This window comes from Pseudochaenichthys georgianus, chromosome 21 (genome assembly GCF_902827115.2).
Source record: "Pseudochaenichthys georgianus chromosome 21, fPseGeo1.2, whole genome shotgun sequence".
Classification (NCBI taxonomy): Eukaryota; Metazoa; Chordata; class Actinopteri; order Perciformes; family Channichthyidae; genus Pseudochaenichthys; species Pseudochaenichthys georgianus.
The window spans coordinates 34,220,650-34,292,738 of NC_047523.1; the positions used below are offsets into that span (position 1 = coordinate 34,220,650).

Here is a 72,089-nt window from a genome sequence, read left to right on the forward strand (position 1 = left end):
ATACAAAATGAATGGATTTGGCTTTTATCGCTTGTTACCCTAATGATTAGAATAGTGGCTATAAAGTGTTTGTACTGGGTGGATGATTTAGCGGGGAAAGAATACGCTGATTAACAGACGTCTCTTTCCCAGTGTAAGTCAACGGGAAAAATACTATTTGGGCCCAATGACGATGAAGTGTAGGACCACTGTTTGGCCACACATTTGCTTCAATGGCCGGTGCTCTGCGTGGGGGCTTCGGGCAGACAAATATAAATAACTGTTTTCATATCAGCTCACAAGAATCTCTCCCAAAGATGTCAGACCTTTCCTTAAAACTGTCTGATTGCAATCCCTCAAAAGAGACCACTGCTTAGCTAAGAGGACGACGAAGCATCACATCTTCTTTTTTGTACAAGAGAACGTCTTACACATCAACTTCAAAACAATCAAGAATGCTTACTTGCTGCAGGACATTATTAATAAATACAGAAAACAGACTAAGGAAGTCAGTCGAGCAAAATAAAATAAAGAAAAACTCCAGACGACCAACAAAAATTCAAGTGGAGAGAGATGGAAATTATGCTACTAACAACTATAGAGTGTTTGTGCTTGTGAGGACATTAACCCATCACCTGAAATGTGCCTCAAAATAATAAAAGTAAACGCAGACAGGTCCATGGAGCATCAGGAGCGTCAGAGATGAACACGTTGTTATCCCCCACTAAACATCTGCATTATAAGCTGGGTGCTTGAAATAAAGTGCAGGATATTTCGAGCCATAATGTCCATATTCTAGACTTTTTTTTCAAACAAATATGGATTAATCTTCTTGAAGAGTTCAACAAATAAATCACTGAGAGATTACATTCTTGTAGCACGGAGGAAAACTATGAGCATGGATTTGCTCTGACAGGGATAAAGGGGGGTTTATAATGCGTTCAGATACAAAGCAAACCAATTGACTGTAGAACGGAAGGAAATCTGAAAAGCCACAATAATCACTGCATTTGATGTTTTTCAGATACTAATAATACTCTGTACATTCATGAATTGGAGATGGACCACCACCTGTCTGCACTGTGTGCACCTTTAAGATTCCAGAAAATTAACAAAATCAGATTCGTACATGACTTCTCCAAATGTAAATTCTATTTAGTTCCATAAAGGTCAAAGAAAACCAGCACATGCTTATATTTGAGGGGCTGGAACAAGCATGTGTTTTGCTGGTTTTGGTATTTTTGCTGTTAATTGTTTTATCCCTTTATCTACAGAAAAGTGATATTTATTTACTTAAAGGGGACCTATCATGCTAAATGCACTTCCGTACGTCTTTTATACATGAATATGTGTCCCCGGTGTGTCAGGGAACTCACCAAGTGTCAGAAAACACAACCCTCTCTCTTTTCCTCCATACCCAAATCTCTAAAAACGGGGCTGCAACGGATCTGATACAGACTGATCCAGATTTGAAATAGTTCTGACGTCAGAAACGGGGAGCTCCGCCTATATGGCCAACTCTCCACCTATCAGGGGAATGAGAGGTTGCGTTGCATGGTAGCAGCATGGTAACATGACGCTCGTGCCTCACCCCCCTCCTTTGCAGGGGGGCGTGGTCAGCTGCAGCTCATTTGCCACAGAATCAGCCCTTGCAAAAACAGGGCTGGAATAGAGCAAATAGAGCAAAATGAGGCATGGCTAAAATGCGTGATCTGTTTGGTATTTTGAAAAATAACTTCACAGACATGTTTTATATAGGTATGGCCCTACAATATATTATTCAAATATAGCATGATAGGTCCACTTTAAAAAAAACTTGGCTTCCACTGCTAAACTGGAATATGTACAGTAACACTCAATATTGACCCAGTATATCTGTTATTTGTGATTTACACATACCATTTCAAACAAAAACCTACATGAAATGACGAATGTGTTTTCAGATTGAAATATAGAATAATGCACATGTTTGCCTCCAACTCTAAATTCCTGTTGCATCCGAGTGCAGATTTGTGAAACTCATCTTTAAAAACTCTCTCTGTTTTACTTCACATAAACTCAACTGAGCACTCTTGACTGCATTATTGTAAACAAAGGACTCGTATGATAATATGACCTGAAATACAACACAATGACCCCCCCCCCCTCACACAGACACATAACATATTACAAATTAGAAACGAAAGAAAGAAAACAGAATCAAACAGGCCTAGGTTTGTTCAGCTCTGTTGGCGGTGTACTCGAGGTGTGTATAAGGCTGCTCAGCGGGTCAGAGGTAGAAGCCGGTGGCGGGGGGGTCGGGGAGGCCGGACAGAGTGTCAGGGGGCATCTGGGCAGCAGGGGGCGCCACTCCGTTTCTATTGGGCAGAGCAATGCCTGCTGGGTAAGTGTTGTTCAGGATGCAGCCGTTCTCCATCTGCAGGGAGAGAGAGGAGACATCATGAAACACGCAGCTGGAGGAGAGCTCAGATCCTACACTTAATAATAATAATAATAAGTTGATTTAGTATAGCACCTTTCACAGAAATAGAATTCACAAAGTGCTTCACAAGAAAGAACAACAGTTCAAATGGAGACCACAGAAACAAGAGTACAATAACAACATGAGGCAGAAGTAGAATAAGTAGAAGTAGCAATGCTAAATTGTTCAAATAAAGTATTGGGATTAAAAAAATACTTGAGTATCAGAATCAAAAGTACTCGTTTAGGATATTCGTCCAATTCAAAATCAATTGTATGACACACTGGATTGTAATTATTGATGCATTCGTGTCCATAGCTGGTCTAATTTGAGCTACTTTGTTTGAACCTGTAACCTTATGTCAATGATGTCATTGATTTATATTTGCTAATATTTTGAGTATGTAAAGTAAAGGGTGAGTAAGAGCAGAGGTATACATTTGCAAAATACTTAAAGTAGAATTTTTGAGTACATCATTACGTCCCACTAATGGAATGACAACATACAGTTATATGTGGAATAAGTGAAAGCAATGTCAAAACAAAACGTCTAAATTGAGCCTGTATTATGTAGGTTTTACATTAAAACTAGGGCTGTCAAACGATTACAATTTTTAATCAGATTAATCACAGCTTAAAAATTAATTAATCATGATTAATCACCATTCGAACTATGTCCAAAATATGCCATTTATTTATGTATATTGTTGTGGGAATGGAAAGATAAATTAAAGAAGGCGGATATATCCATTTAACATACAGTATCTATGTTTATTATAACATATATAATATAATTAATTACCGCCAGCACTAATTAAAATATGTATATTTGTATCGGAAGAATGACAGAAATCAAACGTATTATCAGAGATTGTAAGTGTATACTACTGAGATGTCTTGTGAGATGTTAAATCTGAAGGGTCCGTCAGTGAGGAACATCTCTGAACATGTCACGGCTGTCTGCCCGTTACATTGTGAAGATATCATGTTTGAAATGATGACAGATCTCCCTGCAGGTAGCTCAGCTGGTGATACGAGGCCAAGCGTTGAAATACAAAGGTCAGAGAGAAAGCATTAGGACGCATCCTCTGCGTGTCATGAATATTCACAGCACATTGGACACGAAGATGTCATAATCTGTCACTTCCTCAGAAACCAGTGCAGATCAAAGGAAACGCTGCATATTGAAGCTTTTACCAAATTCCACTATGTCTGACTCAAAAGTCAAAATAATTGTATGAAAATCAAAGTCAAATTGCAATAAAGTTTAAATGTATATTCATGATCCCCAATTTCTCTCTTTATTGTTTGCAACACATCAGAAAAAATGACAATTGAATCTCTTGTTTGGTTCGACCAACAGTCCACAACTCAAACAGATTCAATGTATTATATTGTTAAACCTAGCATACTAACAAACTATCACATTTTAGAACATGGAAACACTAAATGTCTTGAGAAAGGATACCCGTTCATTTAGTTTGATCAGTTTTCTATTAATAGTTGAAACTCTAGACAAAACTACTGGACTGAGCCCCAGAGGAACAGTAACGGCCCGTCTACACTACAGGCATCAAAAAATCTTGAAGCTGGGCGTGTCTGAGGCTTGGCGATTTCTCGCGCCCAAGGCGACCAACAACCAATCAGGAATCTCCCGCCCGCCCCCGGCATACAAAGCAATAGCAATGTTAAAACGAAGTAAACTGGATATAAAATCCCCAAACAGGCGAAAACCTACCAGTTCCACCCACTGTCTCTGCCTCCTCCCTCCATGCCTCGCTCCTCCGGTTTGTATCCCGGTAGATGAACAGAGACTGATCATACAGCACCGGGTGATTCACTACCGCTCCATTTGTTTGAATATGAGGAAATGACCTGCGTAGTCTCTCCCAGCATACACGCGGTTTGATTGGCTAGCGCTTGTACTGTCAGATTTGCATACGCGGGATTTGATTGGCTGATGCCAAGCATCGAGCCTCAAAAGTTGAACATTGTTCAACTTTTGATGTCGATAGATGCTCGTGATGCTTGCAAAGCCATGCCATGCTCCCCACAATGCAGTTCGGCGAAGTTTCAAAATCTTCTACGTCACCCCATTCAAATGAATGGGCGAAGCGTTGAAAGCATTTTTCGATGCCTGTAGTGTAGACGGGCCGTAAGAGGGTGGCCAACTAATGCATGATCATTTAAAAAACATCTCCTGAACTCTGTAGGTCACTTTACGGTCGGACACTATAATAATAATAATAATAATCCATGTTTGACTCAGAGTTTCAGCTCAAAAGCATCAAAGGCAACATTTGTACCTTTCACTATTTGATACAGACGCTTCCCAAAACCTACAAAACAAACATCCATGCTCAAACCCAATCACCATGTCAGTGTTTCAGCGCCCTCACCTTGTTGGGGCTGGGGTCATGAGGGATCTCGGGGGTCACCATGCCGTAGGGGTCCAGCTGCCGACAGGGCTTGCCCACCCCCAGGATCTGCTCCAGGGAGGCGTTGGGGGGCGGGCACTGCGACAGGCTGGAGATGACCTGCGCCAGAGGAACTGGGATCTGCTCTTGTGGCCGCTTGTGGTTCATCCCCTGGAAGGATGGCACCGTGGACTCGGCCCCGTGCTGATGTCCGCTCCTCCCAAACAAACTGCTTCCACTGATAGAGTAATCCACATTGTCCATATCAGGCACACTATAATCCATGCAGGCGTCCAGCGAGGTGTTCGTCGGAGGTTTTTTATCGAGGTCGGAGGTGCTGCCCAGACCCTCGCTGAACCTGTAGTCCTGCCACTGGGATTTTCCAGCCGAGTGGGCCTTGCTGGAGTGGCCACACATGCCGTTAAGATTGGCGGGCTTGGGTTGCACGTGGCACTGCTGATGGCTCTGCACCCTGGGCTGCTGGAGCTGCTGCTGCTGCTGGAGGAAGAGCGGGTGCTGGTGCAGCTCTCCCTGCAGCTCTGTGGCCTTTCCGTTGAAAATAGTCTGTTGGGTTTTATAGTGTTGTATCCCTGCGTTGACTAGAATGTCTGTGGCTGTCCATTGTCCATTTCTGATTGGTGGGGTTTGCCCCACCATGTCTCCGTTTACCACCGTGTTGTTAGCCATGTGGTTGCTCTGCTGCACCCAGTTGTGCGGTACTTTACCTGGACACATGTTGAGGTGCTGCTGCATCTGCTGGGAGAGCTGCAGGATGGGGGCCTGCCCCACCAGGGGGGGCTTGTGGGGAGAATACTGCATTTGAGCGTTAGCGTGAGGAGCGGGAGTACCTTCAGGTAGCGACACGGTTGTGACAGTCGCCGAGGCAGTACTGGGAGGCGTCTGTCCTCCGAGCTCTGTGGACTCAGTCTTCCCCTCTAAGGAGTCGTAGATATACGAGAGGATCTCATCGTTCGTCAGCAGGTCGTCCAAGGTGGGCACGCGTTCGGGGTCCATCTCCACTCGGATCATCCGCTCGTCCAGCAGCAGCAGCTCCAGGTCTTCAGCGCTCAGACCGAGGCTTTCCAGAGCTCCAAAGAGATCTCCGTTCGAACAGCCCGCCTCTTCTGAATCCACAACCCCATGGCCCTCCAGAGAGAGGGAGTCCAGAGTAGCCAGCAGGGGGTCAACGCTGGTTCCTGGCTCTGTGTTGCCCGGATCCAGATCCCCATTGCTCGGCTCGTCCCATCTGCTTTGCACACTGGAGGGTTCCGAGTCGCAGAAGCCCATTTCGTCCCCAAATAAACTGTGGAAAGACATTTTGGGCTCCAGGGCCGGCTGGCAAACGTACACAGACTCATCCTGACTCATGAGCGCCCCCAAAAGAGAGCCAGGGTCCAGACCGTCTCTCAACAGCCGTTCTGTCCGGCTCCTCTTCGACTTACTACAGTTTTTCTCCTGGCTCCCGTCTCTGAAGGCTGCGATGGGATGGTTGGACTGGTAGAGCAGGGCCTCTCCTGTAGCGTAGGTGAAGGGCAGATGCATGGAGCGCTTACGCAGGTGTTCTCCACCCTCTTCATCCCTATGAAGACACAGAAATAACCATTTATTTACCAGCTTTTGTTTCTGGCATAGTTGTTGGTATGGTGCTTACCCACTTTTCTACGATTGAAGTTGTCATATAAGTGTCATTCTAGTTGCATCTTATTTTTGTAGTTTTAGAGTGACTTTACATCTGTCCAGACACTACAGATAAAACATCACCTCTTGACTAACTCTGGCACATTCACAGAAATGTCTATTAATGTGCACTCTCCCTGTGAAATGAACAAATAACATACATTCTAACTTTGCTTTCTGGAAAACGAACAGTGCAAAGGTATTTGCTGGTCAAACACGAAATATTGCTTCTTGCTCAGGGAAGATCGTCATCAGACAGAAAGTCGATGGGGTCTTTTCTTAAATAAAAAAATGGACGTATGTGTCACATCGTAACTGAAACTATATATGCTTATATACATGAAATAATTTCCTTGCATACATCAAAACACGTGTGTCCCCATCAAAACAGTGATATTGTATTAAGGTTTAGTTCCTGTCAATTAGTTTTTGATGGTGAACTGTATTGAGTTACAAACCAACAGAAATAGATATTAAACATACAAAAGAGGCCTCTGGGTGGCGATGATGTAGTCCGGCTTGCCGTTCTTGTACACCAGTCTGGCGTTGGCCTGGACCCATTTCCAGAGATTCTCCTTCGTGAGGAGCCTGAACACGGTCAGACCACTCTCTCCCGTCTTCATCACTAAACATATTAAACACAAACACTTAAAATTAGTGAACTGTACCACAACAATAGCATTCACCCGCTGAAAGTACTTGACTTCAGTAAGGACAGAGTCCAAATATGAAGTTTTGCATATTGGTGGCTCTAAAAGACGTTGATAGGTTCTGAATGAGTTGATGCTACAGTCATTCATGCGAACACATGATTGTAAGCATATGTTATTGCATTTAGGCATTATAGTTACCAGGAGCAAGTGAAAGTTGGCCAGCAGGTGGCAAGTTAAGGTGGATTGAATCACACACAAATTAGCGATCAGTGCTAGCCACAAGAAACATCGAATGAAATGTTTTAAATCTAGCCGCGAGTAGAAATGTATGCGTGACAGTAGACCAGTGTTGGATAGATGACCCATCCATCTAACTGACTGACTGACTGACTGACTGACTGACTGATATTCTTGGAAGCTCTTAGGACGTAGTAATGTGCTTTCACTGCATTATGTGTTAAATTACTGAGGGGAAAGAAGTTCTAATTGGATTGAAGAGCAGCACTTAGACAAGGTATCAATCAGTATGGCAGTGGGGTCTTTTCTTTATTCCTTTTGTATACAAATAGTAATATAACATAATATTAGTATTTATTATGCTACGCAGAAAGGAGATCAATGTGCCCCTCGTCTTGAAGTTGTATCTGTTTCCACCTCCTGATTAACCCACACTGCTGCAGTGAGGCAGAGTGGTCGCTCCGTGTCTGACCTCTGAGTGTGTGTTGCTGCTGCTGCTGCATGGATCATGGCCGATGCTTTGCTGATGCAGTGGATTTGTGGGCCCTATCCTCTGCGCACAGCTTTGCTCAATCTGCTCCGTAATCCTGCGGGATTACTTGCGAAAACGGTTTGAACTCTTTGACCAGGTTTGGCCAGACCGCCTCAACTTTATTGACGGGACTAAATCTAAAATAGCAGCGGGATTCTGTCGGATAAACATCCAAGATGAAGGGACTCTTACTACCAATACCCGCTTCGTTATGGAACAGCTTGAGACAACTCAAAACACATCTCTTTAGGGCCACCTTAAAACTGTGTTCACATGCAGCCAATGGCATTGGGAGGCTCTAGTACAGTAGGTACAAAACATGGCCTTGCTCATGAAGCCATAACAGCATGGTTTCAAGTGCCAAAAAGTGTGTCCATCATTTTTGGTGCATTACGTTGAATTATTTAGCATGTAAAAAACATCCTTACATATATATATTTTTGAATTAATAAACAATCAAGTGTGATTAAATGTGATAGGTAAGGTCTGTTGTCTAAGGGATGGGGCCTTAACTATGTCATTGCAAGGTCCTGGCTTCATTCCTAGTGGCTATATTTGTTATTTTCTCACTTTTGTTTTCCTGTCTTGCCCACTTTCTATTAAAGACAGAAAATGCCCCCAAAAACTTGTGTATCGACCCTTAGCAAAGTAATTGAAGAATTCCGTTTTTGGCAGCTTATTTTAAATAATGTAGACGAGCACCATCTAAAGACTAAGTGGAGAGGATGCAGAGGCCCTTTCTCCACTTTAAAATGTAGGTTGGTGAAAACTTGAATTGCTAAACTACCTATAATAATGTGATTGGAGACTTCCCAATTATCACAGAAAAACTCTTTCCTAACTAATACATGGCAAACACTTCCAGTTAAACATTTAGGTTGGCTTTTATAAAATAACACGTAGCTGTTTTTTGTCATTGTCTACATTGTCGCTGTATTGTATAATTATGTGTTTGTTTTACTTTGATGTTTTTCTTTTGCTTTTCATGGCTCTGTTGTTTGAGTTATCTTGATAAGCATTTTTTGGTTTGGATTTTCCCGTGTGGGAGGGAGTGGGGAGTGCAGTGTGATATTACAATGTAAATGACATAGCATCGATTCATTTACACAATAATGAAATAAAAAGTAAATAAAAATAACACGCTATTAGACCTTAGCTGTTTTTTCTTTTAACGTGTTATCGTATTGCCCCAGGAGAGAGAGTTGAAAGGAAAAGAGGGAGAAAGAGATGCAATAACCCCGCCCCCAACACACACACTCAGACTGGGAAGGTTGTGGGCTCATGGTCGGTGCCATCGCCCCCTAAACCACAGCGGCCCACTGACAGCACTTACTTCTGACATGGTTTTCTGCGCAGTGCAACATATCAGCTGCATGGATGAACTGATAGCCGGATCCTCGTACCCGCAGCTCGGCCTCTGTGTAGCCCAGCACTATCTTCCCCCTGTGCGGAAAACACCATCATTCATTTCCAAAACCTTATCCATGGTACACACCTCATCTCACATCAACATCGAATGAATGATCTCATACATGTAGGTAGTGCAGACAAATACACAGCAGGGAAAGTAATCATCTCACGCGTTGGCTTACGAACTGTAACATTGATTTCAGGCATAGTTGTTTCATTCTAAACAAATTAATCAAGTGACAAAGCAAGAAGATGTCACCCATGTATGAACGTGTTGTGTTTCTGTTGCCAGCGTCTTACTTAGCATCACAGGCCATGGGAGTGAAGTCCAGCTTGTGTTTGGTTCTGAAGATCATGTTCTTGGTCCTGATCTCCAGGATGGATGGAGGCTGCAGAGGAGTCGCGATGGTGAAGAGGGCGAGCTGAGGCGGGGCCTTTCCTCCGTTTTCCTGCCGCTGGTTCTGTCCCTGCAGAAACTTCAGTCTGCCCTGGATGTTCAAAGCCTGCACACAAAGGAAACAGATGAAGTCCTTGAATTGTGTTGGTATGTGAGGGACTGCAGAGCCTCTGACACGATGCCAAGGGTTGTCAACTCTTTGAAAGCATTCTAGTGATGGTAGTCAAGTTTATATAATCTGTAAGAGCCACGTGTCTAATTCATTGTGCACAAGTCTTGGGAGGGCATGATTGGGATGGTGCACGTGTCATTGTTATAATTGCGAGAGTGGAGTTAAGAGTCCTTGCAGTCAACAGGTCATTTTAAAGGTTTCAAGTATCAAGCTCTGGTCAAGAATAAGGCTTATCTGCATGTTTTCATTTAACTCACCAGAAAGCCGGAGGAGTTGTCCAGCAGGCAGCGAAAGCGACACACAAAGGTCCTCTCCAGGAAGGACGAGTTCTCCGGAGGAAGCTGCTCAGGGTTGTAGGTGACCACAGCTGAGCTGCTGTCTGGTTCAATCTCTGGGGTACAAACAATAGATCTTCTGTTAGTGACCGTTTCTATATAGTTAACAATTCAACTTGAGCATTTGGCTTTAAAAACCCACAATCTAACGCATCTATTTACAACATAACATACTTATTTAATCCAAAGGACACCTAGCTCACACATTGTGGGGTTTTCAACTGTGGGTTTTCTCCTGAAGTGTTTCCTTGTACGATGTGAGGGTCTAAGGACAGAGGGTCTAAGGACAGACGGTCTAAGGACAGAAGGTCTAAGGACAGAGGGTCTAAGGACAGAGGGTCTAAGGACAGAAGGTCTAAGGACAGAGGGTCTAAGGACAGAAGGTCTAAGGACAGAGGGTCTGAGGACAGAGGGTCTGAGGACAGAGGGTCTGAGGACAGAGGGTCTAAGGACAGAAGGTCTAAGGACAGAAGGTCTGAGGACAGAGGGTCTGAGGACAGAGGGTCTGAGGACAGAAGGTCTAAGGACAGAAGGTCTAAGGACAGAAGGTCTGAGGACAGAGGGTCTGAGGACAGAGGGTCTGAGGACAGAAGGTCTAAGGACAGAAGGTCTGAGGACAGAAGGTCTGAGGACAGAGGGTCTGAGGACAGAGGGTCTGAGGACAGAAGGTCTGAGGACAGAGGGTCTGAGGACAGAAGGTCTAAGGACAGAAGGTCTGAGGACAGAAGGTCTAAGGACAGAAGGTCTAAGGACAGAAGGTCTAAGGACAGAAGGTCTGAGGACAGAAGGTCTAAGGATAGAGGGTCTAAGGACAGAGGGTCTGAGGACAGAGGGTCTGAGGACAGAGGGTCTGAGGACAGAGGGTCTAAGGACAGAGGGTCTAAGGACAGAGGGTCTAAGGACAGAGGGTGTCGTTTTTCTCATACTGATATTCTGAACAATCTGTGCTGTTGTATTTGCTGTAAAGTGTCTCTACTGTTGGCTATTTTTATTTTATGTACAGCACCTTGGCTCGACCAGAAATCGTTTATAAATGTGCTATATAAATAAAACTTGATTTGATTTTGATTTGATTGTCACATTATATAAGCTTAAGGTGGTCTAAATATGAGTGTATACACCTCTATAGTAAAGACCTTTCATCTCGACGTAGCACCGTGAAGCAGTGTTTTCCCGATGTGTTCAAAGGCCTTAATAACGTCTCAAATGTAAACATGTAGAGATGTTGGAGTATTAAACCACACCATGCTGCCCTCTGCATTAACCCTTCAGCTGGACTATAATCCTGCCTCATCAGCAGCCCTCCATTGTATAACATGCAGTTATGTAATGAGGCCTGGAGCAGCCTCGGCCTGCACGCTGACTGGCAGCCTTGGTTCAGTTGGAGGGGGGGCGGGGACAGCTTGGGGACGGGGACAGCTTCTGGGTGCAGGACCACGTGAGCTGTCTCAGAGCTCTAAACACACTGCTCAGAACCAAAGCACATAGACGTAAGCATCTTAAAACCCAAATACAGATCTTGCACCACTTTACCTCCTAAGCCAGAGTGAAGATTACTGGGTCACGTGACTTGTCCTGAGGATGGTCTTCTAGCTTAGCGCCTACAACTGTGTGTACTTAACCGCTTCATATCGATGTCCAAATGTGTGTTAAACAGTTTTACTGAAACATACAGAAACCCTTCAACTCAATGTGTAACTTTAGCAGGCTAATTAATGTATTAGCAAATATTTCAAGAAGAACAATAATGAAGTTGTTATTCAAATCAGATATATAGTATGAGTAAGTTGTAGAAGTTTGTGATTATGCAAAAATTGTTAATGTATATTCAAACAATTGTTGTAATACATTAAAAAATGCCCAAAACTATCTGCAATCATTACATATTTAACGGTCTTTTCTGCATGAAATAAATCATTTTAGGAACCCTTTCCAGAAATCTAAGTCATCCCAACAAACCAACTTCCTCACACAGCTGTTACTGCCTCCGTCTAGTGTGTGTGAGTTACCTTGCAGTGGGAGCGAGTGGTCACCTTGGGGGGAGTCCTTGGTGATGGCAGGAGGGTTTAAAGCCCAGTGGAGGTTTCTCCTGAGCTCCTGCTGGTCCTCCGTATGGACCAGCTCGTACACACTCTGGTGCATCACATCCGTCTGAGGAACAATGAGGAGGAGAAGAAGAAGAGTTCTCTTTTGCCAAAAATAAACATGCTAGTAGAGACACACAGGATGTGGAAAGTATACACATTTTCAAGTTGTAGTGTGGCTCATCATTGCATACAATAGTCTAAGTGGCCAAACTGAAGCATCGACAACTTTCAGGTCATGTGATGCTTTAGGGACAGCAGTATTCGTCCTTCCATGTTAATCATGGAGCACTTTTAATTTCGAAAAAGGTAAATCAACTTTCAACCACTTAAAAATGTCCTAAAAGTTGTACATTTCAACAAAAGCAAAAAGGGTATTTCTTTTGAGCCGGGAACCGAGCAGCTCGGAGGACAGCTTCATGGAAACGCTAGCTATGTTTTCTTCCACACTGCAGTTTAACTTTTTTGGTTTCATGCCCGATAATAAAGCACTTTTGATTGGGATGAACACCGACCGCACCTGGAACCCTGTTTGCAGTGCTCTTCATAAATCGATGTGTTGTTACGGATAATCTTGGAAATAGTTGCTATAGTCACCAGAGTATGCTACTCAGCACTTCTCCCATAAGCCCGTGTGTGTGTGTGTGTGTGTGTGTGTGTGTGTGTGTGTGTGTGTGTGTGTGTGTGTGTGTGTGTGTGTGTGTGTGTGTGTGTGTGTGTGTGTGTGTGTGTGTGTGTGTGTGTGTGTATGTGACCTGGTATTACTATACTTGTGGGGACCTACATCTGTCTACACAGTCACATGTGGGGACTCACCTCCCTCATGGGGACAAATTGGAGGTCCCAATGAGGGGAATCATTAATTTTAGGGTGAAGACTTGGTTAGGTTTAGGGTTAGGGTTAGGCATGTGTTGGTTATGGTTAAGGTTAGGATAAGTCTCCAGGAAATGCATGTAAGTCAATGTAATGTCCCCTGAAGTGATGTATACATGGTGTGTGTGTGTGTGTGTGTGTGTGTGTGTGTGTGTGTGTGTGTGTGTGTGTGTGTGTGTGTGTGTGTGTGTGTGTGTGTGTGTGTGTGTGTGTGTGTGTGTGTGTGTGTGTGTGTGTGTGTGTGTGTGTGTGTGTGTGTGTGTGTGTGTGTGTTTGTCTGCAGCAGTAAGTAGTAGGAAACTCTCCCTGTAGTGTGTACTTCTTCCCAACTTGAGTGCACAGGTACTCTCCTGAGCGGGGTGCAGAGACGTGTTGTTCACTGCAGCCCTCTGCTGTGCCTGGTGTGTGTTTTTTGTACCAAAGGCCGAGCTATAAATAGGTTGGGTCTTTTTGCTGCTGTTTGAGCCTCCGCACCGTGCAGGGAGCGGACCGATGGATCAAACTGACCCCGAGCCGCTCCCAGCAGACGCTGCACGCAACCCATCCATCAAACCATCCAAGCTGTCAATCAGTTTGGTTAAAAAGCGTCTGGGTGCTCTTGTGTTTTGCCTCTAAGGATCCTTATTCTCCTAAAAATGTAAGCTGTAATGCATTGATGAAGTACAAGTATGGCTAAGTTAGATGTTATCATTTCTAATTTCTTCAAAACATTAAGAATGGGACTGTATTTATTTATTTTTTCACTTCTTTATTTAGAAGACAGTTCAGGACATTTCACCAGTTGCAATGAAATATACTTGCAGTTACAGGGAGCAGTAGACATGTGCAATAAGGGAACAGTGCACATTGAAACCCTCCCCTTCTCATTGTCCTCTTTTATCTGATGTGCATCTTATACAATGTTGGGGCTGTATTTCTATGTCTGGTTTTATTTTCTTGTTGGTTTTGAGACAATTATTGGAGATGATAGAAGTCAGAGGCATAGAAAAAGACTTTACCTGGTTGAAGCCCAAGTAATCGGTGATGGTGTGAGAGCAGTAGAAGATGGTCCCACCGGCAGTGAGAACCATCACGAAACCATTCAGAGCCTGTGGGTCAAACAAAGGATGCACACGCAGTGAGCAGAGACATTTACTTCTCATCGTGTGGGAGCTTTCAGTTCAGGAAATGGCAAAACCAAAATATTGTATATGAAAGGTTGGTTACAGTGATCTCTATAATTCTTGATCATTTTTTTTTATCAGGTTTTCTGAACAGGAAGAGAAAGCTAACTCGTTTCTTTCCCTTCATATTCTCTTAATGCTTTGATATTGACGAAGCAAAGACAAGAAGGAGGTAGGAGACACAAGTGAACAGATATGGGGCAACTTATTTAGTGTCAAAGTCAGCATCCTTGAGACCTCAGAAATCGGGAGGATTTCAAAACCACCGCGGGGGGGGGGGTTGTGGATCGCCGGAGCTGTATTAGATTAACTTTAACATGCTTATTGTAGTTGTAAGTGCACTGCCTTGATGGAGCTCTGTGTGGGCGGGACCTGTATGAGCAGAGGGTCAAGTTGTCGATTCTTGTTCTGTTTTCTGTGACTATCTTCCTCACCCTCTCAGACTTTGAGTTGCGCGCGCTACTAAAGCAGGGTTGCCAACTTTGGGTACCTGGCTTGAGTGAGATTTTTATATCATGGGTTTAATTACACATATGCCCACTAAATGACTGCTATTGTGTCAGCAGCGGGACCTTATAGGATATATATACAATATATACAAATACACAATATTGGACAAGACTATAAAGGGCACAAAGTTTCATTCACTAATGAAAGTCAAACACATGTTTGTTTACACTGTTTCATTGTGTGCCTATAGCACACTGACTTATCTTACGATAATTAAAAATGAACTCGATACATTGCATTACATCAAATATATTGATTAACACACTCTCATATACTCTTTGACTCGATTTTGGCCTAGTAGAACGATTAGCAGCAGACTTTTACTTGTTATCATTTCTACTGGATCTTAGATCTGCGCATGCGCAATACGGTCGGGGATTGACCAACCGGCTTCCACTGCTCCGCTATCTGTTAACGTTAAGAGTGGTGGGGGCGGGGTGGGAGCGGATCGACAGCTTGAGCAGCTGTCAACTCAACATTGTAAATAACCAACCAAAAACGATCGCTGGTTCATCTTGTTTTTGGCGTGAGAATAGTTTTGGCAGAGTGAGAGCGTGAGATTGAGAGTGAAAGCATGTGTCACACGCCAGATGCGTGAGAGTTGGCAACCCTGAAAAGAGACACTTTACCATGGAAACCAAACAATGGTGTACCTGTATTAAAGTCCGAGTTGAAACAGTCCTGAGTAAATCTGATTTTGTCAGAAATCGGGAGAAATGCGGGAGAAATATGACCCCGGGAGGAAACCGGGAGAGGGCAATGAAATCGGGAGTCTCCCGCGAAAATCGGGAGGGTTGGCAAGGGTCGCGATGACAATCTTCAGTCCAACAATAAAACCCACACTTTTATAATGCAATGTTCCAGATGTGGAATATAATTTACTGGAGGCACAATACAAGAGGATGTTAGTCATAAAGATGTACGAAGCGCATGGGCATACATATATAATGTACAACCCGTCAGCCCTTTGCATTTATAACCTTTTTATTGATATGAATTATTAACATTTCTTCTATTTCTGTAAAGAAATGTGTAGTCTCTTCCATTTTCTTTGGTACCGCTGCAGCGTTGATATTCAGGTCTGTGATGTTTGAGGAGATAGGAGCACTGCAATACAAGAACCTATTGAATCAGAAATGGAAGTATGGAAGGAAGGAGACAAGGGAAGCATGTGCAGTGAAATGGAGCACGTTCATCGTTTCTCTTCAAAGGGGAACAGCTGGTCCAATATGTCCACTTCACTAGACACACATGTGCCCTCCCCCTGTATGCGTACACAACAATAAACAAACACACAAACAGACGTGTACACAAACAAAAACAGCCTAACGCACAAGCACCTCTTTACTAAATCGTCCTACAGGATGCAGGGATGACTAATGCTGTTCTCATTACACACCAGTGATTCACCGCAATCACCTGCACACTACACACAATGTCAACGTTGAATATACATTCTGTTTAATGATATCAGAAATAATCTTCATTGTTTTTAAAATCTTATGTAATTTCCTGTCAAATTCTGCAAACCGACTAAACGCTCTGCTGGAACCCGATGGGATGTGAAAAGCCGTCAGAAAGGAAGCCAAACAGTACTCGTGTGCACTCATTAACCTCCCAGCTGCCAATGATTTGATGCAGTCATGAGTATGAGCATAACTGATGGCTAGCAGAGGGAAACAAGTGTGCAGTATTCTTTTTGAAGCCGGTTAATGTCAATTTGCAATGACTATATCAGAGGAAAAGCACAATTAGGATCCAAGGCTTTTATTATGTACACAGCTAGTGTAGTTATGACAATGACATGCTTAGGTCACATGCTCCTCCAACAGTGCAACACAATACAAAATGTACTTTCTTCCACGTTTCCTCCATTTTCTGAGTGTGAATAATTGACATGCTCACAGCTCCTCCATAATTCACCAGCGTCCGAAGAACAGCAAAGCAACTCAGACTTCAGGAATAACCCTTACATTCCTCAGCCTTTGAACTGCTCTCTGTCCGTGATCTGGACTGGACTGGACTGGACTGGAAAATCAATGACTCCGGCAGATCCCAAAAAGATCTGGCAGGCAGCGAGCGAGCGCTCCACTCCGTCACACATGCAGAGCAACAGCCGCCGCCAGGAGAGGCTGTTTTTTCTCTCCGGTTTAAATAGAATAGTCAACAGGACGGACGGCAGATGGCCCTTTTCTTAAAAGGCTGAACTGTGACCTGAAAGTCCAGCGAAACATCCTGTATTCATCTTGAACCAGAAAGACGCTCCCATTGATAAAGAGATAATTCACCAACAAAGAGTGTGTGGATTGAAGTCATTGTCTATACTCAACATTCATTATTAGTTCATCAATCATAACAGCCTCCAACCTGGAGGATTTTTACTGGAATGTACTTACTAAGATATTAGCATGTCAAAATGGTACGTCTTACCATTCTTTGCTACTTTCTCCTACTACTATACTCCACTTCCATTTAGAGGTTGATATTGACCTTTTTACCTCACTAGAACAACATATAACAATCACTAATCCTGATTATAATCACTCTGATCTAAAAACAAGACCAACTATGAAAGATCGCCGGTCTCCATTGTCTAAATTAAGCTAAGCTAACCAACTGCTGACTATCCTCTTGCGGTGTATTATCCATACACACACTGTATTGATCTTTTCAAATATTTCACAAATGTCAAACTATTCCTCCTGAGCATAACTGACAGGAATGATGGCTGACGTTACAAACATATCACCCAAGATGTTAAAATAAAGGTATTTCCTTGGAGGATAACAGTGATAATAAAAAGAATAAAAAATCCAATTAAAATGTGATTTCACGACTAATGGGCTGAAATATGTTCTTTGAATGATATCATGCTTTAACTATCACATTTCTAGCTAAACGAAACATTTAGTCTGAAATTAGTTTGTGATGTGTTATAATAGAGCTCTTGATGTCACAACAGAGAAGGACTGGGCTTCTCTTGTAGCTATCAGTCGAGCAGCAGACCGGCCTGTCTAACAGACTCCTGTTTGACGAGGACAGACCGACTCTCAGCCGCCCTGAGCCTCTGTCATCGGCCTAAATACATTTTGGGCATTTGTCAGGAAGGAAAAAACAAAAACAGACAGGACAACGACCCAGACACACAAATTAGAACAGTCCATAAACAATCACTCTCCCCTAAAACATATTGAACAGGGCTTTGGTTGTGTTGGCTACAAACGATCTTAGCTATTGAATCCAAACTAAATATACTTGCACTATTATCTTGTTTATTGTGCTGCACTGTTGGAGGAGCCTGTGACCTAAGAATGTCATTGTAATAAAGACACTGTAGCTACAGTATGTACATATGACAATAAAAGCCTTGAGCCTTGAACTGACCTGCAGCAGTAGTTCACCCTCAGGAATCTTTGCCTCCACCGCTCCCGCTGTTTTGTTGTCGTCATCTTTTCCAGAGGCTGGAGTCACTCCGTTCAAGGCCACTGTGGAGAGGGCGGGGAGGTTGGAGAGAGGGGGAGAAGGAGAGAGAGAGAGAGGGTTTTTTTTATTCCTGAGATAATGTTTGCAAAGCACTGCTGTGACTGTCAGGTTGCTCATGTATCGTAAGCTGAAGATGCTAGTGCCTGCACACCTGATCCCGGCTCATTAAACATTCATCACATGATTTGAAAGTCTGACTCACCGAATACAGACCTTTCATTTTGCCTTGTTTTAAATGGGAACGATACGACATCAGTGATATATATCAGAACAGAACAACACATGTCTTGCTGTTGTTTCAGTCCGAGAAGTTCTCTATTCCTAAAGCTTTACAACACGGTGGGTTTTGGTGCACTATATAATAATAATAATAATAATAATATATTTTATTTATAAGCGCACTTTTCATTTGCGTAAACAAAACTCAAAGTGCTACAAAATTAAAAATGATATCATTACTTAGGACTCAAATGCATGGATGCCAGCCTGTGATATCCTTACAGTGACACAAGCTGGATTTATAAAATATAAAGTGCAATTATTTTGACAATCAATTAAAAATGGGTTTTTTCTATTACCGAATTTCAGCCTGTCAACTGATAGCATTTGCTTCATTGTCATATCTGATAGTAAAATAAACGTGGGTTTTGTGTTTGTGTTAAAATCAAATGAGACATATTGACACTTTTTAAGCAAAACAGTCAATTATGTGAGGGAATAATCAGTGGTTAATCAATTTAATGAATTGAAATACTTTCTTTTATCAAATTTTGAAAGACAAGAAAAAGTACTGACATGATGGTTTAACATAAACACAATAGAAGAGAGGCCATGTGTTCATAGCTCATATTTCTTCGAAAACAAAACAAGCTCTTATTTAGCGCTTTATACTTATTACTGTATCTTCTCAACTTCATCAAATGTGTAAGCAGAGCTTGTACCAAAGTTACCAAATCATTCATCAACTAAATGTAGTAGCAGTAGCTACATACATCGTCGTAAATACATTGGACCAAAGAACATGACGGTAAGAGCAGAGCTTTGGAGAAAAGCTTCCCGTTTTCCCCAGAAATCATTTGTTGCCTCTTTCAAGTGAGATGAGGCGACAGCTACATCCATGGCGATAGCTCCTTCAGGCAACACTATATTGCACTTTACCGCCTGCTCAGCTCCACCCCCCTCCCCTAAAGCGCTCACCACTCCCCCTGCTCCTCCCCCCTCCCCCACCCTGTCTTCCCATTGGCTGCTGGCTCCAGCTGTTCTCATCCTCATGGGATTCTCCTTTTCCCCAGCGTTTCTGGTATTGGGCTCTGGTTCCCAAGGCTGTGGAGCGGTGGGCAGGCTGCTGGCTTAAATGGAGAGACCACTGCTCGTGTTTTTTTTAATATATAGAATAATATGGCCATCCTTAGCAAGTACAACAACCACACAAATCAGCAGACGTCAAGATTCAACAGAAGTCATTTCAGATATTTGATCTTTAATACTACACTAAATTATTTTGTATTCCCTAGTATGCATATATGATATAGAAAAATATGATATTAATTAACTACAGAGTGCATATCATTTGAATGAAAGGAGTTCAAGGTAGCATTATGCAGTGAGTTTCTCTGACTATATTGAAGTATCCTTGCCATCAAGAGTGTGACTCTTTGACCACTGGTGGCACTGCAGAGCGATCTCTAGCAGCAGCTGTTTGTGATGAAGCGTCACATGTTCTGTCCAAATGCATGCCAGCTGCCAGGAGGAGACATGACACATGCTGCTGCAGACTAGTGGTAGTGCACAGAAGCGTTTGCAATGAATGGTAATCTGTTCTATAAAAGCTAGGACAATCTTATCTGAACTGGAAACATTGCATCAGTTCAGAGCTAAGAGGTAGAAATAATTTAGACAGAAAACGTCTATTTTTCTGGCTTTGTTTGATGAATCAAAGGCTCTGTGTTCAGTCATACACAAATATACGTCACTTCTGTATCTGTTCCAGGTCGCAGGTGCACCGAGTAATCTGGAAAACTCTACCCAACACATTCTGACAGTTGGATAAAACCAAGGTGATTCCAGATAACTCAGAGAAGCTTCTTGGAACGGTTCGCTGAACTTCACATCGCCCTCTGTGTGGGGTAAAACACACTGACCGCGCCTGACCTGTGGAAGTGTTCAGAATTACACAACTCGATCTGGCGGTGAAAAATAAGACGACAACGACTGCCTATAAACTTTGGTTTCAAAATAAAAAAATACAGCTTTGCAGTTGTTCCATATATGCAAGTCCAAAATGATACAAACAACATTACGCAGTGGATCTCTGCGTAATGTTTGTTTTACAGATTATGAATGAATTATACATCAAGAATGAGGATCACAATGATGCAAAAACATGTTACCCATTGTACCGCAAAACTGTGATACAGGGAGATATTTAAATCATCACCATGAGATAACAGCATCAAGGAGTAATCAGTGTTACATGTTCAAAAGTCTTTGTTGTCTTCTTTCACATGAATATTACTGAATATGAAGTAGACCAGTAACACAGAGGTTACATTACGCTGTAAAGCGCACATATTTTCTATATGTCTATTTTATTTATATGTATAGTAAGTCATTATATTTTAAACACACACTTTATCTTTAATTTTATCAGTACCACGTCACTATTATTTATTTATATGTACAATTTTACCAAGTTTTTATTTTGTCCTGTTCCTGTAAGCCAGTACAACACCATTTGGTTTTAATAGTACACTTTGTGTCTTGTTGAAATGACAATAAAGTATGTCTTTACGATACTATGTCTTATGTTAGTGTTTGTCCTAGACTGACAAAGATCAGTGTGTGTGTTGAAGAGGAGAGTATTTAACCCTCACCTTCTCAGGGATTACAACCTGTAAACCCTGTCGCTGGTGCCATTCACACTTTGAGCGTAATTCAGCCATAGATTACGACTATTACCTCAACCTAAATTGTAAAACAGTTTAGGAACATGTAAACCTCCGTTCTACGAAGCAAGGTCGAACTAATAAGTTGCCAACTTTAGCTCGTAGAACTTGCAGTTGCATGGTCTCTTCTCATTGCCTTCTGTCAAATTGATTAAGTAGATGATAATAATTCCTTACATTTATTATAGCGCTTTTCCAGTGCTCAAAGCACTTTACAAATACACATATTTTGTATACATGCAATGGTCACTGTGGACAAAAGGAGCAAGTTCAGGTGAAGTGTCTTGCCCAAGGACACACCGGCTTTACAGACGCAGCAGCGGCGGGTTTCACCCCTTGATCTGATGATCATTGCACAGCGCACTGCGCCACACCGTCCATCTTCACGCCTCGAAGTCATCGAGGCGCTTTAACAAGTATACATTGGTATCATACATGTACTGTGGACAATACCCACAGGAGCACATCCGGGTGAAGTGTCTTGCACAAGGACACAACGGCTTGACGCAGTGGCGGCGGGAGCGGGTTTCGAACTGGAGTTCCCCAGCACCTTGATCTGATGATCAGATGCACAGACCACTGCGCCACCCGTCCCATGATGTTTAAAGACAATAGGATTCAAGTTGTATATTTGATACTTCTAAAGTCTCCAGAGTAGAGAATTGCTACTGTATTTCTCGACTTGACAACTAGTATTCGGACGGTCTGATTGAAAGCAGTTTGAATACATCGCATTGGAAGAAAACAGATCATCAGTTGATTAATGATATTCGAGGCGATATCATCATTATCTCTGTCACGTGAGACAATGAAGCGCGGTGATGTCATGAGAAAGAGAGCAGTGGTCACGCACTTTAATCTCTGACCCCTGCAGGAGCACCGGGCGGCGACCCGCGATGACCTTTGACCCAGAGGGTGATGTATGACATGATTGGGTGACTGGGTTCTGGGTCAGATCTTTTGTTGTCTGCAGAGGGGGTTAACAAGGAGTCCATCTGAGGGCGTGGTGGTGTTGGCCGTGTCAGCGCGGACACTGCAGAGCATTGTGTGGGAGTCCGACCACGACTCGCACCTACACATGAGACACGGATTTGGTTGGACACCCCTGACCCTATTCCCATGCAAACACCTTGGATTGACTTTTCGAGGACCGCCGAGAACAATGTGGAACATAATCTGACATATTGCTGAGGAGACGGTGTGGGTAAAGCAGCTCAAACGTTACATATGTTGGAGTGTGGCGTTATCGTCCCACAAAGAAATGCAGTAGCTACTCACAGCTGGAAATATATTTTAAAACGTTGATGCAAAGGCTTACGGGCAGCTTGGAAAACTGAATACATATATGTCGTAAACACATGGCCTAATGGTTGCTTTGGATTTAATGCCAACGCAATGTTCTTGGTTACATAATAGCTAGGGTTCTTTGTTGTGTTATACCTCCGTTCTCCCTTTGTCTGCCATTTGTCTCCGTGATCAGCAATTACATATCTAAAATACAAATGCCAACTGGTGCTGAAAAAGTTAATCAAGTCAATTAATTGCTGGTAAGATTTGTCTGTGTTTTTATATTGCACTGTTGTCAGGATAAAACAATAATAAGGGCGGTGGTGGCGAAGTCGATAGGGACTTGGCTTGGGAACTGGAAGGTCACCAGTTCAAGTCCCCGAAAGACCAAGTGCTACCGAGGTGTCCCTGAGCAAGGCACCGTTCCCCACACTGCTCCCCGGGCGCCGTTCAAAATGGCAGCACACTGCTCCTAACCCTAGGATGGGTCAAATGCAGAGAAATAATTTCCCCATGAGGGATTAATAAAAGTTCATCTTAATCGAAAGGTGTAACATTTCGATCCGTTGCAGCAGCAGTGTAGGATGATGATCGCTGTTGGCTTGGGTCACATGGGTATGGGTGGCACTCATCATCCTGTTCACCTGTGTGAGGTGTGGGTGTGTGGAAGAGAGCGTGACACGGGGCCGTTGTACTTTTTTGTTGACCTCAAGATTACAATTGCTTTGATTATAACGAACATGTATATGTCTGAGAACCGAGTTGTTTCACTAAACTACCATACTACGAACCAGAGCTTCAGATCTCAGCGAGTAGTAGTTTGTTTTCTGCTGTCGCTACAAGCAGCTTAAATAACTTAAGGTCAGTCTCTGCAAGTGATGTCTGCTGATTTAAAATGATTACCACATCTTTGCTTAATCTCAAGATCAAAAAGAGTTTGGTCATCGCTAGAAAGAAAAAGGGTGAAGCGCTAAAATGGGTGTGGCCTATTTGAAGCTAATTCAAGGTTAGCTGCACTTAGTGCAAGTCGCTTAAAACTAAAGACAACAGAAAGGATACATCTTAGACTTAATCATTGCATTGACGTCTACCGAGTTCTCTGTAACTATGTTTTTTCTGCCATCGAGCACCACCTTTCCGTCAGCATCAGTGTGTGTGTGTTGTGGCTCCAGTGTGTTGGTTTACACATCAGAAAACACAGGTACGTAGCAGCGGCAGAAGCGTAATCCAACCAGAAAAAGTGGGCGAACACAGAGCCCCTTGAATGGCCCGGAGGAGGACAAAGAGCAGATCTTGTCAGCAACCATACATGTGGCATGATAGCGCTCAGGCAATCACCCAGAGGCGTTTCCAGGGAATTGAATAGAACAGCTTGGCTTCCCCACACATGCTTATCTTTGCATAATGGAGCTATAAAGCTATTGGACAACAAACAATGTTTATCACAACACTGAATATGTAATGGAGGCTGAGGCCCCATACCCTACGTGTCCAGAGAAAACTCCTTTTTATCAATCACTGTCTTTTCTATTATAACTTCTTATTTTCTATTTCTCAATTCGGAGCCGTTTAGTCCTTATCTACAACATTTGCAGATCTGCAGTATTGCAAAATGACAGTAGGCAAGTATTATCTACTGTCTTCTTTCAAGTACAGGGCATTCGTGATACAAGGACAACTGCAGTGAAAAGATCAGAACAAAGTCAGTTCACTGTGTAAAAGTGTCTTGACAAATTAAGTCTAAACCTCACAATAAATGATTAGATGCCCTTGCTCCAGAGCTGCAGCACAGAGGACTTTCTGAGCTGCAGACGGTGAGGGTCGTTCTCTCACGGGGCCCTGTGCAGAATGGTGCAGTGTAATCCTAAAATAATTTAGACTCAATATTTCATAGTGGAACTAAATCAACATATTATCATATTTGTGTGAAAACTTCAAAATCTTTGCTGTCTGTGCAACTGTAAATACACTGTAAATAGTTACACATCACATTTGTCTTTTAAAATCTTTAGAAACCACCAAATGTACGCCAACATGTCTGAACTAAAGGCTTGTGGCTGCGTTGCGCGCTGTTTCCTACAAAAAGTCAAAATCGTGACAGAAATCTAGTTAAAAAAAGAAGCTTGGCCCATGTGTTAGTCGATCTCTTTATATGTCGTTGCTGCTATATTATATTGCCATGTGGTAAATACTTTTGCATATCATGTATTTGTTTTTACTATGTTTATAAATGTCATTTTCTTAAATGTTTTATGTGAGGGACTGCAGATGGAAAGTAGCTCAAAGCTAAACGGGAGGCTGTGGCGCTGAACTAGGGATGCATATCGTTGACTTTTTTACGATACCGATACCACTGAACGATACCGATACTCAACCGATACATATCGTGATACTTTGAAAATGTATCATCCCACAATTACTCCCATGAAGCGCTTTACGATATAGTTAACATGTCAAATGAATATTAAATTCAATTGTGGGACTTCTTGGACCTTTAGCCGCGTTCACACTGCGGTACTTTTCCCACAAAGGTTCATGCGAATTTCGTTCATGCGAACTCTTTAGTTCGCATGAACTAAGTACAGATCGCGTTCACACCAGAATAAGTCCCTGGGGGAGGATTAGGCAAATGAAGCCGCTGACGTCACTTCTTCTTCTTCTGCTTTGGGTTTACTGGCAGGCCGCAAACCACTTCACGGCGTATACTGCCGCCCAAAGTCCCCGGCCGGAAGTCCCCGGAGTTGGGGACTGGCTTCAGTAGAAGCTGCTGGGAGTCCCAGCAGCTTCTACTGAAGCCTTCCGAGTAAATCGCCAGAACGCCAACACCTCCTCATCTCCACCGCTCCCATGTTTTATTTTGTGTTGCCATAAGTTAGTCTCTCTGCGTTTCTGCGCTGGGCTAATGCTAATGCTAATAATGCTAATGCGAGGATAATAAAATGGCGGCTTCACAAAACTTTTTGGGAGTTTTACGGGGCGTGGTTTGCAATCCGCCCAGCCAATCAGAAATATAGCTCTTTTCTCAAAAAAGAGCCGCTCGAAAGTCCCTGCTCTCTAGCAGGGACTTTCGAGGGGGTAAAAAGGTTCGCATGAACTACTTTTAGTACCGGCTCTTTTTGGTGTGAACGCGATCATGAACTAAGTTCGCATGAACCTTTGTGGGAAAAGTACCGCAGTGTGAACGCGGCTATTGAGTACTGAACAAACAATGAAAAATACATAAATAATATGAAGAAAACCGATTATGGAATATCTTTTATAACACCCGCCATCAGGTGTGCCGCGTGAATAGCACAGCTTGTCAATGCAAACAGACCGTTATAGCACCGTTATAATTAATGTTAAACCTTAGATTCGACTAGAGAACAAATAGATAATAGAATAAAGGTCATGAGATCTCGGCACACGGTTCATTTGTGGGACTTTTACCTTTCTAGTATTGAACAAACAATGAAAAATACATACACCGAAGCCGGTGCAAGGCGCGCGATATGGTGCAGCCCACACTCCACAGTGACTCGTTTGTGGAGTTTCACGTCGAAATTGACATCATAATTTGACGGTTTGGGCCCGAGTTTAAGGATATTACAGCTCACTTTTAAAATTAAATTAAAACAAATATATTTTTTTTAAATATATATATATATTTTTTTTTTAAAGTATCAAAACCGGATCTGATTTCGGTACGGTATACCGTATCCACCAGTAACCGGTATTTCGGTAATACCGGATACCGGTATGCATCCCTACGCTGAACTTCGAATCAGGGGGTAGCAAGTTCGAGTCCCGCTGCAGTCAGCATGTCGTTGTGTCCCTAGACACTTCACCCCAAATTGCTCCTGTGGGGATTGCCCACAGTACTGAATGTATGTAAGTCGCTTTGGATAAAAGCGTCTAACAAGTGACATGTAATGTAATCCGGCATATTTACGCTTGACATATTTATTGTTTTAAGTGTTCATTAATGTGCAATGTCCCTGCTAAATAAACAATTAACATTAACATTAGCACAGTCCAAACAGCTAGCATCTTAGTTACCTCCCTAATCTTTTAGATTCCATAATTGGTATTATTATTATATTGAAAATTGTTGACATGAAACACGTGTTTTCCAAAAAACATGATCTTACCCTGGACTTAACAAACAAAGGTTGGTGTGTCAAAGCTGGGATGCAAACCAAGATCTCTGGTGTCACACCCCTGCTCTAAGACCTGACCATCCATCCAAGAACACAGCACTTCTTAAACTGGAAATTACTTTTCCAGTGAACATAACCCAGACAGGAATTTTGTAAAACGATGATTTTGGAGACATGGTTTAGGAGCAGCGTATCGCCGCCAAACCAAATGAAGTCAAGTGGTCGACACTTTTTTAAGACGAATAGTTGATCTGTGACCCAGAGGCCAGCCTGGCTCTGGTCCGGCATCCATCACGGCGCCACCAGCATGAAGCTGAATGACACCACTTCAAGGAGAGCCAGACCTATGGGGTTGATCTCAGAGAGCTTTGGTTTGCTCTAAGCTGAGACCCAAAAGCATTTAGCCAGCTGCAAATATTTATCAAAAATGTGACCACATTCAATCCGTCCCCTGATGCTATTTACAACAGGATTAGCGGGGATTTTCTGTGCTTGTGCCGCTTCAATTTCCTGCGCAAGCCCTGGAAACTTTCAAGAGCCGTGTAACCTTGATAAGAAAAGTAAACACACAAACAGCATTGCCAAAAGAGACTTAACAAAGTGTTTTTAACCAGTCACAGGAAAGATTAAGGATAAAGTGTTGCTTAACACCAAAGATAAAGTCTTGCTTAACACTTTCTCCTGTCGGTCATTACCAAGTTATTTTTAGACCAAAGTGCAGACTTTAGTAACCTCTGCCTTAAAGGTGGGGTAGGTAAGTTTGAGAAACCGGCTCGAGATCACTAGAATTTGAAAATACACAACCGGAGAAAATCTGCCACTTCCTCACAGAGCCCCTCCTCCAACACACACGAACGCGCACATGACCAATGAGGGCACGAGATAAGTTTGTGCCCCGATGGAAGGCTGACAGGCAGGTAGGCTTCTACAGATGACATTTTTTTATGGATTTGTTGTCAAAGCACTTCAGATATTCATTGCTATCGGGATGTTAAGAGCATTCCATGGAATATAACAACAAGTGTATCTCGAGCCAGTTTCTGAAACGTACCTACCCCACCTTTAACTGACAAGCTTACAAGTGTTATATAGCATTAGTAGTGTGAGTGGTCGTAGGAAAATCTTGATATATTTGAATAAATAAGTGACACTTTTAATGATATATTTGCCACAGTTGGCTTTCCACAGTGACTGAGCAGAGCTAATAGTAATCAGAATTAGCGTGTTTGTTTACACCACATATTGCATGTGTCTGCTGTCAGGTCACATGGGACAACAATGGCAGGAGTCTGAATCATGAGACAGTGCTATATTTGGACAGCTTTAACCCGGTGTATTAAGCCTGTTGAGGGGGGAGGGGGGGACCATGGTGACAGGGGATCCGTGGCGATAGACATCCATCAGCCGTTGTGTTAATGCTAACGATTAGCGGACATGCCCCGTACAGTTTAGGTAGAGGACGCAGGGACGACCACGAAATAAAGAATTACTTTTATTTTCATGGCTGAGAAGGTCGCACTTAATTTCTCTTACAGAGTCATTTCCTGCAGGGTAACACTGTCCGGTTGGTTTGTCTTTCTTTTGAAAGAATGACTGGTATACAAAATAAAATGAGAAAATTGACCCCTCTGCGTAAATATGGGACTTCTAACATAACTCAAGCAAACATAAACTAAGATGTATTCAATGTATTCATGACTAAACACTAATCTATAGTGGGCACACTCGTGCTTTCAGATCAAGTATGTTTAGCTATTTTTCTAATGTATTTATTTATGTGTGTGTATTTGCATATTTATGAATTTTTATTATTGGGTTATTTTGAAATGTTTAATTTCTTTAAGCAGCAAACTGTCACCAGAAAGTTCAAAGTCACTTTCTGCTGAGCTCAGGTGTTAATCTGTACAGTAACATGTTGGCAGCTAATCAGGGAGTGCAGATCGGGACTCTGATACAGAAGAGGAAAAGCGCTTACTCACAAATTCTGGCGAAATGTGTCAAATCGAGATAGAACTGCTACATGAAAACAATTCTATAATGATAATAATAATATATTTTATTTGTAGGCGCCTTTCATGACACCCAAGGACACCGTACAATTTAAAATAAATTAAAAATTAAAAAATTAAAAAATTAATTAAAAATAAATAAAATAAAAGCTAATAGGCAACAGAACATGATAAAAAAACACAAACAGGAAATCATGGAGGAGACAGTCAAGTGGACACAAATGGGACATATAATGGGGGCACTCCAGTGAGTAAGCAGATTTGAACAGGTGGGTTGAGTGAGTCTATCACTTAGTATTGACAGGCCTTGGGAAAAGAAAAGTGACTTTTACTCAAGTGCTGTTGTGAATTACAGTTTGTAGGTACCTTGATAATTTAGAGCTAAAAACGTTTTACTCCACTAAATATTTTTGATAACTTTCGTTTATTTGAAGAATTAAATTAATAAAACTGAATGTAATTAACAAACATGTAATGCTGTTTGTTACAGATTCAACTTTATTGATTGTATTATTCTTATTATTTCAATTATATCCAATAACATCTGACATGGATCATTCTGCACTTTTTTTTTAAAATGCTGAATTATATTTGAATGCAAATACAAAAAATGTGTACTGTTACACAAGTAAAACGTTAAGATTTACTTTAACAGTACTTCTACACTACATCATGTACATTTGATCTCAATACAAATGCTTCAAATCGTAGCATTTTTCTAATACACCGTTTGTGTGTATGGTGAAAACAGAGGAAAAGACAGAAGCATTAGAAAATATTCACAATGAAACAAAACATTTTACAAATTCTCAGACTCCGATCTGCGTCAAACGAGCGAAACATTGTGACAGAAAAACAGCATTGAATGTTAACCAAGCCGCGTTACACTCCTGCACCGCAGCCACTCTATTTCTACATCCCCTCAATGTGCAGGACGGAGAGTGGCAGAGTGGATGTGTGTGTCAGCATGCACACAAGCCTCTACACACACTGTAAAGTACAGTGCATGAAAACAGTATGTGTGTGTTTGTGTGTTAATTATTCTACCAGAGTGTGAATGGCAGCAAGTATATATAGAACGTTTCAACTCCTTCACCCCCCCCCCCCCAAACACTGCAGCAAAGGAACACGCGATGCACACATACCACCCCCCACAACCACTAACATACACATGGATGCACACAACACACACACACACACACACACACACACACAGAGGCTGAACATGAACACGCGGTCACTAATGCAGGGGGAAAGCACGCACCCTGTGCTGCTTTCGTGTCTCCCGAGGTTTCTCGATCACATGGCTGCATATTTGCTTATGAGAGGCAATCCAGAGAGGTGGGAGGAGGAGGAGGAGGAGGAGGAGGAGGAGGAGGAGGAGGAGGAGGAGGAGGAGGAGGAGGAGGTGAGGAGTGATGGGATTTGGGCGGGGTAGAGTGGGGAGGGGGCACTACTGATTACCAGGTCTTTCCCGTGGCCTGCATTCCTCGCTGTGTCGTGATCAGCGGGGCTGGGGGGGTGGGGTTAAGCCCTGTAGGGGAAGGACGGAGAGAAGGACGAGCAGAGAGCAGGAGGGAGGCAGGGTCGTCATGAAGGGATGACCCACTGCCTCTCATCTGTGTGCAACTAGATGGCCTACAGGAAGGAGGGGGAGGGCAAGGGGCCTTTCAAATAACAAATCAGCGCCCTCGTTCAGACCAAAACAGAGGTGGGCATCATGACATGTCACGGCTTATGTAACCAGTCCTGGAGCAGCAGCAGCGGCGGCGGCGGCGTGCTATGGAAAAGCTGTCAGACTGCAGATATTCGCAGCTGGGTGCCAGTTCTATGCGTGCCCTGTCATTGCAGCGATGTATGCACATTAGTGTCATTAAAACAACAGTTATTTGGCCTAATTATTATCAGACATCAGGCCTGTAGCACCACATGTTCCCACAGTGAATGCATTTGAATTGATTGACATGCTGCATTATTTGCCAATATTTTTTTATTTTTTTTATTTTTATTTAACCTTTATTTAACCAGATAAAAGCATTGAGATATAATCTCATTTGCAATGCTGACCTGGCCAAGAAGGCAGCAACGTTACACATAACACATAACACAAACAATAAACCCGTGAAGTGACGTATTGAAGGGAAACAAGAGCTGCAGGATGCTACTTTAATGCCGTTTCTATTATAATGGCAAGTTAGCACTCACAACAGGAAAGAATGAAACAGAGAGGAATCAATGAAACACAAAACACAGATCAATTATTGTTTCGTTGTACAGCAATCAATAATAATGAGGAAAACAATACCTTTGCCAGAAACACAGGACACATATAGGTTTCCTAATCACATGTTCCCTAATCACGTTTAACGCACACACATCGTCAGGCCTCCTAAACTTGGACGCACCAACATCAGAGCAACATGTAAGTTCCAGGTGGCAAAAGGTCATTATCTCGTGACGTCTTTAGGAGTCTTGCGGGATGTGAATTATCCAATTAACAAACTATATATACGTCTGCACACGAGCGCACATATATTTCTTTACATTAACTAACACACCAACATCCTTATCGTTTCTTAGGCATGCTGGATATGAACCACTAACTAACAAGACTTTATATCTGAGGAAGACCTCTCTTGGAGTTCCTCTGACCTTTTACTTAACATGGGTACATCTGCTGTTAATTGCAAAGACCATTGATAATTAGCAAAGAGACTCATGGGCCTCTTTTAATATCTGGAAACTGTAACTCGATTATATTTATATTGAGAAGGTCCAAGACTTGACATAACAACTATGTACAGCAACACGTACAACAAAGCTACATTTGTTAGGATCTGAATAGTGTTTACATAATTCATTTTCTATATTCATGTCCTATTCCAGCGGGAGTTGCATAATGTGTTTGCTGCACAGGTCCATGTTCGCCGTCTCTCTATTCATGGAAACATGTTAAGCCTGTGCCTTTATAGATATAATGGTCTGCCTTGTGGAAACTTTTGAAAGATGAATGTCTCCTCTACTGCTGCCTGAATGGCCATATAAAACTAAAATAATTAATAGTTTTTCACTGTCAATATGGTCGATTGTTGTGAGTTCATATTTTGCCATTATTCAACAAGAAAAAAGAAGCGGGCAGCTTAAACAAAAACAGACGGAAATCTGGTTCAAACATGCAAGCGAGCATTACATAACTACCATCAAATAAAAAGTGTTGTTTTATCCTCATCTTTCTCTTCAGATTCCAAAAATAAAAGCATTTCTGAAGCGTCCTCATCACAGAGGATGCTATATTATGTAAACTGTAATGAAGGCTGCAAGACATTCAATTATTAAAAGAATGTCGGTTAGCGGTTTTGTTTAGAAATGACATAAAACATTATCACTCCATTAAGGTCATTTGGCTACAATGTTTGCAAATGGTTGCTAAATTACTTTCCAGCAGAGGCAGAGCAACACTATTATCTACTATATGTTGGGTTTCTTTATGGAAAGTCAATATTTGCAACCCTTATGGCTCCATGTTGGTCTTGGTCCCAAGATGCTCTCCTATGATCAGCTGCTAGTTAATAACCTTGTCCTCTTTCTGCTTAGGATTGGGAAGGTAGTCTGCGGTGGGTTTATCAAAGATTGTTAATGAATACAGCTGCCTGCTATGACTGGAAACATTGCTGAATGGTGTCAGTGATGCGGAAAAGTAAAACTGCAGGTGGTAAACCAAAACAAGCAGCCAAAAGAAGTTAACAACATTCTGTAAAGCTCAGAGGAACTTCAGTCAGCTCATCATTCATTGTGGGTTTATCACTACACTACACTTACAAAGTACTTTTCTTTTTGTCGCTGCTTTTAATTGAATTATTCATATCTTAAACTGCACTGTAACTTTTATCCATGTACTTTTTCTTTTAATGTTTAATTGAACTATTCATATTTTAGACTGCACTGTAACTTTTATCCATGTATTTTTCCTTTTAATGTTTATTTTATTAGCTTTTCTTTTTTAATGCTTAATGTCTTTCATTTTTTGTAAAGCACTTTGAATTGCCTTGCGTTGAAAAGTGCTATATAAATAAACTTGCCTTGCCTTGCCTTGCACTATAGGGCTGTGCAATTAATCGTATTTTAATCGCAATTACGATTTTGGCCTGCCACAATTACAAAAACAACATAATCGAAAAAAACTATTATTTAGCTTTGCTAGGTTGTGAAAGCGCAATACAACATATTTGATCTAATACATTTTAGTCTAATTTTTATTTATCATATTTATATATGTTTAGTAGCTTGTGGAAGTGCGCTCCAAAATATTTGTTGATCTTGTTTATTGTTATTTATTATTTTGATATTATTCATTTAAATATATCATTTATTTAATTTCTTTTTGTATTGGTTTTTCAGTTGAATTATACGTTCAGGGTAATCAACAGTTAAAGAGATACTGTTCAAATTATTATTTGTTTTAAAGTTCAATAAATGGATGTTTTCAAAGTCAATGAATAATCGTATTTAATAATCGTGATATCAATTATTGACCAAAAATAATCGTGATTATGATTTTTGCCATAATCGAGCAGCTCTACTATCTTTCACATTACAGTCGTTTGACGCTGTGTTAGCGCAGCTTTAAGGAAAACTTTGCTGAACTTTTTGATCTTGAAGGAAAACCATTAACCTTATGATGTATGAGGACTAGGGTTGCAAAGGGGCGGAACATTTTCGGTACATTTCTGGTAAGTTTCCGGTACATTTCCATGGGAAGTTTTTGGAAATATTCGATATTGGAAACTTTCCATGGGAATTTATGGGAACTAACTGGGAATTGAGGGTAATGTAATACAATTGTATCATATCCAAGCATAAATAGAAACATGTTGTTTTGTCATAAGAAAACATCCATGCAAAAATGGAGTTTTAATTATTTTATTGAACAATCATTTGTTTAACTGAAGAACAAAACATGAATGTTGAGTTAAATATTAGTCATCCCCCCAACCCCACTCATTCAAAAATGAACAAAAATGCACCCCCATCCAAAAATCCCCAAAAGTCCCATTGAAAATGTTAAATGAAAAGAGCCCCTCTCCCTCCAAAAAGTCCCATTAAACATCAACATCTTCCTTCAAGCAATCCTCTGCATTTTTGCTAAACCCTTTCAGTCAATGGGCTCTTCCTGGGCCTCATCAACACCCAACAACATGTCCACTTCCTCAACATCCAACTCTGGGTGTGGTCTCAATAGCCATGCAGTAAAGCCCCTGTCACACTGTCCCGAAATGTACACCCGATGGATACACGAATATTGAATTGTGAATTTCGCACGAAGATGGCCCCGAACCACACACGAAGGCAACATTTACTTTACATTTAAGACATACAACTGCAATGAAAGTACCAAAACAATTATGTTAAAGTACTATGATACTGTACTGATATCTTCAGACTTTGTTCTTTACTTTATCCGTCTTTATATGTATATTACGTTTTCTCCGTCATGTTGTTGTTTCCATAGCAACAACAACTTCCTGTCAACTCGCCTTCAAAATAATATATTATATCCTTTTCAGTTTCACAGAACACAAATTGGGTTATTTACATAATATGTTTACATGATTTTGTTGTGCACTAAAACAACCCGATGGACACACGATAAAGGAAATGTTCAAATTCGGCTGTGATCGTAGCAACATCGGGCCATTCGTGAGGGCATCTTAAGCCATCGTATGATCGCCGGTGGAGTTTCTCAGGCTCCGGCAGCAACTTCGTGAGCGGTGGCAAAATCTTTGGCATGCCAAAAAATTGCCGAAGGACCTTGAGAAGGTTCATTTTCGTGTTGAATTCGTGTGTCAATTTTGTCCTTCGTAAGGCCATCGTGAGGGCATCTTGTTATCCTCGGTGCCATCGGGCATTCGCCCCGATCAGAGTGAGGGCGAATGCACCGATGATAACACGAAGATGACACGATTTGACAAGATGCCCTCACGAGTGCCTTACGAAGTTGCCGCTCACGAAGTTGCTGCCGGAGCCTGAGAAACTCCACCGGCGGTCATACGATGGCTTAGATGCCCTCACGAATGGCCCGATGTTGCTACGATCACTGCCGAATTTGAACATTTCCTTTATCGTGTGTCCATCGGGTGTCAATTTCGAGACAGTGTGACGCGGGTTTAAGCAGTGTGCTATGTGCATGTGATTGAGGAATGGCATGGCAAGTGTATCTCTTTGTTTTAGTCAAGATTATGCTAAAATATACTTTCCCCAACTATATCTAAATCAACCTTCAATTTGTAAAATTCCCAGTTTATTCCCATAAATTCCCGTTTATTCCCGTTTATTCCCATGGAAAGTTTCCATCTTGGAAAATTATAATGAGGACATCAACCACCAGTGGGAAATAGTGAATAAATTGTACTCTTAGAAAAATATTCTGGGAATTGTATTGAGATACTGTAATCTGAAACATAATGCCTCAACCTTGCTTCGAGTATTCCCACACGACCATGCAGTGTCAAACACCAACGCACAGTCAAGAGAATCCCTCTGCAGTCAGGGATTATTTCTCCTAATCTCCATCTATATTTACAATAGAGTCAATCTGAAAGAGCTGGAATCACTTTGACAACAGGCATGCTGCTCTGATACACTTACAGGAAGAATCACAATGTTGTATCCTGTATCACTTCAGGATCAGTCAGTGTTTTGTGGACCATCTGACAAGCATCTGCAGGAGAGCTGGTTATGCAACAACAGTCCCGTGATGGCAAGTATGAGTCTTCCTGCCTCGAGAACTTAGGGAACCTTTCCAGCAAACGAGAGGAGGAGAAGAAGAACTAAGGGAGGGTGTGAATGAGGGAAAAGGGAAATGCACAATCAAAGCATTTGGCTGCAGGCAATGGGGACTCTTCCAAGAAACACAGGAGAGCCCTTGTTGGCTTAGTTGTGTCACTCTGGATCCTGTCAGGGTTTCTTTCAACACACCGTAACGACGAGCGCTTCTCCCTATGGAAACTGACCTCTGATCATCTGCTTGAATTCACTAATACATCCGTAATGGCAATGCCATACTGCGGGCATGTTCTGAGATAATATTTGAGATATTTATATCATTTTTCTTTGATTTACTCTTTCAAAGTGAAAAAAGGAGATCACACTAAAAAGGATGTAACGGATAAATGTATTATTCATTGCGTCCAATGGAGAAGGTGGATGGACATGCACACATTTAAGAAACATACTTGTTATGTTGAAGCAGCTTTGCAATAGGAAGCATCTGAAACTGAAAAGGGTAACTTCAAGGAAGCCATTTGTTTCACTGTCAGTATACATTTATTTCAAGATATAATAACAAAACAAAGATGCCATTGCCAAAAACACTCAGACTCTAAATTGTGTTCCTTCTAAAAGGCCAAATGTTTCTCCATGAATCAAAAGCTTGCAGACGTTGTTATTCTTTATTGCCAATATACTTGCTTTTAACTGTGCTTTTGTGTGCACATAATTGTTACAGCTATGCATCCTGTATTCTTCCAGCACTTTATTTTGCATTATTAAGAAAAGAATGCCTTTCATCGCCAGTTGAGCCCAAGTATGGCCGGGGTCTTACACTTGGATAGTAACATAAGCAGAAGCAACATCAACAAAACGGATATGAATGGAAACTATTGTCGCCACTTTGTGTTTATTCTCTGCTGTAATTTTACATCCCCTGTTCCTCCTGTATGCTTTTTATAGACCTAAAAATCATAAAGCAAAATAAAATATTTAAATTAAAATATTTAAACCTAATTTCAAAGCAATCTGACTGTTAGAAATGTCTCTCTGTTTCCAGTTACACATCTTCTGGAAAACTCACCCCACACACAGGTAGAGAGGAGAGAGCGTATCACAGGATTCTCCGCACCTTATTATCAGTGACAATAGCCGCGTTCACACTGCGGTACTTTTCCCACAAAGGTTCATGCGAACTTAGTTCATGATCGCGTTCACACCAAAAAGAGCCGGTACTAAAATTTGTTCATGCGAACCTTTTTACCCCCTCGAAAGTCCCTGCTAGAGAGCAGGGACTTTCGAGCGGCTCTTTTGTGAGAAAAGAGCTATATTTCTGATTGGCTGGGCGGATTGCAAACCACGCCCCGTAAAACTCCCAAAAAGTTTTGTGAAGCCGCCATTTTATTATCCTCGCATTAGCATTATTAGCTTAGCATTAGCCCAGCGCAGAAACGCAGAGAGACTAACTTATGGCAACACAAAATAAAACATGGGAGCGGTGGAGATGAGGAGGTGTCGGCGTTCTGGCGATTTACTCGGAAGGCTTCAGTAGAAGCTGCTGGGACTCCCAGCAGCTTCTACTGAAGCCTTCCCCAACTCCGGGGACTTCCGGCCGGGGACTTCGGGCGGCAGTATACACCGTGAAGTGGTTTGCGGCCTGCCAGTAAACCCAAAGCAGAAGAAGAAGAAGTGACGTCAGCGGCTTCATTTGCCTAATCCACCCCCAGGGACTTATTCTGGTGTGAACGCGATCTGTATTTAGTTCATGCGAACTCTTTAGTTCGCATGAACTAAGTTCGCATGAACCTTTGTGGGAAAAGTACCGCAGTGTGAATGCGCCTAATACTATCACTGAAGCACTGCAGGTGGCCTTTCATTGCAGGACTCTTTAAAGACACCAGTAATGTGGTATACATCTTGAAGGATATGTTGATGTTGACAGTTGCACATGATACATACAGAAGAGAAAACACATGGACAGCCAGCTTTAAAAACCAGGGGCCACAGCGGCACAAATCATTCACCCACATTTCCATATTCAACTCGTCAATAAGCGCAGTTCTGTTGCCACGCATGGAGCACGAATGATCCATAAGACAGACAACAGCTGTGAAGATGGTTCTTAAGTGGGCTGCCTCACACCCACAGTGGGGTAATGATCCCTATCGGTTTGAGGAGAGTCGCCTCCCCTCTCCTCAGACTGGCTGAGAGGGGCGAGCCCATTGTGGCTCCTGACAATAACAAAGATGGCAGCTGGGCTGGATAATACCGTCAGCAGATTAACCAGGGCTTTGTTCAACTACTTCAACATATTCAGTTACACGCACAGCCATGACTGGGACTGTTTGGGTACAACACACTTCAAATAAACCTCACTGAAATTATTTTGTTGTAGTATCCCGGAAGACAAACCCTCCACAGCACAAGGCAATTCCAACGCATTTGAATATTGCATGTGGGTGAGCGTCCCTGAGTGTTTAACAGTTCTTCTAAAACATCCAAACAGAGCAATGGCAGCGTTACCAGAGTGCACTGGAGCTAAGTCACCGCTCTGCAGACCACCCACTTTCAGACTGATGAGCAGGATTTTCGCTGTTTACATACAACAATTATGGCTGACCACAGAGGGTCCGGAGCGATGGGCCCTCGGGATCCATCGGTGCTTTCTCTCTGCGGAGCTGCTTTCTTAATGTAAGAGCCCTGAGCTCGTTAATTACTTAGAGACTGTCCAGGAAGTAGGCTAATGCAGTTAGACAAGAGGGCTCGTCTATAAGGCTATACCTTGACCTTTTTGTACTGTAATCCATGATCAATAATTCATTCTGACATGATGGTAACCGGGGAATATCTCCACATGTTACCGAATGGGAATAATAAACATGACTCCTCTTCATAGCCCATATGTAAGAATAGGAATTAGTCAGAAGACAGAAAAATACGGCATTGTGGCTTTCGCTTTGTTTCTCCAGGGCATCAACATATACACAACATATAAACAAAGCAGCCATACAAGTGCACAGAAAATAGAAATATGAAATGCATGTGCCACATCCGCCCAACACACTCTCATATCAACATGACTGTATCCTACTCGTCTCACCCCAAACAGCCATCTCACAAAGCCGCCGCCTTAAACAAACATTGCTCTGCCTCCATTTCATAAATTCTTTAAACTCCGGGGTTTCTCTCAATTATTCATGCTTAAGAGCATCTGACGGCCGCATTGCAGCATTCTCTTCATCAGATCGGCGCCTAAAATAACAATGTCTTCACTATAGAGAACACTGTACACATCCATCCGATGGCATGCAGCTCTTTCCGATTGCTTTGGCGTACAGTTTTTAATGGACGCCAGGCAGAGCCCCTAATCCTGGAATAAGTGATACATAGACATGGGTCTCGATGAAATATTGAGGGCCTTTGCCTCGGATGAAATCGTGTGAATAAGGCGGTAGCTGGTTGCTCCTCTCTTGCTGTGGTGGTGTCCACAGTTCTGGTTGATGAGATGAGACGTGAGATGTGGGGAAACAAATCCAGCACAAGTGCAGAGCGAGCAAGGAGGCTGTTGTGACATTTTCATAATAGGCGGAGGGACCAGAGCAATAACCAGGAGCATTTAGGAGCAGCCGCACACTTTAAACAGCTCCACACAAACAACTCTGCCAAAGAGCTGCTGGGATTTATGTTGCTTAAAATAATAGTTTGTGGGAAATCTTAATATGCTAAGTGAGGTTTGATCAATTTCAATTTCATCGCTGTGTGTTCATTATCGAGATTGATCACAAGCTAGACAGAATTACAGATTGAAAGGGGAGACTGCACACTTCAACTATCTATGTGTCGACCCATTCATTCAACAGGGTGGGCTGGTTATTAGGTTTCACTAGACTTTCTAATAAAGGCAAAAGGTAATCCAGGGATTTACTAATCATATTTTAAGATGCAGTATATTAGTGTGTACTGCAGCGCTTTATATCGGAATTGTACTTTTTACGTGAAGCAGAAAATGTAATGTGTAATAAATACCCATAAAACTAAAGACTTCCGGAAGTGCTTATACATCATGCAAGTCCTTTCCGCACAATTCATTTTTGTCACTAGTTCCAGATTTTTATCTGTACTTTCTGCTGTTTCGAGAAAAACGATATTGCATCCAGCCTCCTATGCGACTGACCTTGCTCAGCTGATAGTAGTGATGTTAAACCCATGTTCAAAGCTTTGTATAACGTGTTTTTTGTTGATGAAAGGCCACGTCATGTGCTGGATTTGTAGGTATTGCTTTATTACAGATATGTTTTACTCCTGAAACAAAACAAGCTGTAAGATCTGATTTAACTTGGGCTTTCTCGAGGACTGGAACAAACGTACTTTGGTTTGTGGTTGAGAGGCATCTCCAGCACTCTCTGCTCAATTCTCCGCTGCTGTTCACTCTGAGCTGAGATGATGTTTGCTAAGCTAGGCTACACATGTTGCAGAGTTCTCTCTGTGTGTCGTAGCTCATTCATTATCATATTGATCTTCTCTGAGTTTCATGGCACACAGAATGACTCTCTGAACCTGCCCCACTAATCGCAAACAGGTCGATGTGACAGACGTGATCAATGCTGCCATGTAACCATCAAAAGAGTCAACCTAATAGCAAACAAATTACTAACACGCAACATGAAAAAGGTCAAAGATGGGTTCAGTATGTAACAACAGTAAAACAGGGAAAATGTGTTTTGAAATGGGATTCAAAATGGACGAAAGAGAAGGAATATAATAACTGTCAAAATAACTATAATTTCACGGGAAGACAATTTGGCTAGGGATCTTGTGAAATACCTGGAACACACTGCCAGAAACCTGCAGGCCCGCTGCAACTCTCACTACTTTCAAATCCAGGCTGAAGACTTTTTGCCGCTACTTTTAATTGAACTATTCACATCTTACACTGCATTGTAACTTTTATTAATGTATTCATGTTTTATTATCTTTGCTTTTTAATGTTTATAATGTGTTTTATGCTCTTAATGAGGCTGTGGCTCAGTGGGTAGTGTGTTGAACTTTGAATAAGAGGGTAGCAAGTTCGAGTCCCACTGCAGTCAGCATGTCGTTGTGTCCCTGGGCAAGACACTTCACCCCAAATTGCTCCTGTGGGGATTGCCCACACTACTCAATGTATGTAAGTCGCTTTGGATAAAAGCGTCTAACAAATTAAATGTAATGTAATGTCTTTCAATTGTTGGAAAGCACTTTAAATGGCCTTGTGTTGAAAAGTGCGAAATAAATAAACTTGCCTGGTGATGGATATGATAAATGAGCAAAGGCCCAGGTTTGTCAGAACACCAATAACACTGGCCGTTATATTCCAAGCAATAAATACAGAGTACAATAAGTGAATTTACCGGTGAAGAAGTTCTTGGCGCGCAGGTAGCTGACGCTCAGGCGGAGGATGGAGAGTTTGTCCAGACTGGCGGTGACCTCCTCTGGGAACGGCAGCAGGCTGGCCAGGCGCTCCAGCTCCCCGTTCAGACGGTCCCGATGCCGTTTGGACGGGTTGGACTTGGCCCCTTCAGACGGTGCCTGCTTCACCCTGAAAAACAATAAATGGAGAGAGGTCACAACAAAACCCCCAGGATTTGGTAAGGGCCCAAGGGGACATAAATATGACTTCTCTGTGATATCCTTTCCTTCATATGCTGCGCCTGCGAGGAACTATCAAGCCAAAGAAAACTTGTTTTGGTGCAGTGATAGATTTTGAGATTAGAACAAATACACAATAGGCGCATTCACACTGCGGTACTTTTCCCACAAAAGGTTCATGCGAACTCCCAACAAGTTTTGTGAAGCCGCCATTTTATTATCCTCGCATTAGCATTATTAGCATTAGCATTAGCCCAGCGCACAAACGCAGAGAGACTAACTTATGGCAAGACAAAATAAAATAAAACATGGGAGCGGTGGAGATGAGGAGGTGTCGGCGTTCTGGCGATTTACTCGGAAGGCTTCAGTAGAAGCTGCTGGGACTCCCAGCAGCTTCTACTGAAGCCAGTCCCCAACTCCGGGGACTTCCGTTCATGAGTTCGCATGAACTAAGTTCGCATGAACCTTTGTGGGAAAAGTACCGCATTGTGAATGCGCCTCTTGATGGTCCTATACCAGATTTTGCAATATTTTTAAAGTTCTTCAAATTATTTAATAGAATTTCGAAATGTTTTGCATGTATTGTTATGCACTTTCCATAAGAATGACACAGCAAATTATTGCAGCTCAATTGTGTGCGAGTGCTATTTTTAGCAACTCAAAATCAACTTTAGTAAAAACATTTTGATCATTTGCTTCAAATTAATTTGCCCCTTTTTAAGTGGATTTATCACAACACATTTTTCATAAACTCTTTCCCAATTGACACAGCATTTCCAAAGAGGTTGCCGTTTGGGAAAGGGTAATTACATTTCTTCTAAAACATTGTTAGCTGTAGGCTTGTAACAAAGGTCAATACTTTCCAAAATACAACACATGTAATGCAGGAGGAGGCAGATTACAATTAGTATTTCTAACTTGTGTAAAATAGTATAACCTTTGCTAATTAATAAATATAAAAGAAGGGGCCTTACAATGAAACCCCATCTCAGAGAAAGATTCTAGGGTCATAACCATAGACTGTATGCATAACACAGAAAAAAAAAGAAAAAAGCATTTCTGATGCATCACATGAATGATATTAATATAAATACCCTAAAAAGAGAAATACCGGTACACACAAAACACAAGAAAAATAATATTTAAATGTTCCTAACGTGCCTATTATTATTATTATTATTATTATAATTATAATTATTATTAATATCATTGTTGTTTGATAAGAATATTCCTTAATTATTTTGACCATTCCTGTACCTCTCCTCTGTGACAAGTATTTAAATGAGAAAAAAAAAAAAAAAAAACACTGAATACCCTGAAAGGAGGTTTTAAACAGAGGATGCTTTTTTCTGTATTATTATTTATTTTTTAAATGGGGTCTGTGTAGCTTTAACATAGTCAGAAAATATTAGAAACTTGGATTTAGGTGTCGTTTTTATTTTTCTTAGACCCACGAACATCAACAATATTGCAGCAAAATATTTGACACTAAGCATTCAATTGATTGGCTATTACTGTTCATAACTGATACATTCATCACTTGGCTTCAATATCAATGGAGATACTGCACTTCAGTGATGGAAGCCAGGGCTTGACCTCTCTCTCTCTCTGTGTGTGTGTGTGTGTGTGTGTGTGTGTGTGTGTGTGTGTGTGTGTGTGTGTGTGTGTGTGTGTGTGTGTGTGTGTGTGTGTGTGTGTGTGTGTGTGTGTGTGTGTGTGTGTGTGTGTGTGTGTGTGTGTGTGTGTGTGTGTGTGTGTGTGTGTGTGTGTGTGTGTGTGTGTGTGTGTGTGTGTGTGTGTGTGTGTGTGTGTGTGTACTAAAAAGGAATATTTTTTAAATCAGGATTAATTCAAAGTTTGTTTTTCAGTTTAGTCCTAAAGATGTCATGAAGTACAAAATATAAAAATAATAATACTGCTTTAATGCAATACATCTTCACATTGGGGGTTCTGCTACCAGCAAGCCATAAATCAATACATTATCAAAACAGTCATTGATCAATGTATCCGTTTGTGTGTGTATTCATGTGTGAATAAAAAAGGCCTTTTCATGATCCACTTCTGTCCTCAACTGAAAACCCGATTACTTTTTCGCACGACTTGTGTTTCACCAACGGTTTTACATTCTCTTTTTAAGAATTATACACCCTATACGTTTTTGTCTTTAATTTCTCCCATATGTTAGCATTTACAAAGGCACCTGTCCCACTGCCTGGAATAACGTCCTCACAGGCGGGGCAGCAGCAGCATGTGATCACATCACAGAACACAGAGCATACAAAGGCCTGCTTTTGTTTCATACGCTTTTGCTTAAATGTTTGGACCTGGTTGTAATTGTAATATTGCAGTGAAATGGCTGCCTGACTATGATGTCACAGCCAAACAATAACTGCAACTGCTCAGACTTTATAATTATAGCTCATAGTTATAATTATTGTTTATAGTTTGTGTTCAATTTTGAGGTTCTTATCATTAATCCTAAGGGTTCAATCAAATCTATGCTTGGAAACTGTTCGATCTAATAAAATAAAAAGGGACAAGGCATGCTTTTCGTATTAAGATTTCTAAAATATTAGGCATGACAAATTCATGATTTAAATAAACGACCGATCATGTAATACCCTAAACCTAAACTGATCAAAACATGACGAGTAAAAAAGGTCTCTGACCCTCCGAAGGGCGTTTTGACAGAAAATGGCGAAACACCAAGAGGCTCAGTGACATTTTGAGAAAAAACTAAACACCAAAAATACAAAAGCACATTAGTTGATTTGTTGTTTATTAAGTGTGAAATGTTAAAGAAAGTATTTATGAATTAGAATCAAAGGGAAAATGTTAAGGTTAAAATCAGGCCGCAGTTACAGGCTTGCAATAATCCGCAGGCATTACAGCATTGACCATTTCCACCGTGTTAAAGTGCATAATACGACCAAACGTTGATTAATAAATATATAGTTATCAAATGCAGGTGTATTGAAATTACTTTACATTAAGAAACAAACGAAATATTGAATAAAATCGATGTTCTAAATCGATTAAGAATCTGGTAAGGTGCTTGTCGCAGGTTGGTGCATTTTGAAATTGACATCCCAACTCTGCAGGTCGATTTAACATTTAAATACGAGGTTTATTTCAATGAAAAGTATATATCTGGCAATAATAATACACATATATTAAAATTAATTGAACTTACGCTCTCTGGACTGGTTTTCTCCTCTTACGTCCAGCATACATGACGGCTCTTCTTATATAAGCCTCGGATGAATCCCTCAGAAATACACAGAGCCTATTTCTCCGCTACATGTAAGCCAACAACAATAATCTTCCGTAATCCTCCAGATCAAGACTGCAACCACATTGTAAAACTGAGAAAAATATCAAGTAAAACGAAAAGAAAACACCGAACGCGATCAATTCGGTGGAGCAGGACTCTTCTGCCTCCTTCTCTGTGGGCCGCTTCACTTGGGAGTTCAACCCAAAGCTGCCGGAACAAAACTAAAACAGGAGGTTCTGCAGAAACAGATCCGCTAAAAAGGACAACGCAGAAACACGATGAAAGAGTTGCTGTCCCATTAGCCCTCACAGAAAGATGAAGTTGCTCCAAGTAAAAAGGCGATGTTGAGTGTCATCCCCATGAAGAGAAAAAGGATGAAATTATCTGAGAATAAACTCAACCTGCAGAGTAACCCTGCTCCTCATTCCTCCAGTTTATAAATATTACTAAACAACTTCAAATAACTGCAGGGAAAGCTTCAGATATTTTACATGTTATAATCGACATCAGTGGTGCACTCCAATTAGCGTCGGACATGAGCAGCAAGGGGAGCAGCGGGGGCGCGCATTCCACTGGCGGGCACGCCCGACACAGATTTCTGACGGGGGCGCGCTCAAGAAGCTTCTTATAAATTACAACACCGGAGCGCGGGCAAGTGGGATAGTCTCCTGGAAACACAGGCAGAGAGTGCACGCCGGCGCGTTCACGAGCGAGGTCCACCGTCCAATCAGCGCTCAGATGAGAGATGGAGGTTTATGTTGAGCCTGCGGTGGCCCGTGCTGAATGTGGGTCAGGGGTTAGACTTTTAAATAATGAAACTGAATTCATTTCAACATCCAGGAGAACTCTCTGAGGACGTTCACCTGCAGCGAGCTTCAGGAAATGAGAAGAACCTGCAGCCAGGAGACTAACAACAATGCTAGTAGATCTGAAACTATAGTTATTTATTTGAAGCCACTTCGTTTTTTAATAAATACAAATGCAAACCTATAGTATCACCTGATGTGCAGCTCCTCTCTAGGGAGCTGCAATGTTTAGCTTTCATGCCCCAAGTCTTTTCAGCCACAGCAGCAGGCACCTGTTTTCAGTTTTAATTAAACAAATCTAAAATACAGCTTTACTCAACAGGAAACTGCAGATAGAGATAGTTACAGTGAACTTATGTCTAGTTGCCAACGGTCCGTGTTTCTCTCAGCTGCATATTTGACTTACATTCACCAGGTGATCATCATATCTTCATGATGTAGTCCTTTTTCTTATATGGAGATCCTGTCATCATGCAAATTAAAAGAAGAAAGTTAATGATAGAGGCATTTCCTTGGAAGACAATTTTCAGGAAAAACGGCAGGTATTGCAATATGCACAAATATCATTGTACTTACAATTAGAATGAACTGTTAAAACTCAAGACAGCTAGCAGAAATGTTTTAAAAATATCACTGTATTGTTATTCAGTCATTAATGATTTAAAAAAAACGTTGACATGGTGTGTGCTATTGTCCATTGTTATTAATAAGTTATTGTGAATCTCAGAAGATAAGAATTTCGATTCTAATATAAATCTTTTCCCCATCCATTAGACATAATTCAGTCAGTCATGCGTTGTTTCTTTTTTTTACACAAAATACAAGTTTACAATCTACAGAATATATGTAAATAATTCATGTAGCTCGCCTGGGGGAGATGTTGATTTATAATCTTGTTAGATTGTGTGAAAACAGAGATGCAGAGATTCATTGTGTTTTGACAGCATGACGTTGTTCAGCTACGAAAATGCATACATTTGATTCACATGATGCACTTTAGACCCCCTTAGGGTGCTGAAGACCCCCCACAACACATGTAGAAATAAAACTAGGCCAACATGGTTGTATTGTAGTCGACTTCATTTATTGCAGCTTTAAGGTCTCCAAGGATGGTGATGTTGCTCTGCTTTAAGGGATTACTCCACAGTCATGTGGGAAAGATGACCATTTGGGCCGAGTCAGATATATGTGACTTTTGAAAACTGAATTGTAAAGCATTTAACAAGTAGATACATTTTTCCTTTCTGGAAGTACCAGGGTAAAAAGTAAGAAGCATTCCAATAATGATTACTCCTATCCAGGTGATGCCAGAAAAGGTGTAAAAGGAAATATGGTTTTGCTAATTAACACAACTCGTCCTTCTGTCTTAGTGAGTAGTAAAATAACCACCCTCACATCAGTGCACGTTAGTGATTGGAGCCTTCATCCAGTTTCTTGGGTTCTAATTATCAACACAGACACACAGACAAAGGCAAATCACTTATTCATGATTTACCTCAGCCTTCCTGTCACTCTAAGTTTACTGTGTGTATATTTGAGTTTTTTGCCAGCACACATCATCTGTAGGCACTTGTCCTTCATGCCAGCACGAGCTGGGGGTCGGGGACAGGAAAAGTTGTGTGTTTGTTTAGACACTGTGTGTCCCGCGGGACGGACACACACCACAGCTGTAAATGTGTTTTTCTGCTCTGAGCCCGACAGTACGAGGAAAAAAGAGAGCTGTTGTCTTTAAGGTCTGTCTGCTGTCAAGGTCGTCCTGTCAGTCTGGGTGGAGCCGTGCACTCAGCAGAGGAGTCCCTTCAGACTGGAAGAAGCACACCAAGCTGGTGGGTGGGTATGGGGGGGGGTTTAGTATTTCTTCCATGTTGTACTCATTCCACTTGGGGATATGACCATCAAGTCTACTGCTACATGTTCAAGGATATAATCCTTAGAAAACTAAGGTAGAGAACAAAAACAACAGCAGCTACACATAAGGTTGAATGTAGTTAAGGCTTTGATTTCATGTCATTACAGATTTCGTCATGCGTGACAGAACTCTTCCCCACACTATGAGAGTGACTGGAGAACACAGCTGATAGCCAGTGGATGGAAAAACATGCCTGATAAAGTCTTATTTAGAGACGCTGTTGTTGTCAAATTGTTGATGTCGTCAGCTATTGAGCAATAATGAAATGTGGGCCATGCAATATGGATTCTGGCACCGAATTACACAGTTAATACAAAGATGTTTAACTTAGCCTATCACTGACTTGTTTGCCTGAAGTTTTTACATTTGCCTTCAGCTAACAACATGATGTAATCGTGACGTCGCCATAAAAAGGGTCTAAATATTGATGAATTTAATCTGGATGATGATTTTTCCCATAGTCAACCAACAATCAAGCATTTACAATAGATGTAACCATTTTGGAAACGAGGCAGACTGGCACACAAGTACTAGTGGTATAATGGTTACGTTTTATGTCAATGAAATGTTTAGGCTTGAATGTTTAGGCATGTGTCTTCTTATTATAAGACACGTGCATTTCCAAACATTTGGTCTACCTACGTTGTAAATGTATTATCTCTTTGATTTACACACGGCATCTATTGCACGTCTGTCCGTCCTGGGAGAGGGATCCCTCCTCTGTTGCTCTCCCTGAGGTTTCTCCCATGTTCCCTTTAAACTGGGTTTTCTTCGGAAGTTTTTCCTTGTACGATGTGAGGGTCTAAGGACAGAGGGTGTCGTATTGTCATACTGATATTCTGTACACACTGTGAAGTCCACTGAGACAAATGTAACATTTGTGATATTGGGCTATATAAATAAACATTGATTGATTGATTGATTGATTAAGAACAATATCTGTTCTGTCTTTGTGATTCTAAAAATAGTATGACTTTATTGACAATGCATTACGTTTTGTTTATTGTTTTTCCAGAAAGTTTTTTCTTAAAACCATCTGTAACCTGTTGTAAATATTAGATATCTGGGATTCAGCATTGAGAATCCGTCAATCTGTAATGTTGCCTGGAAAAATTCTCTGTACGCATTTATTTTTCTAAGCACAGTTGATAGTCAAAAATACCTTGGAAAACAAGTCATACAATAAGCTGTATAATATGGCGTTAGCACGCAGACTCTTGTCCTCAATATGCCTCTGCAGTGGAACATAATAAACTACTGAATAATGTATGAGGGTTGTGGCTTTGTAAGTCATCATTTAGATTGTGGCCTGGGGTCCGATTCTGTTTTGGAAAAAAGGTCTTGTTATTTTACAGCTTTCACAAAAATACAGAACGTATGACTTTGGAAAGTGGGCTTTTGGTGGTTAGAACATTCATTGCGACCATGTCACTTTACAGAGGATAAACTAGACTACATATAGATTCAATAAGTACAAAGGCCATACATATGTTTTTTTCTTCTAACCAGACAAACACTTCCTGGAAAGGACAATCTGGTTCCAACCACTGATATATCACAGCTATAGTTCTCTAGGTTGAGGCATAAATAACAAGCATCAAGGCCAATATTTGTACATTACAGTAAAGTATTGGATACTGTGTAAACTTTCAGTAAACAGTATCCTTATAAGTAGGCTTGCTTTTCTTCTTTTTTTTACCTGAAAGTTATTTAAATAATGATACATTCCCATTAATAAAATATATGGCATTTTGTAGAACTACAGTAGATATGCAATTCAATAAATTATTCTCATCTAAGCATTAATACCACATAGGAGGCGCACACTAAGTGTAGAGAATGACTTAATTATTAAATACGTTTTTAAAATCAAATCCCTGCTGAATTCACACTGATGTGACTCTCAAACTGACATGCCTTTCAACTATGATCAGATGAAAAACACAAAAAACACATTTTCTTTTATACTTGACATTTTACTGATTGAAGTGTGTACTTTATCTTGTTATACAGTCTATGGTGGGAACTAATGTGGAGCCACAGCGAGTGAAGGCTAAACACTAACCAAAGCAGCTCATTTACAAATGCTGGGGCCAAAACGACAGGTTACTTTGGACAGATTTACTCAAGTACTGAATTAAATACAATTTTCAGGGACTTTACTTTACTTGAGTATTTCAATTGTTTGCTACTTTGTACTTAATCCCAACAGTAATTCTAAAGGTAAATGGTGCACTTTCACTTCATTTTTGTATACGTATGTACAGTGGGGCAAAAAAATATTTAGTCAGCCACCAATTGTGCAAGTTCTCCCACTTAAAAAGATGAGAGAGGCCAGTAATTTTCATCCTAGGTACACTTCAACTATGAGAGACAGAATGGGGGGGAAAGAATCCAGGAAATCACATTGTAGGATTTTTAATGAATGAATTGGTAAATTCCTCGGTAAAATAAGTATTTAGTCACCTACAAAGAAACAAGATTTCTGGCACTCACAGACCTGTAGCTTCTTCTTTAAGAGCCTCCTCTGTCCTCCACTTGTTAACTGTATTAATGGCACTTGTTTGAACTCGTTATCAGTATAAAAGACACCTGTCCACAACCTCAAACAGTCACACTCCAAACTCCACTATGGCCAAGACCAAAGAGCTGTCAAAGGACACCAGAAACAAAATTGTAGACCTGCACCAGGCTGGGAAGACTGAATCTGCAATAGGTAAGCAGCTTGGTGTGAAGAAATCAACTGTGGTAGCAATTATTAGAAAATGGAAGACATACAAGACCACTGATAATCTCCCTCGATCTGGGGCTCCATGCAAGATCTCACCCCGTGGGGTCAAAATGATCACAAGAACGGTGAGCAAAAATCCCAGAACCACACGGGGGATCTAGCCAATGACCTGCAGAGAGCTGGGACCAAAGTAACAAAGGCTACCATCAGTAACACACTACGCCGCCAGGGACTCAAATCCTGCTGTGCCAGACGTGTCCCCCTGCTTAAGCCAGTACATGTCCAGGCCCGTCTGAAGTTTGCTAGAGAGCATTTAGATGATCCAGAAGAGGATTGGGAGAATGTCATATGGTCAGATGAAACCAAAATAGAACTTTTTGGTAAAAACTCAACGAGACGTGTTTGGAGGAGAAAGAATGCTGAGTTGCATCCAAAGAACACCATACCTACTGTGAAACATGGGGGTGGAAACATCATGCTTTGGGGCTGTTTTTCTGCAAAGGGACCAGGACGACTGATCCGTGTAAAGGAAAGAATGAATGGGGCCATGTATCGTGAGATTTTGAGTGACAACCTCCTTCCATCAGCAAGGGCATTGAAGATGAAACGTGGCTGGGTCTTTCAGCATGACAATGATCTCAAACACACCGCCCGGGCAACGGAGGAGTGGCTTCGTAAGAAGCATTTCAAGGTCCTGGAGTGGCCTAGCCAGTCTCCAGATCTCAACCCCATAGAAAATCTTTGGAGGGAGTTTAAAGTCTGTGTTGCCCAGCGACAGCCCCAAAACATCACAGCTCTAGATCTGCATGGAGGAATGGGCCAAAATACCAGCAACAGTGAAAACCTTGTGAAGACTTACAGAAAACGTTTGACCTCTGTCATTGCCAACAAAGGGTATATAACAAAGTATTGAGATGAACTTTTGTTATTGACCAAATACTTATTTTCCACCATAATTTGCAAATAAATTCTTTAAAAATCAGATGTGATTTTCTGGATTATTATTTTTTTTCTCATTCTGTCTCTCATAGTTGAGGTATACCTAGGCAACCAACACACTCTCACTCCCTAAGCGTCCAATAGCGACGTTTGGTCAGTGTCCGTGGCGTCCAATTGTGACGCTCCTAGGCTCCTTCAGCGTCATAAAGGGACGCAAATAGCTTTCAACTGATTGCAATGTATTCCCATCTGCGGCGGGATTTGACGCTCATGGAAGCACGGCATTCGTTTATGTCGGCTGCCCTTAAAGGTAATGTGAGCTTCCATTCCCAGGAGTAAAGGATGGCAGAAGACACTACACTACCCAGAATCCCCAGCTATCGTTTGGACTACACCATGTGCTCTGTTTGACAAACCCCGTGATAGTCCTCAAGCTCTGTGATTGGAGAGTGTGCTCCGAGGGTTAAGCCGATTTTCGAACAGCACTTGAAATGGGATGGAACCACAGCAGACTGTCCAAAACTGGATTTGAACGGGTCCACCGCGTCCCCCCTCCCCCACCCCGTCCCCAGAACTACACATGCTGGCTATTCTGTTTCGCAACATGTTCTCTATGGCACGTCTCTACTGGGAGTTGTAGTTTTAAAAGACGTTTTCGTATTTCCCATAATAAGAAGTTGCCAGTATTAAACTGTGTACATCCCTGGAGGTTTAGGGGACAGGAAACACTCACATTTAAAACATATAATTAATAAATGGGTGAAAATTGCTTGTGCCCATTATGGGCAGTATTAATATATATACCCACATGCCAGCTAAGGTCAGAAGAGCTTTATTTAACAGCTGATCGTATGTGTATGATCCCTGTGATAACATTACATTACATTAATTGATAAGCCTGAAATATGCACTTGTCAAGGTTCAGAGGCACATTTTGCAAATATGGCAGTAGCCATCGATCAGCTTAAGATAAGATATACTTTATTGATCCCAAGTTGGAACATTTGCGTTACATCAGCATGTGTAACAGTTAAATATGCAGTGGTGTTTATTTGTAAATCATTTAGTATAATCACACAAATTCTGTGTTTTATATTTAACAATTCTGTGTTCTTTATTTATTGATTGTTCAATACCTGACAAGGCCGGAGATGAAATATCTACATACATCTTATAAGAGTATAATACATTATGTATAATATCAGTTAAAATAAGTGCTTCAACATAGTTAACATTGCTGGAGGTATGCACAAATATTGATAGATGTCTTGTAATGCACTATTGAGGAACCTGCAACCCAAGTTTTTCATTCAGTGCAGAACTACACCATAGTTGTGTAGGCCTATATGATATGTCAATAAACCTTAGAACATCTTGAAATCTTGAAAGGGATGTGCAAAATAGTCATTACATACAGTCTTTAATTAACTATTAGTAGAGAATAACGAGTAATGAATATACTTTATAGGGATCCTATTAATATCTAATAATAAAAATAATTACATTCAATAACATGCTTTAACCACCAGGTGTCCCTTTATATCAGCTGTGCACCTTTATGGTGTAAATACAGCCTATCTACCAATTGGATCAAATATAAAAGTGAGCCGAATTAGTGTTGATACTGCAAGGAGACGTATTGTGTGAAAAGAAATGTAAGATGTTGTTTAATGGCTGATATATTTATGATCCACGTCACGTTTTCAGTTCCTCATGTTTGTCTTCTCATCAGGGCTCTATAAATACAGAACTACGGCAGATATGTAATATGTAATGCAGCCGAACCGTGTATTACAATGCTGTTATGTGATGACTTTCAAAGAGAAAAGCAAGCACACTCGGAATAAAGTATTATTATTATTTTTTTAAATGTTTTCGGTCTGTTTCCGGTATTTGTTAATGACGATGTGCTGTGAGATGTGAGACTGGAATTGCACAGGGGAAAATAACGTAGGCTATCTTTAGATGCGGATTTTGTTAAACTAATATGTTTAGGCTGTGGACCAACACTATACATTGACGGGGAAGGGGGTAGCAATAAAGATAACACCATTAAACAGTTACACAACATAACAGAAATAATATCGATAGCAGCGTCCCTAGCAACCACCTTGGTAACAATGAAAACGTTGCGATTTCCTGAAGTAATCTTCGTAATAACTAGCAAACTAAAGATCATGTACATCCACTGCACACATAATCTGAAATAACAACTCATATTTCTCGCATCAAATGACATCAAAACGCATTTTAATGGCCAAACTAACTTTAAAATAGGCATTTTCTACCGAGAATAAAACGAATTTCGGCCATGTTTTCTTTTTCTGCAGGGAGAAATTTGAAGATCATGTGACATAGACGCCAGCCATCGGAATGAATGGTGAAAAAAACGGGGTTTGTCAAACAGAGCACATGGTGTAGTCCAAACGATAGCTGGGGATTCTGGGTAGTGTAGTGTCTTCTGCCATCCTTTACTCAGAAAAAATATTTGTTTCTCCGAATCGAAGGGGAAAAATACAAAAGCATTGCACACAATTTAAACCAATCAATGTTGTGTAATTAACAAGGATAATCTGGTGTTTTTTAGTCGATGAGTAGTGCAGATATCACTGTAAAATCAATCGACAGTAACAGGAATACTTACTTCCGGGTGTACAATTCTCCGTTATCCAATGGGAATGGACGCTCACATTGCCTTTAAGGGCAGCCGGCATAAACGAATGCCGTGCTTCCATGAGCGTCACATCCCGACGCAGATGGGAATACATTGCAATCAGTTGAAAGCTATTTGCGTCCCTTTATGACGCTGAAGGAGCCTAGGAAGCTTAGGGAGTGAGAGTGTGTTGCCTCAACACACTCACTCCCTAAGCGTCCAATAGCGACGTTTGGTCAGTGTCCGTGGCGTCCAATTGTGACGCTCCTAGGCTCCTTCAGCGTCATAAAGGGACGCAAATAGCTTTCAACTGATTTCAATGTATTCCCATCTGCGTCGGGATGTGACGCTCATGGAAGCACGGCATTCGTTTATGCCGGCTGCCCTTAAAGGCAATGTGAGCGTCCATTCCCATTGGATAACGGAGAATTGTACACCCGGAAGTAAGTATTCCTGTTACTGTCGATTGATTTTACAGTGATATCTGCACTACAACATTGATTGGTTTAAATGTACAATGTACATGTTTCTTGAATTGATATTATTATATTATGATATGACTAACAACCTTTTTCTTTCAGCCCTGTTTTTACTGATAAACCACTCATAATTTCAATATGTTTTCACATGACCAATTACAGAAGAAAGCACATTATATATACCGACATACATGAAGCTTCTGGTATGTTGCAACTGACAAACCACATGAACAAGTGAAGACACAGTATAGCCATAACATACTTTAAATAATGTTTTATTTGGTAATGTTGTGAGTGAAGTGTGTGTGATGAGTGATGAGTGTAAACAAATGTAATGTGGATCAGTATGTGTGAAACAATTATTAAATTATAAATTGTCCTGGTCCACGTCAAAAATTAACTGGTGTATCCCGAGGCGGACTCTTGCCCTCTGTCCCCTTATCATCAGCCTCATGGTGGGCAAGAAGCTCTTAAAAAAACTGCAAGTCCTCGTCCTCCTCCACCACTGGTGGGGTTGGCTGGGCAATTGCTGGGTAATTGCTGACAGCAGACAGCAGACTTCGTTCGAACAGGGACATCTCCCTCTCCCTCCCCCGTGTTTTGCCCCGGACCTCAGCATTCTCCTCCTGGCTGGCTGCTGCTGGCTGACTGGTGGACTGGCTGGTGGATTGGCTGGTGCATTGGCTGGTGGATTGGCTGGCTCACTCTCTACCTGGCTCTCTTCCTCTGCCACCAGGGTGGATGGAGGCAGGGTCTGCCGGGGGGACATTGCTGGACGTCTCACGGTCTATGATGAATGGGGTTAAAAAAACCATCACTGCCATGAAACACCAGGGCTTGAACCCCCCTGCAGACCCTTCCCTGCTTCTTTTTGCCTCCTTCTCCATATTCTTCTCCTTGCGGAACCTGTCCCTCAGAGTCTTCCATCTCTTTTTGCACACATCCTCTAATAAAATGAAATGAAATAATAAAGTTAATTTCTTGAATTTACTAAATTATTCCTCCATTAATGAATGCTATTTTTATGCTACATTCCATGCTGGCTAAATACTGTCTATGCTTGATAGCTGTGCATGTACTATATGTTATATATTATGCTTATACTTATTATATATATTATTATTTTATTAATATATATTATATGTTATGCTATTACTAGCTGTCCATTCAATGTTAAAACAAAGTAAACTGGATATAAACTCCCCAAACAGTTGAAAACCTACCAGTTTCACCAACTGTCTCTGCCACCTCCCGCCATGTCTGGTTCCTCCGGTTTAGGTCCCGGTAGGTGAACAGCGTACAGGACTGGGACATTTGCCACGGCAATGATTAATTTATCCTCCATTTTATGACATATGGAAAATAGTCAAGACCTGCGGTATCAGCATACACGCGGTTTGATTGGCTAGCGCTTGTACTGGCGGGAATTGCATACACGGGATTTGATTGGCTGATGCCAAGCATCGATAGATGCTCGTGATGCTTGCAAAGCTATGCCATGCTCCCCACAATGCAGTTCGGCGAAGATTCAAAATCTTCTACTTCACCCCAGAGCCATATAATAGAAGAGTTATGACAACGGAAGTCCAAAAACGGTTATCGTCACGTGGTTCATGTAGACGAGGATCGTTCCCCGGAAGTTCATGGCGGGCAATGTGAATGCATTGATAACAGGAGATAGAACTACGATTTTTGGTAATTATTAGTGAATAAAGGTTTTGATTTGCAATATTTATACAACAAATCGATATGTGTATGTATTTACATCAATATGTTTTAAAAAATAAAATCGAATTTGCTAATATTAAGTGATAATATTAGGATTAGTGTGAACAACTAGTTTACATGTTAGGCTAACAGTGCCTTGGTTAAAGAGCCTGTTGCAGTTTATTTATAGCTTTGAATTCTTTCAAACCAATATTATCTTCTTAAACTTGTATGGTAGTCAGGAGCATCACTTTATAATGTTTATTGATACATTTAGAGGGAGAGGATCTAAAGTAATGCTTTAAAATTCAGATTAGATTCATTTCTACCATTTTCTTAAATTCATGGTAGTTTCAGTAATCCCCTGGTAATTGAGGACACAAGTTATCTAAATGACTAATGTCATCTGTATGGCTTTCAGAAAGGACAGGAGACCGACAGGTGACTATCAAAGGACTAGCAGCAGCAGCAGGACTAGCAGCATATGATGATGATGATGATGTTAAATGTGTTGTTTTAGGAACATCCATTGCAAATACATGGAATTCAATAAACATTGAATAGCATATCATGCAGTTTGTCGGTGCCTTTTCCTCCGTGTTGTCCTGGTTTGCTGTGCTGCCTCCTAGTCGCCACCATGGTTTGCTGTGCTGCCTGGGGATGCTCAAATCGCTCAGAGAAAAGAGTACGAATGTACGGCTTCCCCACTGACACAGAGCGGAGGAAAAAATGGCTGGCTCAAGTCAGCAGGAGCAATTTCACGACCAACAGCAACAAAATATGTGATGTAATTATATACAAACACTGCATTTGCACTTTTTCACAAAACGAAAACCACACCATTGGGAAAGCTTAATGTTTTGTTTAATACAAAAAAACAGGGAAAGGCTTGAAAAACACAGAGTTGAGACTCGGGGTGCAGGGTGAGGGTCTCAGTGCAGGTATTCAGGCTCCATTGAACCCCCCTCTGGTTCTTGTGCTGAAAGAGGGAGTAACAGACAGGAGAAAGGGTTATACACACCTATATAGCACACCTATTGGATGGGAAATGCCTTGGGGAGATAAGGTGTTTACTTATATAAAACAGTAGTATTAAACTTACCTTGTGTTTTCACTCTCACTTAAGTCCCTCTCCCTTTGCCATCAATCCAGAATCAGCTGAGCTGCAACATTATACAGACGGGTAATAATCAACATAATCACAAGGACACAATATGGCTCTGCTAAAAACACTCACTCTTGCACGCACCAAAGTTACATGTATCTAATATTTAACTCCCTCCACCCCCGCATACAATCCCGTTTAGAAGCTCCTCTTCTCTAATTCAACATGTTGGACGAAATGACATTAAGAGAACGGAATTTACTATTGAAAGGCTGTTCAACGTGTGTTGCTAACTTGCTTCGGTATGCTAGCTTAATCTGTTATCTGTAAACGTTCCCTAAATCTACTAATTTAGGGATAATCCACTGACATCCTTTAATACACACGTTCATTTGAATCAGATGTACTGATAATATCCGCAATATAAATCTTTAAACTTCTTCTTACCTTTAAAAGTCCGTCACGAACGGTGTATTATGCTGCAACTCCACAGCTCTGCCAGCCTTGGCGCTAACTTCCGGGGAACGATTGAGAGGCTCCACGATCCGCCATTGCTGTAAAAAAGTGGTCCATTGGAGTGAACGGAGATGTCGGAACTCTTCTATTATATGGCTCTGCTTCACCCCATTCAAATGAATGGGCGAAGCGTTGAAAGCATTTTTCGATGCCTGTAGTGTAGACGGGGCGTCACACTCCCCCCCAAACCGTCAAGGCCGGCTCTGTTTCCTCGGCGGCTCTCGTGGAGCAGACGACGAACGGGAGTACCTCACTCCCTTTTGACCCCCCCCCTCTCTGCTGGTGGGGGGGCTGAGGCGCAGGACGGTGCCCCTGCCGCCGCCGACGGCAACGCTGCGGTTGCTGTGAGCGTCTCTCTGCCTGTCGCTGTGGCCGGGTTGGCTGCTGCTGTTGCTGGTGCCGCTGAGGCTTCGCCGCAGGCTGCAATAGTATGAAGCTGCAGCGTCGGAGACAGCAGTTACAGAACCGCACACACAGGGGTCCCGCGTGACGGTGACGGAGCACGTGACGGTCAACGCACGTTTACATGAATGTTTATATATATATATTCTGTTAATTTAGTTGAGAATTTCAAAAATATAGTCTTTTATATATTAAACAACACTGTTAATTTAGTTTTGGGTATGTTTATAATTCTCGTTTCAGTATTATTCAAAAGAAAACAACACTGTTAAACACTGTTCCTTCTACAGTATCATAATTCTCGTTTCATTATTATTATTAATAAATCAAAGGTGTCTTCGAAGAGGTGCTAGATTACTGAAAAACAACTGTTAGTGTGTTCATGCACCAGCCTGCAAAAGATAAACAAGCAGTTTGACCGAGAGGCATTTCAGTTCAGAATACATTTTTATTTATTTTTATTGCGGGGTCTGCTGTTTCTTCACTGGGGGTGAGGCGGGGTCTGCTGTTGCCTCTCGAGGGAGATAACCTGTCGTGGCACTCTGAATATTGGCTGAAGGGTTCCCTCCAGCAAGCTTCTGGCCTCCAGAGTCCAGAAGGCAAACCTTTGGCCATGCCTTTGTGGACAGCATAGACTCCATGTTCAGGATCTATGCATTCACTCGGTAGTTGTGAACTTGCGGTTATGTCCTTTTGTTTGGCAGAGTGCTTTCTTTCCATGTGCCTTTTAAAAAAAAAATTATTCATGAGAACATGGCAGATGGGACATTTTTTCTTGAGTACAGGCTCTACACGGACCCTTTGCATCTTTCGCCCTGGGATGATGGGGATTGCTGGATCTGGGATGACGGGCGTCGATGGATCTGGGATGATGGGGATTGCTGGATCTGGGATGACGGGCGTCGATGGATCTGGGATGATGGGGATTGCTGGATCTGGGATGACGGGCATTATGGGCATTGCTGGATCTGGGATGACTGGCATTATGGGCATTGCTGGATCTGGGATGATGGGGGTTATGGCAGAGTGCTTTGCCTTGCACAAAGCGAGGTGCTTTACAAAGTCTGATTTGCGAGCCAGCATGGATTGGCAGTAGCAGCAGTGGAAATGATATTGCGGTCGGCAATTTAATCCACATCTGTGAATGGTATACCCTTAAACATAAGAACATAGAATTGTAGTATTATTATTTTGTGATCATATTATTTAAAAGTGTAAATTATGAATACCAAACATCTGGATCAAGTAACTGGTCACCACAAACAAATCATAGGACTTGTTTTGATGTATTGCTCAAATGGAACTGATCATAACATTCAGGCTGCTTTTAATGCAGACACATTGCAACTCCATTTGCATTTCACAAGAGAATGTAAGCTAACTTTACCTTCATGGAGAACTGCACGGTGGAAGTGGCTCTCTGATGGCTTTTCACCTTGCAGTGTTTGGTTGGTGAGAACAAACCAGAGACACAGAACGGGCAGTGGAAGTCGTTGCAACAACTCATGCACCGTTGAAGGTCCGGCAAGGATCTCCCCTCTTGGATTGTAATGCATCTTGAAAAAGAGAGAGCCTAATTGGTCAAACTGAACATTTTGAAACAATTTCACAGACAGACATAAATTAGGCCTAATTGTTAGATTCTGACACGACAGATCCTAACCTACATAATAGGCCGACATAACTGACTAAAACACCTCATGCAATATTACAAAACATGTCAAAATGATGACACTGTCTGATAAACGGTAAACAGGCAGTCAGCACAGTAAAGATTGTTTACAATGAATTCAAATTGTAATACAATGACTATTAAAGAAGCATTTACACTGAAGACAGAACTTAGGCTACTGCTGATTTAATGTAGTGGACATATTGACATGCTTTTGTCATCCGTTGAAGTTCAATTAATTAGCTGACTATAATTAATCATTAGGGTTGGGAAGTTTACTTTTTTTAAATGTAGTAGGTTACAGATGAGTAATTACCCTGTTAAATTGTAATAAGTAATGTAACTTGACTATGTAACTATTTGTATTGAAATTCTAATGTTAATTATGGTTATTTTATGTTTTTTGTGAGTCACTTTGGATAAAAGCCTCTGTAAAATAACATAACCATAACATACAGTTTCATTAAACAAATAAACAAAATGGTTAACAGTTGGTTTTGCAGCGAGTCATCATAGGCTAACAGATTACATTTAGCACGTGTTGCTTGTATGGCTGTTCAATACAACAGAATAGTTGTTAACTAAAAAAAAAAAACATGATTCACATTACTCACACTCTTACTGTAATTAGTGATTCAATTACTCAACTATGACACCTAGTTGGGCTTGCCACAATCACGCTAGTTTCATTAAACAAATGATCAAATATGCTAACGAAGCTAATGCTTTTGCCGAAAGCTATAGCTAACGAATAGTTGTTTTTAGAGACTTTAATACGGTTAGAAGCTATCATAAGCAAACGGATGTTTGTTTGTATTGCCTTAACACTATCATAGTTAATGTTAGCTAATCACACTTCATTTCAAGACACCGGAATTGTTATTAATGTTAAACAAATACAACTGTAAAAGCACTTCACATTACTCACATTCTCTGCGTTGACGTTCACATTATATGAACCGCACTTGTAGAACCGCACACACAGGTCCCGCGTCACGTGACGGAGCACGTTCACATGAATGTGAACTGCTGTCTCCGACGCTGCAACTTCATGCTACTCGCACAATAGAGTCTGGCTGCAGACTGGAGCCAGCCGACGTGCTGGCGGATATCATCCATCTACTCTGCTCCCGCCTTCATGGACTCGACCATGGCTAGAAACTGGGGTCCAGCAAGTCGTAGCTCATGATGTACCCCGTCTTACATGAGGGGCAATCACGGACACAGTTGTTGCTCATGACTTGACTTTTCCTGTGCTTCAGTACTGTGCTGGTTGCTGAAGAAAAGAGGGAGCAGATTATTATTATTATTATTATTCTTCTTCTTCTTCTTCTTCTTCTTCTTCTTCTCTTTAATGGCGAATCGCTTCCACTTGGAGCATATATCGCCACCTACTGTTGAGTTATGAAATGTTCATATTAAATCCTTGTCCTCAGACCAGTGCTTTTGAGGAATTTGAAGATCAGCTTGTTTGCTTCATTTCTTGATTTACTTTCATATATTGACTTGAAATCCATGTCCTTGTCATTGAGTTGTTCCAGTGCAGTTTACAGAATGAATCTTTGTCTGTTATAATCCGGGCAGCTAAAAAATACATGATGTATTGTCTCTGGTTGCTGGCAACCATCACAATTGCCATTTGGATGTTTTCCAATCAGATGCAGTGATGAGTTTAATCCAGAGTGTCCCAATTAGGGAGCAGATTGCCGGGCCCCCTTCCTATTTATACCGGAAGGAGGCCCGAGGGTGGGGCCCACCTAGCGGGTGGGCGTGGACTACAAGTCGGGGGCGCAGAAGGATAACCCAATAGCGATAGCCTTAGAGGGCGAAGCCATATACGAAATAGAACCAGAAAGCCATTTCTTGAACACGTAGCCTATAATATAAATATAGAAAATACACGGAAAGCAAAAAAGCATATTCTGTATCAAGCTAGCAGTTAGCCATACTGTTCCCTGAGAACCACCACCAGTTTTTTCATTTCATTTCAAACATTTATTTATACAGATAAATCCCATTGAGATCATTGATCTCTTTTTCAAGGGAGACCTGCTCAAGTAGTTCCACATGAAACATAAAAACATAAACAGAACAACAAAAGGACATCATCCAGCATCATTTACATAATTATCCACATAAGCAGGTACCAATAGCTTCCGATTGACTAGCATCCAACCGAGCTTTAAAAACATTTAGTGGCACCAGATTGTTCAGTTTCCATTTAATTTGCAGACTATTCCAAGACAGAGGAGCTGCGCATCTAAAAGCTGTCTTCCCTAAGACAGTCCTAGCAGTTGGCACATTTAATAAAACCACAGCATTCGATCTCAGGCAGTAGCCACTTACAATTCTCCGAGAGATCAGGGAGCAGATATAAGATGGAAGTTTCCCTAACATGGCTTTGTATATAAAAATGTACCAGTGACTGAGCCTCCGTACAGTTAGTGAAAGCAAACCAGCCCTTGCATACAGGGTACAGTGATGGGTTAATGCTTTACAGTTTGTCACAAATCTCAGTGCGCTGTGATACGCAGCATCTAACTTGACCAGGCAATGGGCAGGTGCATTCATATATATCAAATCACCATAGTCCAGCACAGATCAAAGGTCACAGAGCCTTTTCCTGGCCTCAAGCGAGAAACAGGACTTGTTTCTGTAGAAGAAACCTAGCCTAACCCTCAGTTTTTTTTAGCAGGTTATTGACATGAAGTTTAAAAGTGAGACAATCATCAAGCCAGATACCAAGGTATTTGTAACAGGCAACAACTTCAAGTTTTGTTCCTTGCGTAGTTACAATATCTAAAACAGGCTCTGGTGTCTGTTTTGCTTTTGAAAAGAGCATTACCTTGGTTTTATCCACATTTAAAAGAAGCTTTAGTTCAGAGAGCTGAGTCTGAATAGTGTTAAAAACAGCCTGTAATTTAACAACAGCCTCTTTAATGGTGGGACCTGCACAATACATCACAGTATCATCCGCATAAAAATGTAAAGTAGCTTCATCCACATTATCACCTACGCTGTTAATATATATGGAGAATAAAAGTGGTCCTAAAACAGAACCTTGTGGTACACTATTAGAAATGTTTAACCACTCAGAAGACAGCCCATCAAAATGAACACATTGGGACCTTTCAGAGAGGTAGTTTACAAACCACCCCACTGCATTGCTGGATATGCCAATACTGAGTAGCCTCTGCTTTAAGATGCGATGATCAACGGTGTCAAACGCTTTGGAAAGGTCAATAAACAGAGCTGCACAACTCTGCTTATTATCTAAGATACTAGTAATGTCATTCACCACTTTCATTGTGGCAGTGATGGTGCTGTGTTTCTTTCTGAATCCTGACTGATGTTTAGACAGGATATCATTTATAGATAAAAACTCCTTTACCTGTTCACTCACAAGTCGTTCGAGCACCTTAGCCAGAACTGACAATTTAGAGATTGGCCTATAGTTATTTTAAATAGTTGCCTCCCCTCCTTTCAGTAAAGGCAAGACATAAGCAGACTTCCATACTTTTGGAATTGCATTTGTGCTGAGGGAGAGGTTAAAAAGAGAAGTGAGAGGTGGAGCAATACAATCTGCAGCTATCTTTAAAAAGAAAGGTTCTAAGTTGTCCGGGCCAGCCGGTTTCCTAGGATCTAACTTGGATAATGCTTCATGAACAATACCAATAGTTAAAGGAGTAAAACTGAAAGGGTTTTCCAGACCACATTGTTCAGAGTCAAGGATTGGAGCGTTCACAAAAGCAGAAGTACAGTCAGTGACAGAATCAAACATAGAGCCACAAGACACAAAATGCTCATTAAAGCAATTTAGCATAGTAGCCCTGTCTGATATAATGCCAGATGCTGTGGTGAGGCACGGAGGTAGCTCATTTGGGATATCACCAGTGGAAATCGATTTTATGGCTTTCCAAAATTTCCTAGGATTATTCAGGTTTTCTGTGGTAACCGACAAATAGTACTTTGATTTAGCACTTTTTATTTGAGATGTGAAGCTATTTCTTAGCTGCCTAAAACGTAGCCATTCTACCTCTGAGCCTGATTTACTAGCCTTAGCCCAAGCATTATTTCTCTCATGAAGGAGACTGGACAGCTTAGCAGAAAACCAGGGATTGTTTCGTCCCTTCACTCTAAATTTACGCAGAGGTGCATATCTATCTATAATTTTCATAAAACAAAGATAAAAATAAGACCATGCAGTTTCTAGATCAGCACACAGATTGATTTTACCCCAATCAAAATCAAACAGATCATGTAAAAAACCCTGCTCCACAAGGTGTTTTTTGTCTCTCTTTGTGATGATACGTGGTTTAACCTTCTGGACCTTAGTGTCCCTAATTGTGGCTACAACACAGTGGTCACTCACATCATTAGCAAATACTCCCACAGATGAGTATTTATGTGGAACATTTGTTAAAATTAGATCAATTAAGGAGGATTTATTTGGGGACTTAATAGTTTAATCTGATTATTTTTCACAAGAGGTTTGGTTTAACACTCGACTGGGACAAAGGTGTTTTATCTTGAAATGATCCTCAAAAGGCACAATTAAGGCACAGTTAACTTGTCTAATGTTGAAGATATACACATTTTTCACGGTGAGTCTCCTGCAGTAACTTATTTTTTTGTAAATAACTACCAATGACTGACAGCCAATCAGATTGCAGCTGCTCGACAGGTGATTAGCCATACCTGGCATACAATATGTGCCATTCTTTTTGATGTTAATCGTAATTTCATAATGCTCCCACACTGTTGAAACCCGACTTCGTGAGTAAATTAAAACATTACAAAAAGGTCCAATCAGTATAATGACAATAGAGGTATTTTGAATGTAATGAATACATATATTTGGAAGTTATATTGAGTGATTACCACTAACACCTATGTATGTTGCTGCCAGCAGGTGGGGCCATGCTCCTGCCCCTCATCCGGGTGCCGGCAGTAACATGAGTTGCAGGATGGTACAGCCTCACAGTTGTTCCTTAAAGGAATGGTCCACTCATTAGATAATTAATCAAAACTTCAGTATTTAGTGAAACGTTATGTTTAAACCATACCCTGAAGAAATCAGCGATATTCCCCGGTAAATAATGATTTTATAGCTCTTTTTTATCAAGACCTGTATATTCCGTCTGGCCGCCGCCATGTTTGCCATTTTCAGTAGTCACGTGATGGTCGTGACGTCATCCATGCGTTCACTTTGTCAACACACGGAAACATGGTGGAATATTTCAGTTCGGACTCGACAGCAGAGGAACAAGTTTTGACCAATGTGAAGAGATTGGATGGGGGAATTCAGCCATACATATCAGTATGACAATACGACACCCTCTGTCCTAAGACCCTCACATCGTACAAGGAACAACTTCCGAAGAAAACCCACAGTTTAAAGGGAACATGGGAGAAACCTCAGGGAGAGCAACAGAGGAGGGATCCCTCTCCCAGGACGGACAGACGTGCAATAGATGCCGTGTGTAAATTGAAAAGATAATACATTTGCAACATAGGTAGTCCAAATGTTTGAAAATGCATGTGTGTATAATAGGAAGATGATATAAGATACTATATGTATGCATGTAGTACCACCCTTGCTAGCGATTCCCTCTCTAGTTTAGCATACTCAGCTTCGTTGTCCCTGGCCATAGAATCACGATTTTATGGGGCCGGAAAAACTGGGGGGAAATACACACTAGCCGGTACTACGCTATATGGAAAGGCCACCAAAAACTGTCCTGGCCTGGACGTTAAAACGGGGCTAGCCGCTGCAATGGAAATGCGCTATAACATACCTTATTCTTACTCCGAGCACTACTTCTGCTCCTCCGTCGCTTCACACTTGCAGAGGGCGATTTCTCAACTGGCCGAACTGGTGTCCTGGTCGGTGATGACACCAGAAAGACCGATGGTACTGTATCTCCATTGAGTAATAGTTGTTCTTTAAATCCCATGTTATGTTTGATCATACTCTCAGAGTAGTCGTCCGGAAATGTGAAATGTTGGCTGCATACATGAGCCTGTAAATCTCTCGGTTCGGGCCGGCCACATTTCGCTAGCCACTGCCTCCGAATGTACTTCTTATGCTTACTTTTTGGCAACAGATGGAACCGAGCATTCCGTGGATTGTTCCTATCAGAATTGTGGCAATATTTCGCGATACAGTGAGGCATATTTGAAGAGAGAAACTACAGTAAATAACATGGAGATCAACGTGTCTTCGAAAACCAAACGCATGGATTACGTCACGTCCGGGAAATGGCGGCGCCCACAGTGTTGATGTTATTTCGGTATATAATCAGTTTAAAATCACTGATAATGTCATCGGATTAAAAAAAAAAAAGAGAGAGACTGGCAGAGACTGGTCTGTTTTATCGGATGATAATTTTTAAAAAATGAGTGTCATGAGCATACCATTCCTTTAATAGCTTTCCTTTCATTGTCAGCTATTTTATAATGTCCATTTAAAATGTAGAGGGTGTGAAATATATTCTTCAAAACGCCATAAAATGAAGCAGATGCTTGTTTTATTTATTCTAATGCATGGCTTTTTAATTATGTACATTGCCCTTTTTGGTCCATGAGGTACCCCATGTTAAGTATTTTAATCTATTGACAAATAGGCAGTTCAGTCTCATTACAGTCTACATAAAATAAAATATAGCATTGTTTAATTTATCTTGAAGAAAGACATGAGCTGCATTATGGCAGTTCACTTTCTGTTTGACATATAGTAATATAAATATCCATAATAATCAAAGTAGTAATAATTGTTTATCCATAGTAACATTTTTGTTTTGCCATAATCATCGACCTACAGAAGCATCTGGGATATAGCTAATGTTAACATGAGTAACTGGTGGGAAAGAGAGCCCTCTGGAGGACAATCCATCTTTTATTTCTAAAAGAAATTAAAAAAAAAACAGGCCTGAGTCTTTCATAGCAGTGCTGCTTATCCTTGCCTGTCCTTGTTAAAGCACTGAATGGTTTAGGCCCAAATCACATTTCTGACCTCCTGCTAAATTATGAACCATCCAGATCTCTCAGGTCTTCAGGGACTGGTCAGCTTTCTGTCCCCAGAGTCAGAACTAAACATGGAGAAGCAGCGTTCAGTTATTATGCTCCAAATATCTGGAACAAACTCCCAGAAACCTGCAGGTCCGCTGCAACTCTGACTACTTTTAAATCCAGGCTGAAGACTTTTCTTTTTGTCGCTGCTTTTAATTGAACTATTCACATCTTAGACTGCACTGTAACTTTTATCCATGTACTTTTTCTTTTAATGTTTTAAATGTAAACGTAATTAATTTCTCCATGACATTTATGAGAGGGACTGCTCGAAAGTAGGATATTTAGGATATCCGTCGTAGCCAGGGTTTACGATCAGTTTTTAGGTGAGTTGTACTGAGGAATAAGTATCACAGCACCGACGGGTGAAAAATAGTGTTTTGGTAACACGGGGTGTTCAGGTAACACTTAAAGACTTTGTTATGGAACGCAAAGCAGAGTAGGGGGCTAGTACACCCTCCTGAGGGTCCGATTGTGGATGTCATGCGAGCATAACATGGTGAAAACAATCAGTCTAAATTAACAATCGGGACGGAAATGTTTGGATTTCCAAAGGGAGGTTCTGTGAATAAATTAAAAATCAAGAACCGAAAGAATTGAACTATTCATATCTTAGACTGCACTGTAACTTTGATCTTTTAATGTTTATTTTATTAGCTTTTCTTTTTAATGACTGATTTTAAATGCCATTTTCTTAATGTCTTTCATTTTTTGTTTTTATTATATTTTACTGTTTTTAAATGCCTTTGTCTGAATGTCTTTCATTTTTGTAAAGCACCTTGAATTGCCTGGTGCTGAAAGGTGCTATATAAATAAACCTGCCTTGCCTTGTTTTCTAAACCCTTATTTTTTTCTCAAATACAGATGAAAGGATGAATAGCATTACAAATGTTTAATAAAGAATCAAACAGAATTGTAATCATTGCACACATATATTTATGAAAAAGCATTTAACAGTAGACAAAGGCTGTTTTTTTACAACATATATTATGATATATAGATACTATAACTACTAGGCTTAAGTGGATTACATGAAGTTGTGATTTTTTTCTTTACTTTTTTTTTTACGAATAACAGAAATATGGCAAGGCACATGTTAGCATAGAAACATCAACACCGCTATGAAGAAAACATTTGGCTCCAGGTTTTTCATAGTGGCTACAGTCATGACATGCATCAAAGTCCAATATCCAAGGCTGTGTATAGGCTGTCCTTATTGCCTCCAGTCTGAGATCCTATACTTTTTCAACACGTACAAAATGAGAAACAAAAAGGGACACAGGCGAGAATGCCATATTATAACGTGTCCAATCATTTTTAAGCGCTGTACTGAAAGGTTTCCAAAAGAACATACACAATTGTTTCTTAAGGAAGGGTAAAATACTGAGTGAGTTCCCACGGTGCAGCAGGAATACGGTAAAGCTGCCATGTTAATGCTGTTTGCGCTCAGGTTCATCCAAACCATTCATGCCGTTTATTGTAGTGTGGATATTACAAACACCTGGTGAGGAGCAGATACAAAAGGAGCCAACGCGAAGAGGAGCAAAGTGTACATGATCTGAACGCATTGTTGGACCAGTTTGAATATCAAAGTCTCTACACTAAATCTACACTCATCAATGAAAGACATCTTACCATCTCTATAGAGATAGGTCAAGCTAAGCATGTTCCCTTGTTTCCATTGTATCGGACGTTTTTGTTTAATGGAAAATGGACCAACAAATTCCTCAGAGCCTTGAAATGCACTGTATCTCCTATATGGACATGGCTTCCCTTAAGTTAGTACAGCTCTACAGGTTCGCCTTCGGAAAACAAAAAGGAACATATTATTTAAGATGCGTTATACAACAAGGCACAGATATATTTAATGTATAGGAAGACATTTTAAGCTGCCGATCCGGCATGAAGGCACAAGAAAGTGTATATGGTCATGCTGATTGCTATATAACTTAATGTTTGGGTTGAAGCAAGATATATTTGAGGGTGTTCCCATGTAGGACCACGGAATATTGGAGAATGGAAAAGAGTATGTTTGTGTGAGGGATGCCGGGGGATGGGCTGATGAATGACTTGTTTAATTCAGGCGGTCCTCAATACTGCATCAAGTCAGTTGATTGCATTGTGTTGATCAGCCGTTTGCACTTGTCGAAGTTTAGAAAATACGTTAAATAAAGTGCACACCTCTGAGGGATGTCAATGAATAAGTCAGGCTGAAGTCATATATTAGCTGAAACTACAATATTCCTTTCTTGCAATCACTGAGCGTTTTGTTGAGATCAGTGCATACAAGTTAGGGGGAGTATGGCGTTAAGTGATTTCTGATGGGCTGATTTATCGAAGCTCAGGACTTGCAGTTTACTTTTAGTTCAATTGCTGTGAGTAAGATGCTTCTTAAAACAACCCACAAGTGTAGGTTTAGTTAGCAGCAGTGCATTCAAATCCACTCAACTGCAGCTATGCTTATTAAAAGATGTCACTGAAATGGAAATAAAACAACGAAATACATTTGCATTGCTCACAGTAGTTAGCAATTGTTCTTGATTTCTCTGCCGTGTGTCCTGTCGCTCTTACATGTTGGGATTTGAGACATGGATGCATCGCTAACTGACAGGCGTTATCCAGAAAAGCACATTTTATACTGCACAGATATCACAGATATCACATGCCGAGTACGTATATGAGAGATTGTTGTGAGCCAAAGCGGATCTCTTGGTGAAACAAATACTACTAATATAGTTACAGATTGTAATATACATTTACAATAACCACATTTAAAGGTTTCATTTAAAATACACAGATTATTTCATCTGTAATAATATTAATTTGAAGGTACAGCTGTGCTTTCAGGTAGGTCACTTTCAGCGATGCTGTGCACTGATTACTACAAAGATGTTCACGATGTCTTTTAGAAAAAGTCTCAACTTTACCACCATTAAAGTGTCGAATGATTATACTTAATCAAAAACAAAGCAGTATGTTGAGTTTTTTAGGTATTTATACTTGGGAGATAACGGATGTCCCTGGCCTGGCTTCCCTTATAAAAACCTATTTCTTTGGCTCTTTGGATTTTCTTGACCAATCCTCCCAGCTGGCTCAAGCTCCACCGCGGTAAACGCACATCGGCTTTATACTTCATTATTACTATAGTGTTTCTTCACTACAAACTGAAAGCCAAACATTTAAACATCACAGACTGGACAACATATACATGATACAGAGTTATATAAAACACAAGGCAATACGGGTAAGCATGAGAGTCTGTGGATAAGCACTGATACAGGCGAACTAAATACTGAGATCTGTCCTTCTCCGGGGTTTTCTTTCGCTACGGAAGCAACACGACGGCTGACTTCACTCTGTCAGGAACATGGCTACGTCACGGGAAGGAGTGGCAAACATCCCATTGAGTTCAGCGGAGACTCTCTCGTCCTGCGGGATCAAGCACACGTGGCGAGTTTACGAAAACAAAGTCATTTCAAAATATTGTATCAAGGAAGTACATCGATCTTTCTAAAGTACTTATTTCTCTATTTTCCTCAAGGAAACAAGCACACATCAGGAACATCTGAAAGCAGCTGGTTTTCTTTCTCAATACCTTCAACTTAATAATATTAAATATGTGGCGGAATAATTGGCCAAATACCCAACTAAAGAGCCAATGACAGAACATTTCAATGTTATTATTCTTATATTAAAACATGACAAAACAAATGTGATTCCTGCTTCTTTAATAAGGACAATCTTCTTTGTTGTATATCATGAAACGTAATTGTGGTATGGATGCATACATGAAGTCTCAGTGCTATCTTTACATTTGAATATTACTACTTGTGGATCTGTTGCTATGTGCATGTTCTATTGCTGTGTTGCTATGTGTATTTCTGTTGTGTACAAGCTGTAAACAAATATCCTCTTGGGATCATAAATCTAAAATGGCCGGACAATAATCATTTTTCACTGATGTCTCCACGTCTGATCTTGTGCGGTGAGATGACTGTTTACCTGTGTGTGTCTGTGGCATTCCAGGTAGTGAGGAATGTTGAGCGTGTGGTCTGAGGAGGGCATGATGGGGGGGGCCGTCAGGGGACTGATGTCAGCGTTCTCCTGGTTAATGGCGGACGATCCCACCACCGGCTCGCTGTGGCTCCACTGGAAGTAGCAGGACCCTTGAGGAGGACTCTGATCCAGGGACGGGTCGGCCCCCCTCAGGCCTGAAGTGCCAGAGAAAGCCCGGACGTCGACTCCTGCTGGCCCGGAAGAAAAGTGCTGTTCGAACATGCAGCTAATGTGAGTGGCCGCCTGACCGCACGTCAGCCCGCTCTGCTGAGCGTGGTTCAGTCCGGGGGCGCTCCGTGGCCAGAGGCCGCCGGCACGCGGGAATGTTTGGCTTTCCTTAAGTTGGCTGTTGCACACTGGCATCAGTTTGTGTCCGTTCTGCGTGGTGCCAGAGTCAGGGAGCTGCTGCTGGCTCTGAGGCCACGGCTGCACCTGGGGGCTGTGCGTCTCAAAAGGGCCCCTTCCTTGCAGGGGGTGTGTGGCAAAGGGAACAGGTATGTTAGGCGTGCTCGCCGAAATAAAGTTAATGCAAGGAATCAGCGGTGGCAAAATGTCTGTTACACCTGCGGCCACGTGGTGTGGTTGTTGGACAAAGCTCCGCAGTAACTGTCCGTTCGCTGCCATTGCAGGAGCTTGCACATTGTTTTGAGGATGCAGCAGGAACTGGCTGGACTGCGCCTGTGCAGAAGTCCCACGAGTGCCGCCCATGTGGTTGTTAGATACCTGCCCGCAGGATTGAAACGGGGCTGAGGCTACACCAGCGATGTGGTTGGGGACAGTGAGCTCCGGGAGCTCGATGGACGGGCTGAAAATGTCATGGAGCTGCAGCTGCTGAAGAGGGAGCAGGTTGGTGTCGGCCTGAGAGATCAGGGGCCCGCTGTGAGAGAGCTTCTGGGTCCTGCCGAATGTCTGAGCAGACTTTGCCATCACCGGGCCATGCATTGATTCCTGCTGGTGAGCGTAGAGTCCATTCATCGGAGAGTAATTCAGTTCAGGGCTCATGGTCTGAAACAACTGCTGCTCCCCGAGGGCAGCGGCTGCCAGCTGGGCAGTGAAGCGGTTCTGCTGGTTGTTGTTGGCCGCCGTCAGGCAGCTGGGCGGGCTGGTGCTCAGATCTTTCTCCTTCTCTTTGAACAAAACATTATCAATGTAGTCAAAAATGTCATCGGTGAGGATGGTGTCCAGGTCGGATTTGACGTTGTTTCGCTGATCATCGTCCTGACCTAATCTCTTGAGGGCATTTTCCCAGTCCATCAGCTCTGAATCACCCACCTCCAGGTCCTGCAGCGCTGCGCAGAAGTCCCCGTCGTGAGACAACTTCTCCAGGTTGCCAATGACGGCCATCACCGACCGCTTGGCTTCCTCTTTCACCACCACCGGCTCCGTTGTGCCCGTGGCTCCACTCTCCTGCCACGCCTTACCCACGTTGATCAGGGACTCGCTGTCCATGAACACCTGATCCACAGGAAACTGGCTTTCCAATGCTGGCATGTAGGCCAGCTCATCCTGCTTCATGAAGCAGTCCACCAGCGACCCGGGGATTACATGCTGGCTCATGTCGTTGGTGCTGCTGAACTTCTTGTCGAACTGATACTGTGCGAGGTCCACCGTTGGGCC

The 72,089-nt window shown here is 41.5% G+C and overlaps 2 protein-coding genes across 2 annotated transcripts in view; both read right to left on the reverse strand.

Moving 5' to 3' along the window:
- Positions 1–2,248: 2,248 nt before the first annotated feature.
- On the reverse strand, positions 2,249–44,386 carry LOC117466739 (aryl hydrocarbon receptor-like). Its single transcript, XM_034110159.1, has 11 exons — positions 44,346–44,386; positions 40,915–41,102; positions 18,284–18,384; positions 14,225–14,314; positions 12,303–12,420; positions 10,192–10,325; positions 9,666–9,868; positions 9,289–9,398; positions 7,017–7,158; positions 4,839–6,435; positions 2,249–2,395 (listed from the first exon to the last, which is right to left on the reverse strand). The coding sequence occupies exons 1-11, from the start codon at positions 44,384–44,386 to the stop codon at positions 2,249–2,251; spliced, it is 2,871 nt and encodes a 956-aa protein (XP_033966050.1).
- A 22,907-nt stretch (positions 44,387–67,293) lies between these two features.
- LOC117466928 (aryl hydrocarbon receptor-like) overlaps positions 67,294–72,089 on the reverse strand; it is a 39,286-nt gene continuing 34,490 nt past the window's right edge. Inside the window, exons 10-11 of the mRNA XM_034110440.2 lie at positions 70,419–72,089; positions 67,294–69,845 (exon numbers count right to left, since the gene is read on the reverse strand). The exon at positions 70,419–72,089 is cut by the window's right edge and continues 88 nt beyond it. Of these exons, the coding sequence (XP_033966331.1) occupies positions 69,768–69,845; positions 70,419–72,089 (1,749 nt within the window). The 3' untranslated portion in view covers positions 67,294–69,767. The remainder of the gene's footprint in view (positions 69,846–70,418) is intronic.

Excerpts from the sequence above, each read along its gene's own strand:
- LOC117466739 (XM_034110159.1), bottom strand. The coding sequence starts at position 44,386 with ATGTATGCTGGACGTAAGAGGAGAAAACCAGTCCAGAGAGC. Across the intron at positions 12,421-14,224 it reads ATTACTTGGGCTTCAACCAG|ACGGATGTGATGCACCAGAG; the intron begins GTAAAGTCTTTT and ends ATTGTTCCTCAG. Across the intron at positions 9,399-9,665 it reads CCCATGGCCTGTGATGCTAA|GGGGAAGATAGTGCTGGGCT; the intron begins GTAAGACGCTGG and ends TTTTCCGCACAG.